At 64.4% G+C, this 66,863-nt stretch overlaps 3 protein-coding genes across 6 annotated transcripts in view; 2 read left to right on the forward strand and 1 right to left on the reverse strand.

Annotated features, from left to right (window-relative positions):
* Window positions 1–7,248, forward strand: part of ARFGAP1 (ADP ribosylation factor GTPase activating protein 1) — an 8,585-nt gene extending 1,337 nt beyond the window's left edge. The window contains exons 5-13 of one of the 3 annotated variants that reach the window (XM_065893047.1): window positions 655–741; window positions 1,218–1,314; window positions 2,029–2,085; window positions 3,210–3,242; window positions 3,945–3,974; window positions 4,669–4,725; window positions 5,222–5,281; window positions 5,824–5,900; window positions 6,901–7,246. In XM_065893047.1, the coding sequence (XP_065749119.1) occupies window positions 655–741; window positions 1,218–1,314; window positions 2,029–2,085; window positions 3,210–3,242; window positions 3,945–3,974; window positions 4,669–4,725; window positions 5,222–5,281; window positions 5,824–5,900; window positions 6,901–7,246 (844 nt within the window). Of the gene's footprint in view, window positions 1–654; window positions 742–1,217; window positions 1,315–2,028; window positions 2,086–3,209; window positions 3,243–3,944; window positions 3,975–4,668; window positions 4,726–5,221; window positions 5,282–5,823; window positions 5,901–6,900 lie in introns of all 3 variants that reach the window. The other 2 variants (XM_065893048.1, XM_065893049.1) reach the window with 2 other exon arrangements.
* Window positions 7,249–10,959: 3,711 nt separating this feature from the next.
* Window positions 10,960–37,891, forward strand: COL20A1 (collagen type XX alpha 1 chain). The gene is made up of 36 exons (XM_065893327.1): window positions 10,960–10,970; window positions 12,169–12,300; window positions 12,418–12,509; window positions 14,465–14,575; window positions 19,178–19,321; window positions 19,495–19,638; window positions 20,974–21,132; window positions 21,470–21,589; window positions 22,160–22,324; window positions 22,975–23,139; window positions 23,330–23,490; window positions 23,718–23,847; window positions 24,536–24,681; window positions 24,773–24,896; window positions 25,057–25,196; window positions 25,660–25,789; window positions 25,983–26,125; window positions 26,277–26,413; window positions 26,739–26,871; window positions 27,056–27,185; window positions 28,226–28,252; window positions 28,871–29,018; window positions 30,246–30,388; window positions 30,550–30,659; window positions 31,103–31,261; window positions 31,352–31,429; window positions 31,961–32,047; window positions 32,724–32,777; window positions 34,706–34,759; window positions 34,885–34,938; window positions 35,236–35,289; window positions 36,108–36,179; window positions 36,591–36,626; window positions 36,732–36,780; window positions 36,987–37,133; window positions 37,866–37,891. The coding sequence occupies exons 1-36, from the start codon at window positions 10,960–10,962 to the stop codon at window positions 37,889–37,891; spliced, it is 3,915 nt and encodes a 1,304-aa protein (XP_065749399.1).
* A 5,878-nt stretch (window positions 37,892–43,769) lies between these two features.
* On the reverse strand, window positions 43,770–56,394 carry CHRNA4 (cholinergic receptor nicotinic alpha 4 subunit). 2 transcript variants are annotated; one of them, XM_065893034.1, is made up of 6 exons: window positions 56,313–56,394; window positions 54,686–54,837; window positions 51,312–51,356; window positions 51,115–51,224; window positions 46,710–48,051; window positions 43,770–44,031 (listed from the first exon to the last, which is right to left on the reverse strand). In XM_065893034.1, the coding sequence occupies exons 1-6, from the start codon at window positions 56,392–56,394 to the stop codon at window positions 43,906–43,908; spliced, it is 1,857 nt and encodes a 618-aa protein (XP_065749106.1). In that variant the 3' UTR covers window positions 43,770–43,905. The 2 variants fall into 2 exon arrangements, with proteins under 2 accessions (XP_065749106.1, XP_065749107.1); XM_065893035.1 differs by lacking the exon at window positions 56,313–56,394 and having other exon boundaries at window positions 43,906–44,031; window positions 54,731–54,799.
* Window positions 56,395–66,863: the final 10,469 nt, after the last annotated feature.

Consider the following 66,863-nt stretch of genomic DNA (forward strand, 5'->3'; position numbering starts at 1 on the left):
TGTTTCTGAAAGTCAGTGGGAAAAACAACTTTTTAAGTTACAATTCAAACTTTTAGTAGAAATTCAACCAGTAAAGGTACGTCTGAAGTAGAAGCACCATTCCCCGTTCCTCAGATCTGTGCCCACAGCACACGGCATCTCTGTAGGACCCAGTCTGGCTGCTGTTTACGTCTCCTGTCCTGCCTGAGGGCTGCCCACGTCCCCAGGGTGACCCATCCCCCTGGCGGGCATCCTGTGTCCTCTCGTGGGTTGGAGGCTGGTGTTCCGGGGTGACTGGTCTCAGAGAGAGCTCCCTGTTGACGCCAGGGGTGCCCAGCGGCCCTCCCCTCCGCCTCCCCCTTGTGTGGCGAGATTCCGGTCGGAAGGGCTCCAGATTCCTGCCGAGCGCTTGCTTTGGCCTCGACCCCTGCGGCCTCCCTGCAGGCATGGGCAGGCGTGGAGCTGCTGTGCCCCCCACCCTGGGCTGCAGCACCTCCCCCTGCTTCTTGCCGGCTTCAGCCGCTGAGCCTAAGCCTGAGCCGCCCTCTGCTCCAAGCTTTGGAGGAGCCAGGTGTGAGCAGGTGGGCGTGACGGCACCTCCCAGAGACCCCCGTGATCCTGTGGGCGTGTGCCCACCGCCTGTCGGCCTCTCTGACCTCTGACCCTCCATTGCAGAGCCTCTGGCCAGCTGCAGAGCTCCGCCACCTCCGCGGACAAGGCTTTTGAAGACTGGCTGAACGATGACCTTGGCTCCTATCAAGGGTAAGGCCTCCGGAGGGCTTGGGGGAGCTGGGGGAGGCCCAGGCAGACCTGGGGCCCCTGGGAGTTTGGCCCCTGCGAGGGTCGGGGGAGGCTGCTGCCCACATGTGCAGGGGGTGCAGAATCGGCAGGCCTCCCGGGGTGCTGCCTGGCAGCCCAGGTTCGGGTGGGGAGCTTGAGTGGAGAGAAAACCACGGCTCAGAATGCTTGGGAGCAGAAAGGACCTGCTTCCTTCCTGGAACCTGCCTGACCTGTGGTCGAGCCTGTCCCACTCCCTGCAGTGACCGGCTGTCGCTTTGGGTCTCGCCAGGTCCTCTGGCAGGTGCAGCAGGAGGGCCTCGTCCCACCAACAGAGGAGAGCCTGACCCCACACTGGGGTGTGGGAGCCGCACGTCCTCCGGGGTGCCCGTCCCGGGTCTGGGCACGTCCGCACCCCCAGCTGTCGGGAGCAGCAGGGCTGTTGCTTGTGTCCCCGCCAGGGCCCAGGAGAACCGCTACGTGGGGTTTGGGAACACGGTACCGCCTCCGAAGAGGGAAGACGACTTCCTCAACAGCGCCATGTCATCCCTGTACTCGGTGAGGACGCCCATCCTGGCTGTCCCCCGCTCCCCAGGGGCCTCCCGGAGCCTGGCCGTCCTGGGATCCCGCGCTGGCCCGTCTCACAGAGGCCCCCCTCCCTTTCCTTCACTGACGTCTCTTCTTAAAGTGCCGCTTATGGTGTTTAATCCCACGCGTGTTTTGTCGTTCGTTTACTTTGGCTACAGAACACGTCCCTCAGATTTAGCAAGGCTCGTTTCCTCTGAGTGGAGCCCGCCTGGCCGCCCGCTCCTGGCAGAGCCTCCCAAGCATGTGGGTTCTGGGCCAGGGCTGCCCCAGGGAAGAAAGGGGCCGTCGGCCTGGCACGCCGTGCAGGAGCCTGTTCTCCAGGAGCGCCTCCCAGGCTGTAGTGTGTGTCTCCGTGTCACCCCGCCCCGCCACGGGGAAGAGGCCGCATGCACTTCTCAGTTCCTCGCGAGGGTCCCTCCGCGTCTCCTTCAGATGGAACAGGCCGAGTTGGGATTTAAATGAAGAGTTTCTATTTCCAAATTGCTTTCATCTATCTTGGAGGCTTAGGGGAAACAACCTTGGACTTAGAGGAAGGAGGACAGCTTTCAGGAGCTGCTTCTGGGGCCCTGGCTGTGTCCTTCCCACAGAACGTGGGTGCGAGGCGGCCGGCACGTGTCTGAGGAGCACCCCCCTTGGTGGCCACGTGTGGAGCCACCATGTGGCTTCTGTGTCACTTCCTTTCAGGGCTGGAGCAGTTTCGCCACTGGAGCAAGCAGGTTTGCCTCAGCAGCGAAGGAGGGTGTAAGTAGCCTGTCCCGTCATGCGGCCGCGCGGGCCAGGTGGCTCTGGGAGACCAGGGGGTCCTGACGGGGCTCAGGCCGCACGTCCATCTGCCCTGAGTGGGTTTCGGTGAGCAGCCTCTCGCCCTGGCGAATCCTCCAGGCCCCACGGACGTTCTTTGTTCTGACGGTTGGTGGTGTACTGGGCAGAGCGGGGCTGCCTGCAGGGGCTGGGCTGGCTCCAGAAGGCGGGTGCCGGCGGGGCGTCAGGGTGACCCAGGCTTCCCTGCCTCCCCCTCCCCCGGCCCAAGCAAAGCCTGGAGTTTCTGCTGCTGGGTCTCCAGGGTATAGACAGCCCGAGTTTCCTCTTGCCCTCGCCTGCTCCTGGGCTTGAGGCGACGCAGGATTTGGGGGTATTGTCAGGACAGGCAGCTGGGCCGTGGGCGTGTGCTCGGCTCCTGGCAGTGACTGGGTGGAGGCCAGGCAGGAGGGGCCAGGCCAGAGGCGTGTGCGCGGGTACGGGCCTGGCGAGGAGACCGTGCCGTGGCAGGGACAGGAACGCCCGGAGCCGGGACGGGAGGCCGCCTGGAAGGCTGACCCAGAGCACACGGGCCCTGGAGAGGCCAGGACGGGAGTTTCTGAGGGCCAGAGCCCGGGGAGGAGCCTGGCGCTGGGGCACCAGCGCTCTGCCACCTGGCCTCTGCTGATTCCCTCTGGGGCTTTGCGGGGCTGCGGTGGGGATCCAGGCCTTTCCCTCTTTGCTTATTATGAGAGCGGCCGGGGTGCTGGGCAGAGGTGAGAGGTGTGACCAGACCGCGCTCGGCAGCGAGGGGGAGAGCTCGCTGGAGAGGGACCTGCCCCACCTGTGGGCCCGTGGGCGGCCTGTGCGCCCTGCCTTCCAGAGCAGGGAGGTCGGCGTCAGCCCTGCTCCCTCATCCTGGCTGCCCCTCCCCTGACGGCCTTCCTCCAGGGGAAGCGGGTGTGGTGGGCAGCTTTGCAGGGCCCCTTAGAGCTGCTGTGGGGTGAGCACCAGTGCCTCGCGGCCGTCAGGAGACCAGCACGGTGTCTGGGCCCCAAGGACGTGCAGCCCTGGTGGCCAGCGTCAGGCAGCTGACCAGAAAGCCCTCTCTCTGTGTTTCCTTTCAGGCGACAAAGTTTGGATCCCAGGCAAGTCAAAAGGTAACAAAGGAAGCCTCTGCATTCGTGCTCTCAAGGGTTCTAGGCTGGTCGCACGCTTTGTGCCTCGCGCTCAGGGGAAGGGCGCTTCCGCGGGCAACTTGGGCACTGACAGGCCCGTGCGTGCGTTCGCCTCCCAGGCTCACATGTCCACGTGTCACTTTGGGCGCCTGCGGGTTAGCAGGTGGAGGAGGCTTAGATCCTGCCCCTTCCCTGGTAGGCGGGCAGCCATAGGTCCCTGTGCCCTTGGCCTCGTGGGGAAGGAGGCTCTGTGCCATGTCTGGGCAACCACACACGGGAGGCCCAGCGCCCCCCAGGGGACCGGGGTCTGCATCCTGTGACAGCAGCATGCCTCTGTCCCCGGTTAGCGCCCTCCCTTCTCGTGGGCGGCATCTCGGGCCCTGGTGTTCGTCTTTTTCTCACACCTTGGCTGGCAGCCCCGGCGGTCCCGGCGTGGTGCCAGGCCGTCCAAGGAGCCTCTGGGGCCACGCCGGCCCCCTCACGGCCCGAGGGCTGATCTCTTTGAGCCCCCATCTCAACTCCCTAACCGCTCGCTCCTACCATGCTGGAAAGCTCCCAGGTGGGAGGTGCCAGGTCTAGAGAGCGTGTGGCGCCCACGGGACCATGTCCTGGTTGTTGCCAAACACCGCTCCCACCGCCTCGCTCTCTCTCCCACCCCCGTCTCCCCATGCTGTCTGGGTGAAGTTCTGGGGTTCCAAGCAGCAGCCAGAGCTGGTAAGGCCGTGTCCATGCTCATGCATGCCCCCCCCCCGCGTGTCTGGCACGTGCCCCGCTCTGAGGTGTCTGCGCCGCGGCTGCATGTCGGTGCTCCCTGTCTTCACGCTCAGAGCTGCTCCCCAGCCCGACGGGCTCCCGCGTGGCCCATGCGCGGTGCTCGGGCGTCCGCGTCTCAGGCAGGAGGCGCGGGATCCGGAACCTGAGGCTGCTGCAGCGGTGCTGGGGAGTCCTACACCAGTGGCGAGGGCCGCACTCCGTGGTTGCCTCCCCTCTGTCCTACCTGCCCCCCACCTGAGCTGCTGGCCTGGGCTCGCTCCCCAGCTCCATCCCCTTCTGTCCGAACTCCCGCAGGGCCCCTGGAGGGCAGGTGGGGCTTGGGATCCACCCGTTTGTGTCGGGGGGATGCCAGGGGCTGTTCTCCTGGGATGGGTCCTGTGGGCTCCGACGGGAAGAGCCTGGTGGTGGCCACCGGATGGGGTGGGCTTCCAAGAGCTGGCTGCTGTCCGAGCCCCTTCCCAGGGTGCGTAGGCCAGGGGCAGCGGTCTCCAGCCTCTGCGACAGCGTGGAGCATCGGGTGCTGGCGGGCTGCTCGCCGTCTGCAGCCTCCTCTCCGCGGGCAGGGCTCGCAGTCCTGGGGTGAACGTGCTGCCACGTATGCGGCTTTTTCTCATCGCATCTGTCCTTCCAACAGGCATCAGAGTTGGGCCACAGTCTGAACGAGAGTGTCCTCAAACCTGCCCAGGAGAAGGTAACGCGGGGACTCCGGTACTCGGCTGCGTGCGTCTCCCGTGGGCCTCATTCGGGGGGCAGTGGTGCTGGGAGGCGCTGTTCGGGCTTCAGACTCCCGTGCTCACTTCCCGTGTCCTCACGTGTGTGTTGTGCCTATGGCTCTCGTCCCCCAGCCCAGCAAGGCCTGGCTTTGTACTCTGCTCCCACGTGGCTGTGTGTGTGCCCGGCCCCTCACCCCGGAGGAGGCCAAGGCGGCGAGAGAAGCTCCCGGGGGAGGGGGGCGTGCGGTTTGCGGCCAGCGCCAGCCTGTGCTCGGGAGACCACCGGGGGAGGGTCCGAGCGAGACCGGCCCGGGCTGCGGGGTGGTCGGCTTGCTCCTCGCCCTCACTTCTGGGGAGGGGGTGACGCGGCGTGGAGACAGGTCCCCTGACAGGTGTCGGTGGGCGTTGTCCTTTGTCAGTAATGGGCAGCAGGGCATCTGCCTCGGCTATGACGATGCTGTTTCGATCCTCCAGGTGAAGGAGGGAAAGATTTTTGATGATGTGTCCAGTGGGTTCTCTGAGTTGGCGGCCAAGGTAGGGAAGCCCCGCCTGACAGGCGGGCTCGGCTGAAAGCGTCTCCATATTCCAAGGAGCCCGGAACCGCGAGCAGGAAGGGCCGGGCGCTTCATGCCCCGTGTGGCTTCTCGGCCCGAGGGGCCTGTAGGACGTGAGGAGGGTCAGGTAGACGCTCCGGTGCCGACAGCCTGAGGAATATGGAAACGGCTTGACGGGCACCCGCCACAGCCACTAACCTGTTGCTTCTCTTCTTTCTGCCCTTGTCTTGCTGCTGCCGACCTCCCCTGGTGAGTGCGCTGGGGGCGGCCACCTTCTCTGCCTTAGCGCCGCTGGGGGCGGGGAGGGGCGGGTTGGCGTTTGTCCTGCTTCCCACCCAGGAGCTTCTCCGCTGAGCTCCTGGGGCCACAGCCTCTGCGTCCACACAGCGGGCATCCCACCGTCCCCAGCGCCGGGCCGAACCGCCCGAGCCCCGTGGTGTCGCCGTGTTCCTAAACTTCACCCAGGTCTCAACTCTGCACTTGGCGTCAGAGCCCAGGCTGAGTGCCTACGTCTCCTTCCAGGTCCAGGGAGTCGGTAGCAGGGGCTGGAGGGACGTCACCACCTTTTTTTCTGGGAGAGCGGAGGACCTGTTGGACAGGTATACTGGCCCCCCTTCCCGAAGTGGGTCCCCTTCCGTGTGGCATTCTCCCCTGGGGTCTCTGGGAGGCAGGTGTGTCTCCCCCAGGGGCTCAGAGCTCACAGTGCAGAAACCCCTGGAGCCCTGGGGGTGCAGAGAGGCCTGTCGGCCCCCTGACCTCTCGCTCTGAAGCCCTGCCTTCGACCTCGTGGGAGCTGCCACCGTCCAGGGCTGGGGAGGGAGAGTCTCAGCTTCGCCTCTGTGGGACAGGCTGAGGGAGAGGGGGTGCGGCAGGGCTCTGACCCCCCTCCCAGGACTCCGGAGCATTCAGGCCTCCTGCCCGGGCCTTTCTGCTGTGAGCCCAGACTGGGCAACCTTCTCCTTCTCTGACCCCAGGTGGGACCCTGGGGATCTGGTGGGGGGATGGATGGTCTCAGGCCAGGCCCAGAGCAGCGGCCGCTCCGGCCGTGGCGCGTGCTGTCCTGTCCATCTGCCCGAGGCCTGGGCGTGTTTCCCATGCTCGCGGACGGGATGCCTCAGCGCTTCCCCCTCTGCGTGCTGTCCGCTGTGCTCAGTGGTGTGACTGGTTTGAGGGACTGAGGGACTCCACGGTGCAGAGAAGGGTCTGGGTTTTTTCCCCCCTTAATCGTCGTTGCAGGAAACCAGCGCTTTACATTTTCCTTCAAAACATCCTGCGTTTGGGTGGGACTGGTGGAGAGTGGGCTCTGGTGGCAGGAGGCCTGAGTCCCACCCACAGGTTCCACGGCCTCAGCTCTGTGGCGGAGCCGCCCTGAGGCTGGGTTTCCTCTGCCCTAGAGCGAGAACAGCGGGTCTGGGACCCTGAGTGGCACTGGCTGAGTGCCCTGGTTGGGGGTGGGGCTCTGGCTGGGGGCTTGGACTCGGCCTTGACCCCCGTTCTCTGGGGAGGAGCCTGGGGAATACCAGGCGGCTCAGGACCACGACGGCAACCTTCTGGACCTCCTGGTTCTGGGAGCCGCTCAGAGACCACTCTCTGTCCCAGAGCCCCGGAGGGCCGGAGCTGTCAGAACAGCGGCGGGGACAGCTCCCACGGCACCACCGACCGGAACTTCTGGGAGGCCTTCGGGAGCACTGACCCTGCTGGGGCCCACAGGTCCCCAAGCGGCAACAGCTGGACGTGTGCAGACCCCTCAACCGACAAGAGGAGCTCGGATGGCTGGGACGCGTGGGGCTCGGGCCCCGCGTCTGCGTCCAGCAACGGGGGTGGCGACGTTGGTGGTGGGGAGGCCTGGGGGGCCGGGGCGGAGGGCAGGGCCAGGGCCAGGGCTGTCAAGGAGGCGGCACCGCCGGCCGCCGTGGACGACGGCTGGGACAACCAGGACTGGTAGGGCGCAGCGGCCGCGCCGCCGCCTTGCTCCTTTCCACCCAGGAAGCGCCTGCCGCGCGGGAGGACAGCCTCAGCCGGGACCCCAGGGGCGTGTGCCTCCCTGTCCCGGCTCTCCTGGGGCCCCGGGCCGGGCGCTGTCGCAGGAAGTGCTCCCTGCTGCTGCGGGGGCCACCCACACCCAGCCACCACCCCCAGTGCGCTCGGTAATAAACGCCCTCCCCAGCGGCGCACGCGGCTGCCCAGTGACTGTGACTGAGGCCTGTCTCCTTGAGCCCACTTTCACTTCTCGGTCGCTCTTGTTCTCGCTTCCTCTGGAAGAAACTGCCTAGCGTTTGAGAGTCGCCACCTGCCCCCTGCCCTTCGCTCCCCAGTCCGTCTCTGCACCAGTGCTGGCCTGCGTCCGCCCGGCCCGAGCACCGCCTGCCTGGCCTTGCCGTCACCCTAGAGCCCGTCATCAGCTCGGGGGGGTCGTGCAGCGGTGCCCTGGCACCCCGGCCTTCCTCGCGGCCCCTCTTCCAGCCTCTTTGCACTGTGATTTGGATCTCACTGTCACCCAAGCCCACTCGACTTTGATGGCTGTGTGCCGGCCACCCCGTTCTTACGGTCCGGCGCTGACGACCACGTGACACGACGCCGTGCTCGGTCCTCTGTCCCCGCACTTGTTTCTGCCGGCCCTCAGGCCATTCAGCCAGGCTTCCCCCAGGCCTCCTGTGTGATTTGTGTGCAACGTCCCTGCTCCCTGCCCCGCGGGAAGGGCCGTCCCCGTGTGGACAGCCAGATTGCAGTGGCTCGTGGCAGGTCTGCAGCACGGCCACCCACACTTCTCCCCAAGGAAGACGCCCAGTGGCCAGCACCTGTGCCTTTAGCTGACCCTGAGGGTCTCAGTCACTGAACCAGTAGTCTGCCACGCTCAGATCTGAGGTCAGAGATCAGGCTTAGGGTGATGAGAAGACCCAGGTCAGCCCGAGAGCCAGGGTCAAACATGGTCTGCCAGCCCGGGACCAAGAGGCACTCAGGAGGGCCAGGTGTGAGGTGTGGGTCCTCACCAGGGCTGGTGGGCTGCACTGCAGGCGGCCCTCAGATCACCGGGCCGGACAAGGGGGTGCAGTCTGTCCTGACACCCTTGTTTCCACGCTGGAACCCCAGCCTGTTGGGATCGGGACTCCAGCCCTGAAGGCTTCGGGGGCACTTCGTTCCTGTCGATCCTGGTCCAGGAGGCCCTGCCCTGGAGGCCGTGTTCAGCTGGAGTAAGTTGCCCTCTGCCCGGGAGCCCCCCGCACTGATGCGCGTGGCCCTGAGGCTGACTGGTCTGAGATGTGCTGTGCTCTCCGGCATCACGTCAGGACACTAGGTGGGTGGCCTGAGACCCCTCACGGGCAAAGGACAGGCGCCCCTGCCGTTCTGCAGTTCTGTTCGCTGGGCCAGGACAGTGCCAGGCCCTCTCCTCCTGGCTGGGTTGGCAGTGAGGGCCTGAGCACCCAATCCAGCTCCCTTGCCACACGTGGGGGCATCTGCGCGGCACCCTCGTTTGGGGGAGAGGGCAGTTCTGTAAGGACAGTCTGGCGCTACCCTGGCCCTGGGTAGACTTGGGGCTGCCAGCCGGCGGTCAGCCAGCCTGCGTCATCCTGAAACTGCCTGGCCGAGGGCACCTGTGGCCGCCACGTGGGGCCGACTGGAGGCTCCGGGCTGGAGCTGTGTCTTCTGGGTGGTTCTGTGCTGTCCTGTCCCAGAGCAGCACTATGGGCAGGGGGGCCCCGGGGTGAAGGCAGTCGGGTCTGAGTGGGGAGGCGGGTCGGGCAGCCAGGGCGCCGTGTGGGGCGGTCCTGGGTCCTGTTCTCAGCTGGGCCCCGGCCATGCTGAACACACGGGGCCTCTGCCTCTCCGGACAACATACCCGTCAGCCGCGAACCTGCCCTCGGCCCCCTGGCCGCTGCGTGCTGTCCTCCGCAGATTCCGGCTCCAGGAGGCCAGGCCAATCCACCAGCTGAGGCCTGGCCAGCCTCTGTCACCTGTTTGCCCCAGACCTCCTGGCCAAGACACCACGACTGACCAGCAGACACCTAAAGGCAGCCCTTGCCCAGCTTAGTTAGCTTCCTTTTCCAGAGTTTTCGCAGGTGACCTGCGCTACCCAGTCCAACCATTGCTCCCAGCCAGATGGCCCTGCCCAGCGGGCCCAGGCCTGCGGCACGCCAGATGCTGGTGGCTCTCCTGGGACTCCACGCCCTGAGCCGGTCCTGGCAGGAAGATGGGGAGTAGGGCTTCTTGGGCACCGTCTGGGGGGCTTTCTGGGCAGTGGGGGTCCTGCCCTCTGCACCTCCTCCCCAAGGGGCTGGGGAGGCTCTGCTCAGGACTGAGGGCCGGCTTCTCGAGCAGTCAGGGCTGGGACTCCTGGGGCCACCTCCCCACTGCTGGGGCTGGGGGAAGTGGGGCCGTTGCTCGGGGCCCCCACCTGCACGCTAGAGTGAGGGCCGTGACGGCCGTGCCGCTTCCAGAAGGCCGACGGGACTTGCCCAGCAGGGGCAGCCTGGCTCTGTCCTGCCTTTCTGAGCTGTGACCGTGGGCAGCTTGTGCCCTGACGCTGCTAGGTGGGCTGCGCGGCCTCGGGCCTCGGGCGTGGAGCACGTGCCAGGTGCAGGGGCTCCTGGGTGAGCACACGGGTGGGGGGCTGCCCGGAGTCTGGCCAAGAGCGCTTGGGACCCGCTGGCTTGCGAGCGTGGAGAGCGGCACCTTGGTGGGCTGCGTGCGTGTGCACACGCGTGTTCCGAGCGCCTGTGAGCCGTGGACGTGGACAGACACGTGTATGCCAGTGTTCGTGTCTGTGGCCACCGGGCCAGGCGCCCTCTGCCGGCCTCCACTCGGGACTGCAGGGCCTGCCTCTCCCCCCACCCCCACGCCCCCGCACCGAGCGCCAGCACCCAGGGCAGGGCATCCACCGGCACTGCGGCGTCCGGCGTCCAGCCGTGGGGCCGCAGGCATGGGCGGCTGGCTCCCAGGCCACGGCAGGTCTCAGAACTACCTTCGCCTCGGGTTCTCAGGCCCCTCCTAGCTGCAGGAGCACCAACCGCAGGGCAGGACTGGAGGCCGGGAGGGGCTCTGAGGGTCCTGGGTCAAGGCCGGGAGCTGGCTGGATCCTGCAGCGCCTGCCCAGTGGCTGGGGGTCGGAGAGGGGGACAGGAACCTCCAGGGGCATTGGGAAGGGCCCCGCCTCTCCAGCAGCATCCAGCCCCCGACCTTTGGCCTCGCCCAGTCTCCAGCAAATGTCAACTGGCCGGTGCTGCGCCCACCTCTCCCAGAGCACTTCTGCCTCCAGAAGCTGAGCCCAGAGCAGGGGGGTGGGGGTGGGGGCCAGAGCCACCCTGGCAGCCTCAGAGCAGCTGGGGGGAGGGGGCCGGTCCGGTCCAGGTTGGGGTAGGGTGGTTCTGGGGGGTGAGTCCTGGGGTCCAGTAGGGGTTGGGTGCTTGGGGCCCAGGCTGGGTGCCCCCCCGCCCCGCAAGCCCTGGTTACCGGGCCCAGCCTGCGGGGAACCTAGTCGGTCGGGGTGGGGCCTTTGGGGTGCGTGGGGAGGGCTGGGGGAGGGGCTGTGCTAGGCTGGCCCTCACGGACCGCGGAGGGTTGTAGAGAAGGGGCAGGTGCGGAGGAGGAGGCTTGGGGGGCGGGGCACTGGAGAGGGACCCATGAGTGGCTTGGGTTTGGGGTCACGTGTCTTGGGGCGCGATGCCAGACAAGTGGGGAGGTTGTGAGGCTGGCGTGACCCTGGGGTCCGGGGGCTGCTCCAGGCTGCCAGGGATCCCCATGCCCATCACCCACAGCTTGGCGCCCAGGACCACACATGGTGACCTTGGTCCCTGAGGTGCCTGTCTCGTGGGCCTCTTTGGAACAGACCATATGGAGTGAGGGATAAAGGTGTTTGGCCCCTTGGTGCCTTGGATCCCACCCTGCGGTGCGATGGGGTCCTTTACACTGGGACCTGTGTCCCCCACGCTTGGAGAGCCGTCCTGGGCAGCAGATGGGAAGAGTGGAGAGCTGAGGAGGGGGGCCAGGGGAGGGGGGCAAGCGTGGGGTGGGCGGGGGGTGGGCCGGGGCAGTGACGTCGGAGGAAAGGGGCCTCATAAGCCACAGCCTCCCTGTGGATGCAGTAGGACCAGGGTAGACGGGAGTGCGCGGGACGGAGGGACGCTGCTCTGGGACTGGAGCAGGTTGGTGACTCGCCACAGGGCCAGGTGGACAGGGAGGGGCCACCAGGGGATGCACCCAGGTCTGTGATCTGAGGATGACCTTGCCCTTCCAGACAGAGTGGGGGCGGGCTCAGCAGGACCGGATGCAGTGTTGGGCTGGGGAGGGGGTCTGGCCCCCCAGGGTCACGGGGTGGAGGAAGGAAGGCGCTGCGGAGGAGTCCTGTTCACAGCCTCGCATTCTGCGGGGAGGGGAGGGGAGGGGCCTGGCTTGGGGCCTGGGGTGCCCGGATAACCTGTGCGCCATCCTCTAGCCCATCTGCAGCCCCGAGGACCCCCTTGAGCTCCACTGCCCTGGGTGTGTCTGGGCCGGGGCTGGCCGGAGACCTGAGATCCTGCACTACGTTCCCCTCTGCTCTGTCAGCAGGGGCCCAGAGGCAGCCCCCCAGGACCCAACCCCACCTTTGGGGCTCCCCCCACCTCACTGAGAGGCCAGCTCTGGAGCCAGGGGGCTGGTTGTCCTGGGTGGCCGGTCCTCAGCCAGGACACGTCCCTCCTGGGGCCAGCAGGGGTCCCGGTCCCAGCTCTGATGCCGCTCAGGGCTGTGGGCAGGGCCGCCCCCCACCTGGCCTTGGTTTCCTCCCCAGACCCCCTTGGCCCTGACAGTGGCCACCCCAGGCTGGTATAATGACAAGTGAGTGACCAGGGCAGTGGCCAGGCCCCGAGCTGGCCTAGCTGGCCTGTGGAGAAGGTCCCGAGGGCGGGATGCAGAGGGTGCGGTGGGCAGACGGAGGGCAGCTGACCTCCTGATCCAGGAAGCTCCCCCAGGCCTGTGGGACGCTGGCCCCTGGGGACAGGAGGGCCAGTGGCTGGAGGCCTCCGGGTATGGACTCGGCCCCAGGCCTACACAGGCGCAGACAAAGAAGCTCTGGCTTCGAGGTCAGGAGGGGACAGAGGGACAGACGGACAGATGGCTGAGTGGCCTCTCCTCCTCTCGCAGGCCACACACCATGAGCATCCGTGTGTGCCCCCGCCTCGGGGTCGGCCTCTGGCTGTGGCTGGGTGTCACCCTGGGACTCGGCCAGGGACAAGGTGAGGACTCGGGTGTGGGCTTCCTGTGGCCCCTACCTGCCCCCCACCCCAGGCCGTACCTGCCCAGGGCACAGGTCCCCCGAGGGACCAGCCTCCCTCTGGCCCTGAGCCCCCAGCAGCTGCTATTCTGGGGGGACAGATGCTCAGGGGGCAGAGACGGGAAGAGGGGACGGCTCTGCCCACAGTGTCGCCCTCAGCTGTGGCTTGACCATTTGGCCTTGCGGTCTTTCTATTTCTTTGGGCTCTTTTTGTTTTCCGGTTGTTGTTGTTTGGGTTTTTTTTTTTTTTAACAGTTATTAACACACTGGGTGTGCATTTAATTCCTTCTTATGTTAATATTTTTTCCATCATTCCCCAGATGCCTTTTCAATGTGAAATTTTCAAACAGCAGAATCTAGAGTAAAAAGTGATACCCCCACCCCCCAGGAGAGCCCAAGATGCTGCCTCCAGCAGGTCCCTGCTCATTTAAGCTCCTTTAAGGCGCACATCACATCAGCCCCCTGCCCCCTGCGTGTAGCACCTTGGGCGGCTACACCCCATCCAGCGAGGGGACGCTTCTGCTCCCTACTGGACGTTCACAGTGTGTCCCTTTCGGGGTAACGCTGGTCGCAGTATCCTTTGTAACACCCCAAACCCGTGGGGGAGGGCTGCGTAGACTGACACTGGGAGGTGGTGTCCACGTCCCAGGGGCCGTCCGAGGCTCCGGTTACCCAGTGAGCCCCCTCGACCCCCGCCGGCCACATCCCTGGCGTGCACCCGGCTCCCACGGGTGATGAAGGGGCAGGAGACCGCCGAGGCCTGGCCTCATGGGGGGCGGCAGGGGTGCATCGTGCAGCCACCCAGCCCGGAGCCCCGGCTCTGGTAACCGCCTTCTTACTGGTGGTGCATCTTCGTGGTTATACTTTTGCACGCAGGTGGTCGGGGCCCTCTGTCCCTGGGGCTCTGACAGGATCACCCCAAAGGGGCCAAGTCACTAAGGGACCCCTACAGACACTTGAGTCCAGACAGCACGAGGTCCCTGCAGGCTCTGGGTAGACAGGGGAGGGCTAGGGTGGGGCGGGGCCCCACATCCACGCTGCCCTTCCCCGAGGGTGGCCCCGTGGGGGGTGCCCCTGGGTGGGTGCTGTCTCCCAGGCGCCCCACCAAGGCCCTGACGTGCAGACTCAGAAGGCAGCTGGGGATGGCCCCCAACATGCCAGGGGCGCAGGGAGACAGAGGCTCTTCATGAGCTGGGCTTCCTGTTCACAAGTGGCTTTTCACGGCCCCCGCTCCTGAGGCGTTCCTGCCTTTCAGCCCAGGCTCCAGGTAACAGCGGGGCCCACCCGGCAGCCCGGCTCAGCTGTTCCCTGCTCTTAAGCGATCATTGTATCTGCCGTGGGCTCCCCCCGGCCCTGCCCTTCCCCTGTGCCCCAGCTCTGAGGGGGGCCACCAGAAGAAGCCCATCTCTGTCCCCACTTTCTAAAACTAGTCGCCTCCGCCAAGGAGCTCCCGGAAGCTCGGGGGTCAGGCTGTGCCTGAGGGCTGAGGCCTCCGCTACCCCGTCCTCCTCCCAGGATGGCCAGGCCCACCCCAGGGCACCCCACCCTCATGGGCTGTGTGAACCTAGTGGTGACCTTGGGGTCTGCAGCTGCGGGGACTCGGCGGGGACATCCGGGCGGGCTGGCAGCTGCCGTGCTGGCTCAGTGCCCGCGTCTCCGGTGGGGCAGTTACGGTCGCTCCGGGAGGCTGGCCTCAGTGCACGGGGGCGGGGGCCTCCCTGGACAGAAGTCTGCCCTCCCGGGTGCTGCCAGGCGGTCTCGGTCCTCTTTCAGCCCCGGGTGGGGCCTCTTCTAGAGTTCCCCCAGGTGGGACTGGCCCCCTCTGACCCCTGATGGGGCCCCAGCTGCCTCGGGGCCCCCTCAGCTGGTTGGGGCGGTTGCCAGGGGGCAGCCCTGACTCCCATCCTGCCTTCGCAGCAAGCGGCCGCCTGAGGCTGGTGGTGCTGCCTGAGGACCGGCTGCAGATGAAGTGGAGGGAGTCGGAGGGGAGCAGCCTCGGCTACCTGGTGCAGGTGAAGCCCAGGGCAGGTAGGGGCCCGCGCCTCCCCTCTGCGCGCACTGACGGTGACCACGGTCAGCATGGCGGTGGCTGGGCCCGGCTCCTCGCGACTCTGCCTCCCTCCTCCCCCACTGCCCCGCTAACACGGGGAGGCTGTGGCAGGAGAGTGGGGCCCCTGGAGTCCCCACCGCCGTATCCCCGCGCCTGGCGCACGCAGAAGGTGCTTGCTCACTTGGAAGAAACAAGGATCCTCCTCAAGCTTAGAGCTCTTAGGGCTCTGCCAGTGCCCAGCGCCAGGGCAGACTCACGGTATCAGAGCGCGTCCCACAGGAGGGCAAGCGGCAGAGGCGCCTGGCAACCCGGCACAAACCTCCAGACGGGATGAGGGCTGCAAGTGTTAACAGCCTTTCAAAAGTTGAGGTTTGACACGCAGACGAGCCCACAATCGTGGGTGTGTGATTGCAGAATGGGTACATGCACGATGCAGAGGCAAACTGGAGCTCACTCCCTGGGTGAGGAGAGGCCCCTCCCGGTCTCCACCCCCTCTGCTCCCAAGCAGAACCCCCTTCTTGACTCGCCTGTGGTTTTCTACTATCTCAACTAAGCCAAATTTATTCACCTTATTTTTCACATCTTTTTTATCTTTGCTGATTTCGTGTGGGTCTACTTATCCCATTAGTTACTGAGAGTATTTTAAATCCCCCATCGTGACTATAGATACATCTTTCTGTGGTTTCTCACTAATCTTTGTTTTATACATTGAGGCTCTGATATTAGGTGCATACAAATTCAGAATTATCATATCTTCCTAGTAGATTGAACCTTTTCCATTATGAACTCTTCTCATTACCTCTGCGGTTGCAGTCTTTTCTTATAATCTCTTTTTTGTGAGATCACTGTTGGTCCGCCAGGAAGCGTTTACACTGAAAACCTTTTCCCATTCATTTACTCAATTTTTCTTTAGCCTTTCATTTTAGATGCATCTTTTAAGAAGCATAGAATTTGTATTGTTTTTATGTTACAATCTTTGTCTTCTAATTGAAACATTTTCCCACCTACATTTAACGAAGTTACTGATATATTTGGGTTTAAATCTACTATTTTCCTACTTGTTTTCATTTTGTTACACTATAATTTTTTCCTCTCCTTTCTTGTCTTTTTGTGGCACTGAATTTTTATGGAAAATTTTAAACACATGCAAAAGAAGAGAGCGTGATGTAATGAAGCCTCATGTTCCCAGAATTTAGCTTCAACAGTTATCAACGTACGGCCACTATTGTTCCATGTCTGTCTCTCCAACCCCTTCCTTATAGTGTATTATCTTAAAGCAAGTCTCAGACACTATATAATTTTGTCTATAAATATTTCAGTATGTTTCTCTAAAAGGAAGGACCAAAAAAATAACTCTGGTACCACTGGCATGCCTAAAAAGTAAAAATATTTCAGAACCATCAAGAAATACTTTGTTGTGTTAAAAATCTTCCAGCTTGCCTGATAAACATCTTTTGCAATTGACTTCTTTGCACTGAGATCCCAACAGAGTCCTCACACTGTGCTGTTCCCGCGTCTCCGGTAATGTTCCAGCTACAACAGCTCTCCTCCTTTTCCTTGACACTTATTTGTTGAAGAAAGAAGCTCGTTTGTCCGCCAGAACTTCCAACATTCTTTGTTCTGCTGATGGCATCCCCGTGGTGCCACTTTTATTGCTCCCCTACCCCCGTCTGTCCTGAAGATTGACAGGTCCCAGAGGTTTGGTCAGATTCAGGTTTGATTATCTTTTGTTGACAACAATCCTTTATAAGTGGTTCTGTGTCACTCCAGCTGCACCACAGCTGGAGGCCCTCAGCGTCTAGTGTCTCTTTTTTGTGTGTGAAGTTAAGATTGATGGGTAGGTGGGGGACGACTGAGTGCTGTTTATCATCCCATGTCCTCTTGTGCTCAGTAGTTACGTATCCCTTTACTGCTGCAGTGATCGCCCAGAGACCACCGTGCCATCCTGAACTTATCAACGTGTAGTATCCATGAAGGCTACGTTCCCTTTTCCCACACGGGAGCAGCACAACCACATTTATCCCCTTTTTATGCATGTTAATCTATATCCATATTAAATCTCATAAAACATTTTCATTTGCGTAGTGTATAAATTCGACGTGAATTTGGACCAGCTCACGTGTTTACCCTTTTGTTGTTCTCTTTTCCTTCCAGCATGTCTGGGGTTATTTTTCTCCTGCCTGAAAATGTTTCCTTTAGTAAGGGTCTGCTGGTTACACATTCTTGTGTTTTGGGGGGTTTTGTTTGTTTGTCTGAAAATGTCTTTATTCCGCCTTCATTCTTGAGGGATATTATTGCTGGGTATAGAATTTCAAGTTGGAACTTTCCTTCAGCACTTTGAAGACTCCTTTGAACGTCTCTTGGTTCCTGTTGTTTTTCTTGAGAATTCAGTTATCAACCTGGTTGCTGTCGTAACGTCTTTTTCTTTTTCCCTGGCTGCTTTTGAGACTTTTTCCTCTGTTTGGATTCTCAGCACATTTAATCTGATGTTCGTGGGTGTGGGTCTCTTTTCTCCTGCTTCAGATTCACAGGACTTCTCAAATCGGTGTCTACTGTTTTACAGTTCTTTAGCTGTATCTCCTCAAACATTGCTTGTGCCCCATTCTCTCTCTGTATCTATGCCTTTTACTCTTTCTTCTATATTTTCAATCCCTTTATCTCTCCATGCTTAACTTGGTGTTTTTTATTCTGACTGATCTTCCACCATTTATCTCTTCATTTGTGTGTAACAAGCTGTTAGGTCATTCTTTGAATTTCTAACATCATGTTTTGTGTTTTGCTCTTTCTTTTTTAAATTAAATTTATTTATTTACTTATTCTTGGCTGCGTTAGGACTTCGTTGCTGCGCACGGGCTTTCTCTAGTTGCGGCCAGCGGGGGCTACGCTTCATTGTGGTGCGTGGGCTTCTCACTGCGGTGTCTTCTCTTGTTGCAGAGCACGGGCTCTAGGTGCATGGGCTTCAGTAGTTGTGGCACGCGGGTTCAGTAGTTGTGGCTCATGGGCTCTAGAGTGCAGACTCAGTAGTTGTGGCACACAGGCTTAGTTGCTCTGTGGCATGTGGCATCTTCCCAGACCAGGACTCGAACCCGTGTCCTCTGTGTTGGCAGATGGATTCTTAACCACTGCGCCACCAGGGAAGTCCCTGTGTTTTTCCATTCTAGAATTTCCATTTGGAAATTTCCGTTTGGTTTTTGCATTCAAGAATTCCTTTTTTTATGGTTCGATATCTGAATTCATAGGCTCGTCTTTTAAAATTTCAAACTACTTAGCATAGTTATTTTAAAGTCTCATGATTCCATTATCTGGGAAATCTGTGGCTCTCTTTCTGTTGTCTAATGTTTCTCTTAACATTCAATCACATTGCCTTGCTCCTTCACATATCCGGTTATTTTTTACTGCATACCAGACATTGTGACAACTTATAGAAATAATTTATGGCCTTAGATAACATTGACTTCCTTCAGAAACAATTTATGTTTGTTTCTGACAGACAGTGATGTGAACTAGCAGTTTTGGGTCATCTTCACTCCGTTTTAGAAGTTAAGATTATTTGAAGTTGGGCTTCAGTCCTTTCAAGAGCCAGTCTGACCTCATTAACCCTTGCTCCTGGGTGGAGCTCTTCAGTGTCTCAACCCAAAGAATTGGCGGCGGGGTGGGGGGGGCACGTGCCAAGGACTCACTTCCTCAAAGGGCCTGCGTGTACATCCCTCCCCTGTGCAGGCAGGCCCAGGAACCCAACAGACCTGGGTTTAAATCCTTGTTCTACCATTGAGTAACTGTGTGACTCGGTTTTCCCACCTACAAAATGGGGGAACGGTTTTGTGAAAATTACACAGCTCGAGTCATATGAAGCACCAACACCCTCGCCCTCCCGGCCTGTCCCACCTCCCCACGTGGGGCTGGACCCAGGCTGGGGGCCGTCCGCCCCGCAAGACAATGGACTATGGGGTGGGCGTGCAGGTCCTTCCTGTTATCCCCTTCCTAGCACCTGAGACCCGAGAACCGCTAGGTGCTTCCTGACCTCTGACTGCAGTCTCTCCAGTCGGTTCCACGACTGCCTCCCCAGAGAGCGTGGCAGTGTCCCCTGACTCACAGAGTCACGTTGGGACATGTTTGCAGATTCGCTGTTGTGTGCCGTCCAGCCCCCTGCACACGGGCAGGTGGGGCCTTTCTCTGTGTGCAGCCCCCGTCTTCACATGTTCACGCTGTCCCCAGGGCTGTTGTGCTGGGCATCTGGAGGGTTTATGGGTCCTCCCTCTGGGGAGGATAAGTCCTTCTGGGGAAGCTTTGTAAAGGCATATTATTTTGCTGTCGCAGAGATACATTCTTTCTCCATTTGTTACCCAGGAGGTCCTGGAGAGGGCAACAAAGACCTCTCCCCTTTTCCCCTCCCCCGCCCCAAGGGGAGGAGCTGGGGGAGGGGGAAGAGGAGGCGCCTGGAGAATTTTGCCACTCCCTGACATACCTACAGGCACACGCAGGACAGAGTGGGCGGAGCACACCTGCACGCACAGGTGCACACATGCGCGCACACAGCATCCACCTGGGCGGGCTCGACAGGTCTCCCCACCCCCACCCAGGGGACCTGGAGCAGGAGGTGATGCTGACTACCAAGACCCCCAAGGCCACGGTGGGGGGCCTGAGCCCCTCCAAAGGGTACACCTTGCAGATCTTCGAGCTCACGGGCTCAGGGAATGTCCTGCTGGCTCAGAGGGAGTTTGTGAGTAAGTCCCTCCGGGGGTGCATGTGTGCAGAGGAGGCTGGAGCTGAGCCCTGGCAGCCCCTCGACTGGGAGCCCCAGGGAGCCTGGACGAACCGTCGCGGGGAGGGTTGTGTGCAGCCCCAGGCCTCTCTTCCCTCCCTGGTGGTCCTGACAGCCCCTTGCATCTCTCTGCAGTCAAAGATTTGAAGAGTAGCTCTGCTAGCAGGAGCAGCCGGAGGCCACTGGGGGCAGCCCTGCAGCCCAGCCCCTCCCACGAGGGGAGCCCAGACCTCGATCCCCCAGTGGCCTTGGCCCCAAGCCAAGACCTGCCCACGCCTGGTGGGTCCAAGCCGGGGGACGGTAAGTGCCTGGGACGAGGAGCTGTCCTGAGCTTCCCGCGGATCCTCTCCATGCGGCCAGGACGTGCTTCCTCCATCTGACCTCACACTCCCCAGCTTCACTCAGGCTTGGCTGCCGCGCTCCTCGGTTCACTAAACCCACCGGGGCAGGTCATCTGCTTGGGGCGTCTTTGGGGCCCCAGTGCCTGGTCCCACCACCCTGACCCCTCTCAGGAGTCCTCCAGCCTGAGTGTGGCTGGGGAGAGGTGACACAGCTGTGCCCCCCCCAGGAGTACCTGGTGAGGAACAGCCCCCACCCAGGGGCCCTGAGGGGGAGGCCCCTGCCCAGCGCACCCCAGACCTGGAAGGGCACAGCCACGCCAGGGCCTCGGCTGGAGGGAGAGAGAAGCCAGGTAAGACGGCCAGGGTGCCAGCCTCCGCAGGCTAGCGGGATGGGACCACAGCGCCGCACTTCCCTCGAGGCCCTGCAGGCAGGGCTGTGCCTCCCCCATCAGACCTGAGATGTCTCTGATTTTGTTTCTCCCATCAGACTTGGAATGGAAGAAAGTACCTCCTTCCTTAGCCTCACGTGGGGTCCTGGGGTCCGGGCCGCCTGCTGTCTCCCAGTGGACTTGAGGCCAGGGCCTGCCTCCCCCACTGGGGGGGGCGTCTCACCACACCTACCCTGCCCGGGAGCCTCAGGTGGGGTCTGGCCCTGGCTCTGGGGCTTGGCCTGGGGGCACTGTCTGTGCAAAACTCAGGGAGCCCCAGATCAAGGGGTGTGGCTTTGTCTCCAAAGAGCTCTTGGGTCCTTTGGACAAGCCCCCTCACCAAACGGTGAGGCCTCAGCCCAGAGCTGGCAGGATGGGCAGCTGCCTGGAGCTGTCCGTGGTGCTGACGCAGCGACCCCGGTTGGCACCCCGTCGGGCAGTCTCTGCCCGCTGGGCCCGGGTGTCGTGTCGGCCGGATGAGGAAGGTGGAACCCCCCTACCCCTGCCATAGACAATCGCACAGTGACCAGCACCGCCAAGGCTGATGGAGGGCAGAGGCGCCAGAGCGGCTGGATGTCCTGTGAACCCTCTCTGGGGGGGCTCGGAGGCCCTGGGATGATGGGCTGAGTTCAAGTGCGGTTTTCTAAGTCTGGGGAGACCCTAGTGCCTGTCCCCCAACACCCAGCTGCCCACCTCACTTGAGGCCGGAGTCCTGTGGCTCCTTACCCTCTACCTGCCCCAGGGAAGGAGATGCTGGGGCCGCAGCCCGCCTCCGGGGCGGATCAGGGTCCTGCAGCAGCAGCGGGTCTCGCCCAGCACCTCGCCTCCCTCCCCGCCTTCCCCAGCCGGACCCCAGTTCCGCTGCATGTCCCCCACACCCGTGGATATGATCTTCCTGGTGGATGGATCCTGGAGTATTGGTCACAGTCACTTCCAGCAGGTCAAAGACTTCCTGGCCAGCATCATTGAGCCCTTTGAAATCGGGCCAGACAAAGTCCAAGTAGGTAGGTCCCAGCCCTGCCCTGCGCCCCACCCGGGGTGGTCCTCACAATTCCTGCCAGCCCCCAGCACAGGCGATGCTTGGAAAAGGGAGTGAGAATTGGGGAAGGAGACACGCAGCCTCTGGGAACTAAGGCTAAGTTCCCACCTGGACAGGCAGGGGTGGGGTCCCGACCTGCACTGGAGGGACAGCTGGCTCCTGGGGGGACATTGTGTGGAAAGCGAGGCTTTGCAGATGTGCCTCCCTGGTGACCCAGGCGAGGCTGTGTGTGTCCTGCCCGCCTGCTGTGTGCCCACCCCTCCCAGCCTGACTCAGTACAGCGGGGACCCCTCCCCTTCCAGGCCTGACTCAGTACAGCGGGGATCCCCAGACCGAGTGGGACCTGAATGCCTTTGGCACCAAGGAGGAGGTGCTGGCCGCCGTGCGTGGCCTCCAGTACAGAGGGGGAAACACGTTCACAGGTCTGCCTGGCCCCAGCCCCACCCTCGGGGTCTATTCAGGTCTTGTCCTGAGGTCGGCTGCCCTCGCACCTTCCCAGATTTGGAAACGTGTGTTCTGAACCACGCCTGAGAGCTGTGTATTCACGCCTTTGCAAAGGACAAGTCCACCTCGTTCATCCATGGTGAACGTGGTGTGCTGGGCAGTCCTGCTGAAACCAGGAGACTCCTCTGGTCGGTAGAGGCCCCTGGGAGGGCCCACCAGTCGCTTGGGGGGGCCCTGCCAGCAGCAGCCCCCCTCAGGGGGTCTCGCCCTGGCAGACCCCTCCCCCCACCGCAGGTCCCCTCCCTGTTTCCCGTCCTGGGGCCTCACTGCTCTTGAGAAGGCAGCAGGGTGTGGGGCGCCGGCCCCTGAGTCTCTGGGTGCCTTTGAGGGAAGGAGAGGGGGCATCGCTGCCCTCCGGGCCCCCGCAGCCTGAAGGGGCCAGGACCGGCCTGGTGGGCAAAGCAGGGGGCCAGCGGCTGGTGGAGCCATCGCGAGTGGGCAGGGAGGGTGCTTGGAGCTGCCAGCACTTTCTTCTCACTGCACCCAAGGCCTGGCCCTGACCCACGTGCTGGAACAGAACCTGAAGCCCGTGGCGGGTCTCCGTCCGGAGGCGGCCAAGCTGGTGATTCTGGTGACGGACGGCAAGTCCCAGGACGACGCCCGCACTGCTGGCCATGTGCTCAAGGATCTGGGCGTCGACGTCTTTGCCGTGGGTGAGCAGACCCCGGGCTCTCACGGGGAGTTTTCACAGCAGGTGGCTCCCACACCCCCCCACCGCCCCCCAGGCTGCAGGTCTTGTGGCCTCTGAGCCCCAGCCCGCTGTCTGCGAATGGGGAGGACAAGTCCCGGCCCCAAGGCAGCCGCGTGAGTCGGCGTGGACGGCAAGGCCGCTCTCTAATGAAGTGTCTGTAGACGTCTCCGTGCCCCCTCCTGTCTGCACGGGCCCTGTGCGTGGCCCGGAGGCCTTGCTCTGCGCCCTTGACTGGCCAGTCATTGACTCTGTTCCTTGGGAAGGAGACTCCAGACTTGGGGGCAGGGATTCCCGGAAGCAGAGACCGGCCTCGGTGCCTGACCCCAGCCCCCGGGTGTGCAGGACGCCGAGGAAAGCACACTGGCCTCCCTCCTGGCCCCAAACCCCACAGAGAGCCAGGCAGGCATGGCACAGCCTGAGAGGGACCTCCGGGTGTCTAGCCCCACCTTCACACCAGCCCGTCTCTCGCGGGGGCCCGGCCAGGTGACCCCGTTCTGGGGCCTGTGGAGTCTTGGGTCTGTGGCGTGGGAAGGAGCCTCTGCCGGCTGGGTGCCTCGCAGGGGCGCAGTGGTCCTGGCTCACAACGGACAGCTCGCCCCCACCCCGCGGCAGGCGTGAAGAACGCCGATGATGCCGAGCTGAGGCTCCTGGCGTCCCAGCCTCTGGACATCACCGTGCACAGCGTGCAGGACTTCCGCCAGCTCGGCTCGCTGGCCGGCCTGCTCAGCCGCCTCGTCTGCCAGAAGGTGCAGGGCAGGCGCCTGCGCAGCGGCCCAGGTGAGCCAGCAGGGGTGGCACGAGGGCAGGGTCGCCCATGCTTGGCCGCAGCCCCACCAGGCCCCGCCCACGCGGTTCTCAGGGCTCTGAGGATACCTGGGGGAGCATTGTCCTTCCGGGAAGCGGCCCCCAGGGGCGCAGGCAGAGCCACTGTCGCCAGCTGCCCCCTCCCATCCCACAGTTACACCAGCCGCAGCCGCTCCGGCCCTGGACCCCCTTTCCGCTCCCACCGGCCTGGTCCTGACCCGGGTGACCTCCTCCAGCATCCACCTGTCCTGGACCCCAGCCCCGCGGCCACCCCTCAAGTACCTGATCGTGTTGCGGCCTTCTAAGGGCGGCGCCCCCAGGGAGGTGAGAGGGCCCCCCCTCACGCAGGCAGGGCTGGAGTCGGGCCCACAGGTGGAGGAAGAAGGGTGGCAGGGGCGGGGGGCTACCAAACCGCAGCCCCTTGCCCCCGCAGATGGCCCAGACCTGGCCAGGGACGCAGCCACGCAGGGAGCGAGGGCTAACCCAGCCCTCCCCAGCCCACGCCCCCGCCCCCACCCCGCCCACTCTGTCACTGGCGGCTTCTGTTCCAGGTGGTGGTGGAGGCGCCCGCCTCGTCGGCAGAGCTGCACAACCCGACCTCCAGCACGGAGTACCTGGTCTCCGTGCTCCCCGTCTACGAGGCCGGCGTCGGTGCGGGCCTGCAGGGCCCGGTGACCACAGGTGGGCGAGGGGGGACTCGCCTGCAGCCTCCCCTCGGAGCCTGGCACTGGAGCAGTCTTAACCCGGGTGGGGCACACCCCCAGCCTGTGACCGAGGCCAAGTCACTGGGCCTCTGACCCTGTGTCCTCTTCTGAGCACAGAGATGTCGTTTGTGTCATCAGCCCGGGCGTGGCTGGGACCCAGTACTGCTGCTGCCTGCACTCTTGGTGGGGCTCCCGCCCCGTCCAGCCCACAGGCCGCCAGGGCCTGCGTGAGCCACCCGCCGGCAGCTTTATTGGGATACACCTACGACCCTCCCATCTACAGTGTACAAGTCGGGGGTTTCCGTTTGTCCCAGCATCGCGCACCCACACCTTAGCAGTCACCCCCAGTCCTCCCCTTCCCCACGGCCCCTGCCCACCCCGATCTGCTTTCTGTCTCTGGGGTTTGCCATTCCTGGACCCTCCATATAAATGGGACCACACAGCATGTGGCCTTAAGTGAAACCAGGGTTGCCCAGGGGGAGCCGGGACAGGGACTTCAGTTGTCTGTGCCCCCCCACCCGCATTGGTCTCCCCCCCTCTGTGTGTCCATCAAGACACACCTGGCCTGCACTGCCTGAGACCCTTTGTCCCGCTGGTTTATGGGGCTGAATTCTGCCTGTGCTGTGTTTCTAAAGCCCCTCCACGCCCGCCCCCGTCTCCCCCAGCGCCCCTGCCCCCACCCCAGGCACTGACCCTGGCCGCAGTGATGCCCAGAGCCATCCACCTCACCTGGCAGCCCTCGGCAGGGGCCACCCAGTACCTGGTGCAGTGCTCGCCCACCTCCCCCAAGGGCAAGGAGGAGGGGAGAGAGGTGCGGGGCAGAGGGGGAGGGGAGGCGGGGGAGCCAGTCTGGGCCGGCGGGCGGGGGCGCGCAGGCAGGGGCCAGCGTGAGCCTCCCGCAGGTGCGGGTGGGGCAGCCGGAGGCGCTGCTGGATGGGCTGGCCCCAGGCAGGGACTACGAGGTGTGGGTGCGGAGCCTGCGAGGGGCAGAGACCAGCGAGGCCCAGAGCATCCGCGCCAGGACCCGTGAGTACCCCGCCCGCAGACTGCTGCCCACTCTGGCTCCCCGCAACCTTCCACGGGTGGGGGACCCCGACCCCATCCGGTAGCCCCATCAGACCTGGCCATCGCCCGCCATTCCCCCGTACGTGTGGGGCGGTCCCTGAGGCCTTGGTGTCCCCTGCAGCCGCCCTGGCCCCCCCCAGACACCTGAGCTTCTCGGACGTGAGCCATGACTCGGCCCGAGTGTCCTGGGAGGGCACCGCGAGGCCCGTGCGCCTGTTCAGGGTCAGCTACGTCTCGAGCAAGGGCGGCCACTCGGGACAGGTGAGGCCAGCCCCTGCCCGGGGCCGATGTCCTGGGCTGTCCAGCGGCATGAGTTGTCCATGGGGACCCAGTGCCCTCCGCCTCCCCCACTGGGCACCCTGCATTCAGGGTCGGTGGGTGTGGCCAGGTCTCCCCAGGCACAGCCTCAGCCGGTACAGGGGAAGTGGAGGGCACCTGACACCACCTGGGCCCTTGTGGGCCCCTGGGGGCGGCAGACGTGGAACAAAGAACCGCACACGAGAGCCCTCGTGCGTGTGGGCGGGGGGTGCGTGGCGTCACGAGAGGCGAAAACACGGGCTTGCTGGGCGGGCTGGTGGGCAAGACCCCACCCCGGTGCCGTGGATCCTACGCCCCGTCCCCGTCTCCCCAGTCTGGGGGTGGTCACGGGGCAGGCCTGGGTCTCCCTCTGGCGGGCGCTGCCCCCTCCGCAGCTGCCCATGTCCCCACCCCCACCTGCCTGCAGACGGAGGCTCCTGGGAGCGCCACCTCGGTCACTCTGGGCCCCCTCTCGTCCTCCACCGTCTACACGGTCCGCGTCACCTGCCTCTACCCTGGGGGCAGCTCCTCCACACTAACTGGCCGCCTGACCACACGTGAGTGCCCCCGGCTGCTTCCCTCTGCGCCCCTGGACACTTAAGATCAGCATAGCTGCTCGGTGTCTGCTCTGTGCAGCGCCAAGCCAGGTGAGGGCGGGTACCTGGGCAGGTGCGACAGTGGGCCCTGCGGGCACTGTGCATGAAGACTGGGGGCCCCTCTGCCACCCCAGCCTCAGTCTCCCTCTTCCAGGGAAAGTCCCCAGCCCGAGCCAGCTGTCGGTGATAGAGCTGCCTGGGGACGAAGTCCAGCTGGAGTGGGCGGCCGCAGCGGCGTCCGGCGTGCTTGTCTACCAGATCACGTGGACGCCCCTGGGAGAGGGGAAGGCCCATAAGGTGTGGGGGGAGAAGACCTTCCCCACCCCAGCTCCCGGGGTTCAGACCCCCATGCTGCACCCTGGGGACATCGGCCTGCATGTGGCCCCGGCCGGGCCCCAACGTGTGGACACAACTCCATGGCTGGACACACGGTCCCTCCTCTCCGCAGATCTCCGTCCCGGGGAACCTGGGCACGGCCGTCCTGCCTGGCCTGGGGAGGCACTCGGAGTATGAGATCACCATCCTGGCCTACTACAGGGATGGGGCCCGCAGTGACCCCGTGTCCCTCCGCTACACCCCCCGTAGGTGAACCCCTGCTCTGCCCCAGACCCCTCGATCTGTGGGCCCCCGACAGGCAGTCCCCCGAGTCCCTGACCCTGCAGCTGGACCACTTGGGTCCTGAGCCGTCCAGGCAGGCATCCCTGGGATGGCCGAGGGTCCAAGTCACCTGGAGTGACACAGTGCCCAAGACGGTCCTGGAGCTGGCATGGTGACCCTGTCTTGGCCGAGGCCACTGGGCAGCGTGGCGGGGCCGTGGAGTGGGAGGGTGGCGGACGTGGTGCAGAGCGGGGGACGTGCTGCCATCTGAGCCCACCCCCCCCGCCCCTTGCTCCCCCGCAGTCAGCTGGAGCCCACCCTCCAACCTGGCCCTGGCCTCAGAGTCTCCCGACAGCCTGCGGGTCAGCTGGACGCCCCCGAGTGGCCGTGTCCTCCACTACCAGCTCTCCTATGCACTGGCCTCAGGCTCGGGACCCGAGAAGTCGGTGGGTCTCCCTGGAGCTGGGAAGCCATCGTCCCTCGTGGGCCCCTGGGTCCTGGGCCTTGGGGGAGACAACGTCCCACCCTGCCTGTTAAGGGGGCCACTCTTCCATGGCAGGACCCACAGGGAGCTGAGACGCCCAAATGAGCAAAGACGCTCAGGTGACCATCTCCCCCACCCGCCCCCAGATCTCCATTCCAGGACCCAGAAGCCATGTGACTCTCCCTGAACTGCTGGCGGCCACCAAGTACCGGGTCCTAGTCTCAGCCGTCTATGGAGCAGGGAAGAGTGTGGCAGTGTCTGCCACGGGCCGGACGGGTGAGTGGGCACTAAGACCCCAGGCCCCAGCAGACCCCAGCCGGACCCAGGACCCTAGCAGGTCCCCGGGAGCCAGGATGTGTGGGCCCTGTCACTCCCGGAGGCACCCTGCACTGCAGACCTTAGCGGAAGGAGATCCAGTCTTCACGCAAGACCTTCCTCGGTGTAGAATGCCAACCGGGACCCCAAGGGTTAAGGCCACTGCAGTCCAGCTGAACGCGTGCAGGCTGACGCGGAGGGGATCGCGGCTGTGGCCCGGCCTGCAGGTGCCCAAGGCTGGGGAGCGGCCGGTGTTCTCCTGCATCTGCGTCCGGGAGGCGCAGGGCAGACCTCCAGCCTGCAGGAGCAGGAAGCCAGACGCAGACCACAGACGGGGCGGCTGCAGCGGAGCCCAGGGCCCATGCCGGGCTGGCCCCACCCTCGGGGTATCGGTTGTCCCTGGGGCCCCACCACCTGCAGGCCAGGACCCAGCTGAGAGGAGTCTTTTGTTTTGTTTTGCTGCTTTTCTTGGGCAATCAGACGTTCGGAGTAGAAGGCCCTCAGAGGCCAGTTAGCCGACCGCCCCAGCTTCCCTCTGTGTCCCCTCCGTGGGGTTGCCTGGTTTTGGCTTGAATACCTTTGGGGACGAGGGCCTCACTACCTGAGGCTCAGCACCCTTCCTATTTTTTGAGGGGGGAGCCGCTTCCCGCCCTGAGGGTCCTAGTTTCTGCACGCACTCGCCTGTGAGCGATCCTGAGCGCCCATGTAGAGCTTGGCAGTGGGGCAGGCCTGCAGAGCTGGGTCCCGGGATGGCGGTGCCCCGGGCACGTCCTCACACCCAGGCATCTCCCTGGCCCTGCCGCCTGGGGCGCATCTCCTCTTGGGTGCAGCCCCCAGTGGCAGCACCCAGCCGGATGCTGTCTTCCTGGGGGTGGAACCTGAGGCGGCAGGACACTGTCCCTGTCCCATCCCCGTCCCTGAGGTATGGGGACCACAGGGCATGGTGTCCGGCCACAAGGGGCCCCTCCCCACTGACCCTGACCTCTGTCACTTCTCAGCAGCCTGCCCGGCCCTCCACCCGGATGGCTGGTAGGTCCCCCCACCCTCTGTGGCGGCTGCTTCCCACCAGCCCCTTGCCGCCCCTGCTCTGGGTCCTTGTTGGGGGTGTGGCCTGGGACTGGGGTCAGGCAATGCTGGAGGCCTGGGTCCTGAGTGGCCTCCGTGAGCCTCTGCTGACCAGGAACGGGGCGGGCGAGGGGCTGAGCCAGGGTCCCTGGCATCACATCTTTACTGCTGTGGGTCTGAGACAGCCAGAGGGAAGGCTGACACGTGGGCCCCCGTGGTCAGGGAGATCTGCCAGGTCGGGGCGGTGGGGTCAGGCTGCAGGCGGGGGCCCAGCTTGGGGCAGGGTCTCCCGCGAGATGTCCAGCAAGCTGCTCAGCCCCAGCTGCAGGGCCAGCGAGTGGGGATGGGGGTGGGATGGGCGGGGGTCCGGGCACTGAGGGCCGCCGGGAGGCGAGGGCTGCGGGCAACAGAAGGGGCAGGACGGTGCTGCTCGTGTGTCCTCCCCAGGTCAGGATGGAGGGAGAGGGGGAGGAGCAGGCCCCCGAAGGCCTGCGTCTCCCTCGCTGCCTCTGCTGCCTCCTCTCACCTGACACCTGCCCCCCACCTCCCCTCCCGTCTCTGCTTGTCCCTCGCGCCCCACCCCTCCCCAGGCTTTGACCTGATGGCAGCCTTCGGGCTGGTGGAGAAGGAATACGCCTCCATCCGTGGCGTGGCCATGGAGCCCTCGGCCTTTGGCCCCATCAGGACCTTCACGCTCTTCAAGGATGCTCAGCTGACCCGCCGGGCCAGGTCGGGGCGGTGTGGGCCTGGGAGCAGGAGGCCACCCTGCGGGGGTTGTGGGGGGTGGGCGTCCCCCAGGCCCAGCGGCTGCACCCCAGAGCCAGCCAGGGAGACTCCCGGAGGGGACGTGGGCTCCGGGAATCCGAGTTCCACAGATTAATAAATCTCTTGTGGGCCGAATGAGGCCACGGTTGGGGGGGGGGGCTCCTTCTCCCCATGTGGCCCAGGGATTGACCAAACTTGCAGACTTCTGGGCGGGGGCCACCAAATTTGTCTCCCTGAGAACTGCCTCCTTTGTGCTTTAATTTGATTCTGCAAATATCCGGGGTCTGTAAGAAACCGCTGCTTTGTGACTCACCACGATCAAGGCTTGTGATGACCTCCGAGGTCTAATAGTCGCCCCACTTCGTATATGGAGGTGTCTTTAATCGCTCATTGGAAATTCCACACGCACAGCATAATTTTTCTTAAGTTAAAATGTTTTACATTGCAAAGGTAAATCACGTACTTTATAATAGAGATTTGAGAAATACAAAATGCAACCCTGGGGCTGCTAAGAGTGGAAGGGGCTCCTCCCTGGGTCAGGAAGTCTCCCCAGGAGGTGGCAGAGGGTAGGAGAGAATGGGAGAGGGGAGGGCGCTCAGGAAAAGGAGCAGACCGTGCCAAGGCCCTGGGGTCGCCTTGCTTAAAGAATTGCAGCCGTGAGGCTGGGCTGTGTCTTCCAGGCCCTTGGTTATCCCAAGAGCAAAGGAAGGGCAAATAGGGAGGCTGCAGGCCATTAGGAGCGATTTTATTGGGTGACTCAAGACCCTGTTCCCTGCCCCTCCCCACCGCTGAGCACCAGGGTGGGCACGGCACCAGCACAGACCCCAGCTGCCCACCAGTCTGAGCAGCTCCCAAGGGCAGAGCTGTCTCTGGACTCGTGGGCTCCTGGCCCAGGAGACAGGCTCAGAGACTTTTCTGGGACCCCTCGACCTGCACCCTCCCCACCCACGCAGAGACCCTGAAGAACGATCACCGTGGACACTGGCCGTGGTCCCTGCTGGGCCTTGGGGGAGCTGTTCCCGTTGAAACCTGACAGGCCCAGGCCGGGAGTCCTGCCCCTCACACTCCCCACGTTACTCACGGGGAAGCCTAGGCAGGAGAGGCCCAGCCTGGCCCCGAGGACCCCACTCTGCGGTCCCGGGGGTCCGGCCTCCTCTCAGGCCTGCGGTCACCCCTGCTGTGTGCCCACAGCGACATCCACCTGGCCACCCTCCCCACGGAACACACAGTCGTCTTCCTCCTGCGCCTGCTCCCCGAGACGCCCCACGAGGTCTTCGCGCTGTGGCAGGTGGCGGCCGAAGACTTCCAGCCCGTCCTGGGGGTCCTGCTGGACGGTCAGTTGGAGGGGAGCGGTGGGCCCCGGTCACTCCTCGAAGGCAGGGGCCACTGGTGCAGCACGGCCTCTGAGGCTTTGCACGCCCATCGCGGCCCCACTCCGGTGCGTCCTCCCACCTTTCGCCTGGGGGTCTCACGTGCTCCCTGCCCCGCCCCCCAGCCAGCAGAAAGTCGCTGACCTACTTCCGCCGTGACCCCAGCGCCACCCTGCAGGAGGCCACCTTCGACCTGCCCGAAGTGAGGAGGATATTCTTTGGGAGCTTCCACAAGGTCCTGGAAGGTCCTGGAAGGACCAGCGCGTGTGCCTCCCTGCCTAAGACACTCCTGGCTCCCAAGTTCTGGGGCAGACCCCCCATGGGGCTCCGCAGGACACAGGCTGCCCACCCCCGTCACCGTGGCTCCCCCTCTGCTCCTGTGGTCCCCTCCACCCTGGACGTCCTTACCTTAATTTGGGTCAGAGAGCATCCAGCCCTTTCTCCTGCGTCCCACAAGTCCCTGGGAGGGGCTGTGCGGGATGTCATTTGGTCCATTTCACAGGAGGGAAACTGAGGCCCCGCGAGGGGGGTCTCACAAGACTTGGGGTGGAGTCAGGATCCTGACCCCAGGCCCCAGGGGATGGTCACCTGCCCCTCCCTGCTCTGGCCCTGGCCTGTGGGCGTGGAGGGGAGCCCTTCTTGGCCCGGGGCCGCAGGAGACCTCCTGGTGTCTCCCAGGTGCACATAGCCGTGGGCCGCTCCAAGGTCAGGCTCTACGTGGACTGCCGGAAGGTGGCTGAGAAGCCCACTGGGGAGGCCGGCAGCCTGCCCACCACCGGCTTCGTCACACTGGGGAGACTGGCCAAGGCCCGGGGCCCCCGGAGCAGCTCAGCCTCGGTGAGCCAGACAACCCGGGGCTGGCGGACCCCCTCCCGCCCCCTGACCCAGCTGCACCTGGCCGACCCTGCCCTTCCCCCGCACCTGCAGTTCCAGCTCCAGATGCTACAGATTGTGTGCAGTGACTCCTGGGCAGAGGAGGACAGGTGCTGCGAGCTCCCGGCTTCGGTAGGCGGGCAAGTGCCCACTGAGGGCAAAAGATTCTGGGGGTAGACTGGCCATCCAGGTCATTGCCGCTCCAGGAGAAATCCAGACAGCCTTCCTGGAGGAGGTGGCCCCCCGGGGCTAGAGCCGGAGCTCAGGGCGACTGGATGTGTGTCCTGGAGGCCCTGAGGCAAGGCAGGCTGGAGCAGGCCTGGAAGCTCCCAGCCCCAGGGGTGGCTGCTTCCACATACTCAGGGCCACTGCCCTTTTCTGTGGGCACAGTTGTGGGCAGGGGTCCTTACCGACTCCCCTGGGTGCCCACACCGGGCTTGGCCATGCTGGTGGCCTGCAAGGGACTCCCTTGTGTCAGGGGGCTTGTGTCAGGCAGCTTGGGGGGTGGGCACCCAGGACCAGGTCCTCCCCCTCCCCCCCAGCCTCCCAGGGGTGGGTTTGGAGGCTCCCTGGACCCTGGTGTCCGTGGATACCCTGAGCTCTAGGGTCGAACAAGAACTGAGGAAAGGGTCCATTTAATGATGGGGGTCTCCTTTCTCCCAGAAGGATGGAGAGACCTGCCCTGCCTTCCCTTCTGCCTGTGCATGTTCCTCGCAGACCCCTGGGCCCCCGGGCCCCCAAGGACCTCCTGTGAGTCCAGCAGCTCCTCCTGGCATATCTTGACGCCAGCGGTGATGAGGGTGGCCCCCGCATGCCCCAGCAGCCGTCCCTAGGCCCACCACCCAGATGGGATAGACTTCATGAGTGTCCTGCCCGCCTCTTCCACCCCCCGGCCCACGAGTCCCCTCCTGCAAGCCCCTTCCTCCCGATGGCCACCCTCTCCCGAGCAGGCCCCTCTCTGGTGTCGAAATCAAACGTCCCCACTGGGGTGGGGGTCTGGGCCCAGCAGTCTGCAGCACTGCGCTGGTCCCTGGCCACAAGTCGCAGCCACGCAGGCAGCCTCTGTCCTGGGTGCTCTGGGCTGTAGGGTAGCCCTGAGGGGCCTTTCCCCAGGCCTCCAAGGAGGCGGCTCCAGTCCTGGGCCCCGCTGTGGGGCAGGTCCAGACCCTCTGGCCACCCTGAGGCTCCAGGACCCGTTCTAGCTGGTGGTCCACAGACCTCACCAGGGAGGGGCCAGGGCTGGAACCCAGGCCCGCCTGAGCCCATGAACGTGGTAACCAGTTGGCTGTGGGAGGGCGGGGTGGGCCAGGACGCCCTCGCCCCCGGAGCCCCTTCTTCTTCTCCCCCTAGAGGTGGGGACTGGAGTCCAGGGCTGCTGGGGAGGCCAGCGTACAGCCCGGCCTCAGCCTCGCTTGTGTTTCTGCAGGGCCACCCTGGGAGGGACGGAGCCCCAGGAGAGCAGGGCTTCCCAGGGCCCAGGGTGAGTTGTGAGGCGTCCTGGCGGGGGGTTGCAGGACTGAGCCCCCCGCAGCCCAACCCCAGGCGGGAGCGGGGCCCCCCAACCGGGCTACGGTGCCCTCCCCACGGGGCCCCAGCCTAGGGACTGCGTGACGGGCAGTCTTGGGCGTCTGGCCAGGACGTGTGTCCTCTGCCCTCAAGTGTGTTTCTCTCCCCAGTGGCTCCACCGGCTTTGAAAGTTGCTGGTGTTTTCTTGTTGGACGCGTGGCCTCCAGCCCCCGCTCCGCTGGGTTACCTCTTCTTCTTCAGTCGTGGGGCTCTAGGTTTAATGGAAACACCTGTGCCCTGAGTTGTGACTAGTTTACCCTGTCGTTGTCTTTTGACCTGGCCTACCGTACGTGTCTCCAGGCAGATTTTAGGATCGCCCTTGTCTAGTGGACCGCATGGGTCTGTCTCTACGGCTCCTGCCTTCCGCACCGTGTTTCAAGGCTTTCCTCAGTCTGAGAGGGCCCACCCGCTCCCGGTCCCTTCTGGTGCTTCTAGCACCTTCCGACACACAACGTGCTTCCTCCTGCCTCCCCAGACCACTGCCCCGTCCGTCCTCCCAGTGTTGGGTAGCCACAGCCCCCGCCAACTTCAAATGCAGCCTAATCACATCACGAGTTTCCACGGACTCCAGAGTCCAAACGGCCGCCTCAGACGCGGATCCTGGTGTCCAGCTCCGCCTTCAGCTTCCCCAAATCCTCTGTCCTCTCTGTGTACGATTTTTGTGCCCCATTTATTACTCAGTTAGCTTATTTGCGATCGTTTTTTATTTTCAGATGGTTTTCTTGGAATTTCCTGGTTTAAATTTACATCACCTGTGAAACATCACTTCACTGACTCTGATTTTTATTACACTCGTTTCTTTTTCTTTTTCTCGTTTATTTGTCTGGTGTGGTGACACTCCAGAGTTTGTCAGAGAGCCGCGGTGATAGAAGATGTCCTCATCTTGACTTCTCAGAAATGCTTCTGGTGTTTGCCGGTCGAGTGTGGGGCTGGCCGGGGAGCTGAGACACATACGTTTTGCCACGTTGATAGTCAAATCCTACCCTTATTTTATTAGGAGATTCTAAAAATCAAGAGTGGGCGTTAAATAAGATTTAGTGCCTCGTCAGCTGCTGTGGACGCAAACAAATCATTTTTTTTCCTGAAGCTATTAGTTTGGTGAATGATTTAATCTCTCCCACGTTCTGAACCGCGCCTGCTCCCGTTAAAGGCCGGCTTGGTCACCGAGCGCTCGCGCCCATTTAATGGGCTGCAGGCTTCTGTGCGCTCAGGTTTTATTTAGGAGTTCCGCGTTGATATTCACAAATGGGAATGCCTGTGGTTTGCTTTAGAGTTTGGTGCATTGATATGCGTGACTCACATGATTATTTGAAAGCAGTCTTTTTGTTTTTCAACTGCAAATCAAGCAGTTTAAATGGCGTTAGTGTCATCTGTCCCTTAGAGGTTTGGTAGAATGTTCTGGTGTCTGGGGATCAGGGCTCTGTGCTGGCCCGTCCAGAGTCGGCCCAGCTCCTGGCTATACAGTGGGGTCATAGCAGGACCCCTCCCTCCCAGAGTGCTCTGCGAGGGTGAAGATGCCTGTGACGGGCCTGGGTCTGGAGACCGTGGGCCGGCAGGAGGGCAGGATCGAAGGAGGGGCAGCAGGACGGGCCACGCGTCTTCTCAGCCCCACCACACACCCCCGTGTCTCTAGGGAGAGCCCGGGCCACCTGGACAGATGGGACCCGAGGGTCCTGGAGGTCAGCAGGGGTCACCAGGCACCCAGGGCCAAACCATCCAGGGACCTGTGGTAGGTGTTGCCTACCCCCCAGCACCCACCCCCAGCCCCTCTACCCTCGCCCTCCCTCCCATCCCCCCGCCCCTCTCCCCTCACCCTCCCACCCATCCATCTTCCCCATCCAGGGTCCACCAGGGGTCAAAGGAGAGAAGGGGGACCATGGACGCCCCGGCTTGCAGGTAGTGGGTCAGACCACACTCGGAGCACCAGTGCTGTGTGCTTGGGACGGAGGTCTGGGGACAGGGCCTCCCCCTCCGGGTCGGACCTCGGCCCAGCCTGGCTGGCTGCCTCTGCTCTATTCCAGGGCCACCCCAGCCTCCAGGGCACCCCTGGGAAGGTTGGCGTCCAGGGACCAAAGGTGGGAGAGGAGCCTGGCCGGGAGGGTCTGGAGATGGAGACTGTGGTGGGGCTTCCTTCTCTGCCCCACACCCACCTCCCCCCCTATCCTGCCCCGACTGGGGCCTGGCTGGTGGGAGGGGAGTGTCAGCCCACACAGACTGGGGCATGAGTGGTCACCGCCCGGGGCGGGGGCAGGCCCTGGGATGGACCAGCCTCAGCCCGGCACAAGCACGTACCCCCGACAGTGGTGGGTTTTGGGGGTCACTGTGGGAGGGGCACCTGCCTCTGCCCCGCCCACCCCTTCCTTTGCCCTCAGGGAATGAGAGGCCTGGAGGGGACTGCTGGCCTGCCCGGACCCCCTGGCCCTAGGGTGTGTATCGCCTCCTCCGTGAGCCCCCAGCACCACTCACCCCACCGGCCCTCCCCAGGTTTCTTGGGGCTGAGCTGAACAGTGACCGGGGAGGCCTCTCGGCCCCAGGCTGGGGCCTTGTCAGCGGCGGCGCTGGGCTCGTGACAGTCCTTATCCCAGGAGCGCAGCAGCCGCGCCCCCCCGCCCCCCCCCGCACCGGGCAGGTTGGTAGGAAACGCCGCCACTCCACACGGCAGGAAGGTGCCTGGGCTCCCGGGTGGGCCTGGCTGCGGCACGTGGTCGGGCCCCCCTTCTCCCTCTCTGCCTCCAGAAACCCTCACCTCGGCGGCCCAGGCCGCCCTGCTGGAGGGCTGGGGGCACGGGCCGTTCACTCGGAAGCGCCTTCCCTCCCAGCCTGGTGTTCCTGGAGGTCAGAGCGGAGCGCAGGGGCTGGGATCTACTCTGAGTTGGGGGTCCGGGGCCGGCAGCCCAGGCCCGGCCAGGATCTCCCGGGGGTCGGCCTCGCTGGGTTCCTGGAAGGCCGAACTGCCCCTCCTGCAAGAAGCCCCCGCGGGGGGGCCCGTCCTGCGGTCACACCCAGACTACTGGGACGCGGGCGGACACGTATTAGTGCAGAACTAGTGACAACGGGCAGGGCGTACGGGGGGGCTGCCTGGGCGCGGGGTGGGTAGGAGGCACCGCCTGCAGGAGGCTGGGGACAAGCTAAGGGTTCCCCTTATAGCTTGTCTTAGCTTTGCTCTTGGTCCAGAGCAGGTGGGACCGAAGGGAGGGGCCCCCGCACCGGAGCTGCAGCCAAACCGGAACCCCCGCCTTTGCAGGGCTTCCAGGGCACGGCGGGGGCCAGAGGCAGCAGCGGGGAGCGAGGACCCCCGGGGGCTGTGGGGCCCACGGTAAGCCCCTCCCTGCCCAGCCCACCCGCCCGACAGCAAGGTCGGGGTCACATGTGTGCAGACTTGTCCCCACTGACCGCTCGGGGTGTCCTGCGAGCGGCACGTTTGTAGAGCGAGGCCGGCACAAAGCTCGCAGGGGAGAGAGCCCAGGCTGCCCCCTGCCCGGCCCAACACAGACAAGGTGGGGGGCAGGTGACAGGACGTGGGCTCTGGGGGCCGGGGAGGGGCAGACCTGGGCCTGCAGGCTGGGTGGGGCCCGGGGGGCAGGGAAGCTCCCTCTCGCAGCGGAAGAGGTGGGTCCTCTGTCCTCTGAGGACTCCTGGGATGAGTCCCGCACGAAGCCTTCGGTTGGGGGGCGCGGCGGGCGGGCGGCCACGGGGTCCAGATGCTTCTCCTTTTCTTCCCACTCAGGGGCTGCCGGGGCCCAAGGGGGAGCGAGGAGAGAAGGTGAGTGTGGGGAGTCTGGGGTCTGGGCCGTCCCTGGGGAAGCACAGGGAGGCACTGACTCGGGCAGCTCGATCCGCTGGCCACGTGGTCCGTCCTCCCTTCCAGGGCGAGCCACAGTCCTTGGCCACCATCTACCAGCTCGTGGGCCAGGCCTGCGAGTCCGCCATCCAGAGTGAGTGGCCCAGCCTCCCGTGGGGACCCCAGAGCCTCTGCCTTCACCCAGGAGGGAAGGGACGCCCAGCGCCCGGTCGTTAGCGAACCCAGCCTTGCGGCGTTCTCCTGGGCCACGTGCCTCGGACCAAGGCAGGGATCGAGGGAAGGTCTCCCTGCCCCGCCCCCTCTGACCGTCCTCCCCCGCAGCGCACCTGCTGAAGCTCCACGCCTGCACCCACGAGAGCACCCGGCCCCCCATGCCCATCTTGGAGGCCCCCAGGGTCTTCGGCAGGCGCAGAGAGGCCCGGCTCCCTGGAGAAGGGGGGCACGGTGGCCCCCGCCCAGAGGACAGAGGTATTGGCCCCCGTGGGGAAGGGTCTCCCCCAGTCCTGGGGCTGGTGGCTCTGTGTGGCCCTCCTCCCCCAGGTGACGACGGGTGGGGAGACAGGCCCCCTGAACCCACACAGAACTGGGGCTGCCTGGCTGCCTGGGGCCCTCGAAACAGCCCCTTCCCCAACCTCCCAGCAAGCCTGAGCTTAGGGCCTCCTCCCCAGCCTCTGGTCCCCTCCCTCCCGTCCCTGATCCGTCCCCCTCTCCTTGGCTACCGCAGCGGGAGGCTTGGTCCAGTGACCTTGTTGTAAAGAGCCCGCCCATCTGACTGGGGCTGCGGCGCCGTTCACGGCCCAGATGCTGATGCTGAGATGGACGGAGAAGTTGATGAGGGGAGACGGAGCTTGTGGCCTCGATGGGGGGGAAGGAGACGGGGGGGGGTGGCGTGGGAGGTGGCGGCTGGGACGACAGTTCTGCGCCGAGGGCGGGGGTGGACGGGGATGGGCGGAGAAGGGACCCCCCCGACCGCACCCACCACAGTCCCCCAGACATTGTCGCTGCCGTGTGTGCCCCCCATTCGTACCTGCCGTCCAAAGCTGGCAGGCGCTGTCATGACGCCCACCCCAGCCCCCTCCCCCGTCCCCACCACGCACTAAACCCCGGCCTCTGAGACAGTGATCAGTGCCTGTTTGAGGTCAGGGACCCTCGACCCTAAGCTTTCAGCCTCAGCCTGAAGGCTGGACCCGCTGCCCCCAGGACCCACCTTCCCCAGGTCAGCATAGGCCCCTCAAGAAGGGAAAGCACTGCCGCCTGCACCCCTCGGTCTGGCACATCCCTCCTTCCCCTCCGCTGGGCCTGGAGCCCTCAGTCGGACAGGCAGCCCTGGGCCGCAGTGGGGAGCGGTGGGGGGGTGGGAGCAGCGGGAAAGTCGTGCAGGTGCCAGAGAAGCAACTGGGGTGGGCGCAGTGGGGCGTGCGGGGGCCTCAGGGGAGCCGGCAGGACTGAGGTGGGTGCGGGAGACCGAAGCTGGCCCAGTGGGAACCCAGGGAGGCCCTGAGGGGGGTCAGCACCACAGTGGACACCCAGCCAGGCTGGCTGGCCGGGGCAGGGGCCCAGGGGGCAGCGTCCTGAGGGGCGGGTCTGTGCAGAGGACTCACGGTCCAGCCAGGACCCGGGGGCCTGGTCCACGCAGCCGCGCAGGCCGGGCGTTGCTTTCTGACGGCTGTCAGCTGTCCGCCGCCTCCCCCAGACCTGACCACCCTTTCCTCCTGCCAGGACGGTCCCCCTGCTGCCCCGAGTGAGCCCGAACGTCCCCCCGCCGGATCCCAGACACCGAGCGCAGCTGGAGACGAGGGTCTGGAGGCAGAGGGAGGGGAGGCAGAGGCCGGGCCCGGGAACCGTTCCTCTGTGCACTTCCTGTTCAGATAAACCACGTGTACTTGTCAAGGAGGGTGCTGCTTATTGGCGGGGCCCCACGTCCGCCCCGTCAGGTGGAGTCCCAGATTCCCCACCCCTGTCTCTCGGAGAGGAGCCGCCATACATCCTCGGCCTCAAGGACCCCCCCACCATAGTCTCCCTGTAACCCTGGGGCTTGCCCCCGCTTCCTGTGAGGCCACTGCAGCCCCCAGGCTCCAGTGCCCCGGTGGCCCCGGCCGGCCCCTCCAGAGCTCAGGCCCCGCTTGGGGGTCTCGGCCTCGGCCGCACTCTGAGTCCGCAGGGTGGGGGTGGGCTTGGAGAACACTGGCGTGGCTGCCCTGGGCCTAGCCAGGGGCTCCCTGCCTCCCTAGTAGCGCCCCCTCCTCTAGAGTCGTAAAGTCTGGCTCAGCCCCCGTGTGCTCAGGCCTCGTGGGACCCCAACCCGCCGGCCCCTCACCTCGTCACTGCCCGGCACGCCTCCCCCTCCCTGTGACCAGCCTGGACGCCACCGTCTGCGCAGTGCCTGTTCCCCCCCGCTCCCCATCCACCTGGGAGGCTCGCCAGCCAGCCGTGGGCCCTGGGGCCAAGCAGTTCCCTGAACACCGGGCCGAACCGGGGGTGGGGCCAGTGAAGGCTCCGAGGTGACACTGGGGCAGAGATAAGACAGAGTGGGAGGAGGAGACTGTGGAACGTTCTGGGCAGCCTGGGGCTGGGCCTGGCTGCGCCTGACCCAGAAATGGCAGGAGGACAGAGCAAGCTGAGCACAGGCCAGGGAGGGGTCAGCCCGGGGAGCGGGAAGCGGGGCAGGGGCTGCGGGCAGGGGTTTGGGTTTTGTCCTCAGAGCGACTGGAAGCCCCGCGTTCTGAACGGGGGCTGCCGTGACCTGGCGTCTGTGCGAACGACCTGTAGGTGAGAACGCAGGTGGCCAGGTGGGGGGGATGCCCACTGGCACGGAGGTGACCGGACTGGGGAGGTGATGGCTTGGAAGGGGTGGGCGGGGGCTGAGCCCTGGGCGAGGTGGGGTCCAGGGGCCCAAGAGCAGCCAGGTGGTGGGGGGAGGGGCTGGGTGGGTTGGCGAGAGTGGGGTTCACGGGGGCAGAGTGTGGGTGCTGCCATCTCAGAGCGGCAGTGAAACAGACTGGGCTCGTCACAGGACTGAGTCCCTCGTGTCTCCAAGGCCGGGCGGGGAGGGCCGGGGGCAGCAGCAGGAGGGGGTGGAAGCTGCCAGAGACCACCTGTCAGGATGCGGCTGGCAAGCGGCAGAGAAGGCTCTAGAGCCGGGGAACACCTGCTCAGGAGGCAGGCGACGCCCCCGCAGGAAGGGTGAGATGGGCAGGAGTGGGCACTGGCCTCTGCCACCCACCCTGTCCAGTAGCATCGCCTCTGGCCCTTTATGGTTTGAGCTGCCTCGAGGGCTGACATGAAGCCCTCACAGGACAGTAAACGTCCCTCCCCAGTTTCCCCCCCCAGCCCCGTGTGCGCACACGCACACACACGCGTGCGTGCATCCCCCCGTGGGCACACGTGCTCCCCACACATTCACACGCGCAGCGCTGCTCCCGGGTTTGGGAGGTGAGTTAACGGGAAACGCGACATGTGAGCCACACGACCGCCGAGCAGGTCTCGGGAGTTGAAGGAGAATGCGGGTCCCCTTTCGTCCATTAATTTAAAATTACAGCATCTTCAAAGAGGGAAGGACGGGTGGTAATAACATGGAGCTGAAGTGAACAGGTGCGAGGAAACGCGGCGTGGGAAACAAAAGGAGAAATAAAGTCGGTGAGGCAGGCTCAGTAACTACGGGCCCAACTTCAGACAGGCCGTGGGATTCGGGGGAGGATAAAAATGGAAAAAACGTTGCATCCTCATGAGGGGCTCCAAGAAGAAACAGGAAGTCAATGGAGGGAGCAGAATGTTGAAATAAGTACTTTTTTAAAGATTTGAGAATTAGAGGATTTAAAATCCCAAATGGAAAGTCTCAGAGGGCGAAGTGGGACCGACTTTTAAAACATACCCTTAGATTCACTGATGCAAAAAAACAAAGACGGCGGGGAAATTCTTTAAACGCTTTTCTACAAAAAGACAAGAGTCGCCCTAGAGTCGCCCTACGTCAAAAGGTGGGGGAAATGACCTCAGAGTGTTGAAGGGGAAAGGCTCGAATTTTATGCACAGCGGAATTACTACTGAAACGAACAGGGTGAAAATACATTCTGAGGCCCACAAAGTCTGAGAAGGCAGGTCACACGTCACAGGGCATCCTCTTCGAAATCTGGTTGGTGACATTTTCTACAGAAAGGGAAAGTAACCAGCACTTAGGCCCGATACACGGCAAATCCCAGGTAAGTAAAAACCCTAGTGACATTCGCCGTTCACAGAATCGTCAAGCCCTCCCCAGACCATCACATCGGTGGCAACCTAGACTAGATTCCAGGCTGTTCCAGAATCCCTGAGGGCAGCCGAGGTGCTTGCTTTCTTTGGAGGTGGGAGGCATGATGGAGACAGTTTTCATGTCATCTTGTTAGGCTCTTGAAAAATACCAACACTCTAAGTTAGGAGCAGCCACCAGGAGGGAAACCACTGAACATATAACCTTCAAGATTAGCCAACTAGATCAAGTTTTCTTGTATGTAGGGGGACAGAACACATGCAAACAGAAAAATCAGAGAGACGGCCTAACCATATCCCAGTGTGGCAGAAATTACAACAAATAGCGGGGAGTTTAACCCTTCAAAAGATTACAGCTTTCTACTTCTAGCCGTGATGGAGTAACCCATACTGGACCAAAAACCATTAAAAAAGCACGGAAAATATACGAGGAAACTGTTTTTAGGCATTTTAATGTAGAAGGGTCAGTGTTTCAACAAATGGTGCTGAAACAACCCTCTCCCGGGTGTGTGAGGCCCCCAAGGTGTCAAAACATCACAAGACACAGAAAATGAAACACAGTCAACACTAAAAGAAGGAGGACACCCAGCGGGACCTGCACACAGCGGCTTGAGTCAGAATGACCGGGCAGAGGCCAGCACAGGTGACGGAGACACAGACTTGCTTTAGTTTATTTGGACAGAACAACACGACTCAGCAACTAACAAAACTGTTTACGGAGACACGGCCATGGCGGATGGAGACACGGCCATGGCGGGCGTTTGACCGCACCACACCTGGTGGAAGACCAGGACAGAAAGGCTGAGAACGGGGGGTTCCACGCACACCAAGGTCAGGGACAGGCAGAGAACACCTCTGGTGAGGAATTCAGAGCCATCACTGCCACCGGGGCACAGGCTGGAAGGCGCTGGAGGGGGCTCTGGGGATGGGGGCCTTGGGGTCGAATCTAGTAAAACTCACTGATCTGAGGGCTTAAGACCAGGCATTTTGTCATAGGTAAATTTATATCAATCAAAACAAACAAAACAGAAACCCTGGAGGCAAACACCTCAAAGTAGCGGTCATGGTTATTTGGTGGGAATGTGGGCGATGTATTCTGTGTGCGGATTTTCTGACTTGTGTTTGGGTTTCAAAAAACAGAAAAAGCGGAAACCAGAAAGGGGAAGCATCCCCATCCCTGGGGCTCCTGCTGTCTCCCGACCCAGAAAAGAGCATCTGCAGCTGGGCACCCCCAGGGCTCCCCACAGCTGCCCCGTATCTGGCGCTGGATCCGCTTATGTAAGGAGGATTGAGGCGTTGACATCTGAGATCTGCGTCCTGGCTGCGTCCTCGGGGGCCTGGCCCTCCCCCGCTCCGCCACCGGGTCCTGGGTCCTGGCGAACGCCCACCCGGGCTCTCCCCCAGCATCCTGGGATTGGTGCCCCAATGGCCCCAGGAGGCAGGTGCCTATCTGAGATGGGCAGATGGGGGCCTGGATGTCCAGGGGGCCGTCCTGAGCCTCACAGGCGGCGGGGTGGGGGGGCTGCAGGCTCCAGCCTCCTCCGACCTGGCGTTGCCCTCCAGCTGCACCTCTACAGCAGCATCTCTGAACTTCACTAAATTATCCACTCCATCCTCCCCAGCACCTTGTGCGGGACCCAGGCACAGCCTGGGGAGTGGGGAGACCCAGGGCTCCAAGGGGGCCGGCTCCAACCTGCCAGCCACCCCCCCCATGCATGGGGTCTGGGGAGGTGGGAGCTTGACCATAAAGGGCGAGCGATTCTTTCAGCCTGGGGGGCCCCCCACCCAGGTGCCACTCCTGCAGGAGGGGCCACATTGTCCAGGACCCACCCGCCTTGGCACCTGGAGCCTGAAGGTTTGGAAGAATCAGAAGATGGGGGGCAGCATTCGCCCACCCCGACACCACCCCCAGGGCTGGTGTTTTCCCAGAGTCTCCAGGGACACTGTTGGTGCCCCCCAGTGCTTAGCCTTGGGGTGGAGGGACACTGGGCCCCCAGGGCCATTACCCGCGCACCTCCCCCCACCACCTCAGGCAGGGCAGCCCCCGCATGGTGTGATGTAGGGCTCCTGGGCTGGGGGGAGGCCTGTGGAGGGTCCCCTCCACCCCCTCGATGTTTCTCAGGGGGGACCACACTCCAGAGGGTCTCCAAGTCGGCCAGACGAGCTGTGCTCGGGTCCCCCCAGGTCACCATGGCTACTGTTGTCAGGGAAGTCCTACCTGTGTCTATGCCCCAGAGGGGTCCCCGGGCTGTGAGCAGAGGGGCACCCACGGGAGGTGTCGGGGAGCCCAGTCCTGAACGTGGCTCTGGGTCCCTCACAAAGTACCAGGGCCCACGGGGGTCTGGGGGCATCACAGGCCCCTGCGAAGTGCTGGCCCGAGACCCCCGGCACCCCTGGAAGGCAGACATTTGGACTCCCTGGGGCTGAGGTTCCCTCACCCGAGGGGGACCTGCCACTGGATTCTCCTCCGAGCAGGACCACGTCTCATCACTCCATCCCCAAGGCCCCTCAGGCACAAAATCTGGGTTTTCGTTAATTTACCCAGAACAGACCAAAATAAAATCCCTGCTTGGACCCTCCCCTGGCAAATGAGGTTCGAATGTTTGCTGACTCGCCTCTGGGGTCAGAGAGAGCAGGTCTGAGGACCCACGGGTGCCCCAGGCCCGGGTGGGAGAGGCAGCCAGGCCTGGCTCAGGGCCTGGGCCTCGGGGATCCCACAGGGACGAGGGGCTTTGGGGGCTGAGAGGGGCTGAGCGTGGCCACGGGGCGTGGCCCTGGGACAGTCAGGGCTGCTGGGACATTTGCCGAGAGCGGTCAGACGTGCGTCCTGGCGGGAGGCCATCATGTCACCATGCTCCGGATACACCGCCCTGCAGATAGGCGTTTACCAGCCTCCCAGGCAGGTCCCCAGGAGGCAGCTTCCAAGGCCGTCTCACAGCAGACAGGTGATGGGGGGCAATCTGTGAGTGGCATGACCGCATCGAGGGCAGGGAGTCCCCTAGATCATGCCGGCCAGCCAAGGCGGCAGGAAGAGGCCCACCGTCCCCAGCAGGCAGACGAGAACGAACACCCAGAGGAAGATGCGGTCGATGACCATGGCCACGTACTTCCAGTCCTCCTTCACCTGTGGACAGACACACATGGTCACTACTCCCGGCCGCACCCTCAGGCCTCACCGCAGCGCGAACCTTCTAGAAGCTCTGTTCCTATCCTGGCCTCCAAGGTCACAGGCATACCTGTACTGGGGTGAGGGGTGGAAAGGGGCCACAGAGAAACGGCTTGTCCAGCTCAAATCTGGGCTCAGAAGCAGTGGGCTGTGGGGTCAGTGCCCTCTACGGGGGCTGGACCGCAGAGCCGCTGCAGGGGACAGGGCCCAGCATGGTGGCCCCACCTGACTTCACCTGCCTGAGCTCCAAGAAGGTAGTGATGCCTCTGGAGGAATGCCAGGGTCCACATCACAGTGCAACGTGCTCTGGGTTTGCTAAAGCTGGCGGCACCGTGGGGACCAGCCAGTACACCCCCATTTGCAGGTGGGCAAGTGAGGCGCAGGGAGGGGGCACCCACAGCCCCTTGGCTGTGCAGGGCAAGAGCCAGGAGCAGCCTGAGCAACGGGGCCTGGCCTCCAACAAAAAGCCCAGGGCAGGCTCCACGGTGGACGGCGTCCCAGGAGTGACAGCTGAGTCCCAACTGCCCTTCACTCCCGCCCCCTGCCCCGGGGGTGGCACTCACGGCCGGCTGCCCATGTGGCTCGAGCCCCTCATGGGTCAGGGGCTCTCTCAGCTCTGTCCCTAAAGCCGCTTGAGGGTGAGGGTCACACGTGAAGGAGGGCACAGCCCTGTGTTGCCTCTGAGCCGCGCAGCTGCCGGGGCAGAAGGCTCCATGCGAGGACGAGCGGGGGACCCCGGGCTTGAAGTGGGTGCACACGCTGGGTGCATCACCTGCGGTCGCTCCCTTGGACTCGACGAGGAAGGTGACTGCACCGTCCCGTCTGCAGGTGGGACCCTGAGGCCCAGGGCAGTGCAGGATGGGCCGTGGTTACACGTCCACGCTGGGCGGGCAGGCCCCGGCCTCCACCTGGTGTGACCCCAGGGCAAAGGCTCAGGGAGGCCACAGGCGGGTCCCGGGTGGGCAGCTGTCAGCCCTTGAGTGACCAGAAAGGATGCGGCCCCCAGGCTCAGGCGAGCCAGGCGCCAGTGGGTCTGATGGGCCTGGGCAAGGGCAGGCTCGTCACACCCCATTTGGGGGCCGTCGAGGGAAAGAAGACTTCTCACTGCTGCTTCGTGCTCTGATTTTTAAAGTAATCAGAGGCGTCCTGATAGTTTTAAGCCAAAGTTTATTCTCAGGAAACTAGAGCAAATGGGGTCACTATAAGCGAGGGAGCACCAGGACCCTCTGTTCCAGGAAGCAGCCCCGCGGCGCGCGGCCTCCGCGCTGCCTTTCAAACCGCCCCTCCTCCCAGGATGAAAGGCTCGCAGACAAAGCTGCCCCAGCCAGGATCCCAGGCTGGTTCCTGTGAAGTCGCTTTGCTCCCCAGAGCCCGGGGATGACGCCCAGAACCAGAACCAGGTCGCCACAGCCAGGCCCGCGATGCTGGTGGAGGGGTCTGGGGACGAGGGGCCGGCCCTGCGCTGAGGACCGCTGAGCCTCCGAGATCCTGGTGACACTTCAAAGGCGTCAGTCTCTGCTCAGCAGGCCCTCAAGCCCTCGCCAGAGCCAGAGGTCCTCTCGTCTCAAGAGCTGGCTGCAAGATGGAACCTTCCAGAAACCCCCAGGTGGCCTCACAGCCCCTTGGGATTCAGGGGGATGACCAGCCGGTACAGGGAGACCGGCTCACTGCTGGAGGCGGGGCTCAGCCACGGGACAGACGGTCCCCAGGGATCATGCATGTCTGGGAAACGATCACGGGCTATTCCCAAGGAAGCAAAGGGACCAGGAGATTCCTGGAGGGAATGGCAGTGTCACACCCACCCCCAGGTCCAGGGAGGGGACAGCAGTGTCACGCCCGCACCCAGGGTCCATGTCACGGGCAAGAAGAAGCTAATGCGGGGCGAGGTCAACCTAGCATAACCGATGCCCAGGTTGAGCAGCCGGTAATGACCAGGCTGACTGACCAGTACCCTCCCCCTACCCGCCTGTCTCTGCCCATGCCCTGAACTGGGGCTCAGCCACCAGCCTGGACCCACCCTCACAGGCACCCACGACGTGGCCAGTGGAGCCTGAGCCTCGGGGAGCAGCCCCACTGCCACCCCCCACCAACTCCACGGGGCCCTGAGTCTCAGCCATGTCTGAGCACCCGCCCTGCCCACCCAGACCCCGGGTGCCCTCTCCCCAGCTGGGCACAGGGACGCCGACCAGAGAGGCAGGGCTGTGTCCCAGGCCTGAATTCTCCTTTCCCCCCGCCAGGCCGCTGAGGCCACTCAGCCCCCTCCTGTCTCCTCTCAGCCCCTCTCACCCCAACCCCAGGGCCCAGACCCCCCCCCACCGGTCCTTCTCCGGGAGCTCTTGGCAGGGTCGGGGGGCACTCGAGATCGGGGGAGGCGCTCACCAGGTACAGATGGTGCTGGCAGCCCCACCCCCGCCTGCAGGCTCCCTGCACCCTGAAGCCCCAAGGGGGTGCCCGAGATCCACTCTGCTCTCTGCCAGCCACTCAGTCACCGCAGGGACCCCCACTGGTCTCGGAGGCTTGGGGCAGAGAGAGCAGACGGCTCTGGGACCTAGTTTCTGGGTCTTTCACCGCCACCCCCTCCTTCAGAGTGGACAGGGCAGCGGGGCCCGTCCGGCACGGCCGTGGCGGGGACTTACCGAGAAGTCCATGTCTTCCGCCTTCAGGTGGTCTGCAATGTACTGGACTCCCTCAACCGCCCGCGCCAGAGCTGGCGACAGGGGCTGGGGTGGCGCGCCGGTGCCGGGGGCCTTGAGCGCGGCACTTGGTGCCTCCGCCTCCGTCCTGCACTTACATTTGCAGGGGGAGGCCTGGTCTGGGGGCGGAAGCTCGGCCGAGGGGGCCGTGGCCAGCGAGGCAGGGGAGCCGGCCGCCGGGCGGCCGGCTGGGGAGGCGGCCTCCTCTCGGGGCACGCAGCACTGGATGCTCTGGGACCGGCACCTCACGCCGCCCTCTGCCACGTCGCTGGGGCCGGACACGTGCTGGACGCTCAGGGATCGGGCCTTGGCGAGCCCTGGGGCCCGGGTGCCAGTGGGTGGGCGGCAGGGCCCGGGCGAGGGGCATGGGCCGGCCTTCTCGGCCTCTGAGGGCCGCAGAGCGGAGGCCTGGTCCGAGGGCGACGTGCAGGCCGGCCGGTCCGGGCCGCAGGATGGGGTCGGGGACGGGGCGGGGCCCCTACTCCTGAGCTCGGGCTCCCCCCGGGGCTCCGGCCAGAAGCGCGGGGCTCCGGCCGCCTCGTGTACGGACCCGACGAGCCGCCGGCAGCCGTCCTTGACCGCGGACGGCCGCTTCATGAAGAGCAGACGTGGCACGACGTCCAGGAAGACGCGGCGGACCCAGGCGGGCATGGTGTGCGTGCGCGGGGAGCGGTGGTGCACGTTGAGCACGAAGACGGTGATGGTGATGGAGAGCGTGACGAAGGTCATGGTGAAGAGCAGGTACTCGCCGATCAGCGGGATGACCAGCGAGGTGGACGGGGTGATCTCGGTGATGAGCAGCAGGAAGACGGTGAGGGAGAGCAGCACGGAGACGCACAGCGTGACCTTCTCGCCGCACTCGGACGGCAGGTAGAAGACGAGGACCGCGAGGCAGGAGACCAGCAGGCAGGGCGCGATGAGGTTGACAGTGTAGAAGAGCGGCAGGCGCCGGATGACGAAGGCGTACGTGATGTCCGGGTACACCTCCGCGCAGCACTCATACTTGCGCGTGTTGTAGGTGCCCACGGCGTCCACGATGACCCACTCGCCGCTCTCCCAGAAGCCCAGCTGGTCCACGTGGCTGTGCGTGCTGACCAGGTCGATCTTGGCCTTGTCGTAGGTCCAGGACCCGAACTTCATGGTGCAGTTCTGCTGGTCGAAGGGGAAGAAGGTGACGTCGATGCTGCAGGAGCTCTTGTAGATGGCCGGGGGTGTCCACTGCACCCGCCCGTCGTGAAAGAGGTGGGCCTTGGTCAGGTGGGTGACGGCAAAGTCCCCGTCCGCGCTGGGTGGGAGACAGAGGGGGTGGGTGAGGTGCCCAGCACCCGCGGCCCAGAAGCTGTCTTCCCCCGGCCCGCCATACGCGCCCCCGCTCCGCAGTGGCCTCACCCAGGACGGGGCGGCCCTGGGCTCGTTGCTCCCCTGCCCGCCTCGCTGTCACCGCCCCTACCCTGGGGGCGATGCTCCGTGGAGACCGTCTCAGCGGCCCACACTGCGCCTGACGCCCAAGCTTGATGACCGTGATCATCTGGGGGCCGGAAAGGCCGTCCACGCCACATGAGGGCCCCAGGCACACAAGTGGCCCCTGGGTAGCACGCAGAGCAGCTCGTCCCCTGCGGTCACCCCAGAGCTGTGCAGAAGTCTGGGCCCACACCGGGCAGGATGTGGACCCCAGCATCACATCCCAGGCCCTCAGCCCTCCTGCCTCTCCCTCGGCCTTGGGGTGCCCTGTCCACAGACCGGTACAGGCAACGAGCGAGGGGCTGCCGTCCCAGCCCTTCTCCTCGTGGGCAGAGTGCCCAGCCTGCAGCCCTGGCCCTGTACCTCCCAGACAGTGACGTCCACCTCAGTTTTCTCCACCAAAGACACCCATGGTGGGATGGGGGGCACACTGACACCGCGAGAGGTGAGGCAGCCGGCTGTGGGGACACAGGGACACCTGCTCACGGCCTCCCCGAAGAGCCCTTCTTGCCTCCAGAGTCAGCCACTCTCTTCTCTGCAGCTGGAAGCATCCGGTCCCCAGTCTGGGTCCTGAATGGGTGCCACCTGGGCCTCGGAGGCCCCTCTGTCGGCCTGTTTCCCCACAAGGCCTGCGCTGCCCACGCCGACCGTGCGTGGTGCCCACAGGCCAGTTGAGGCGGCAGCCGTTCCCCCAGCCCCTCCAGCAGCCCTGCCGCTTCGGCTCTGAAACGCTGATGGGAGACCTCGCCTCCTCCCCCCAGGGCACCCCCCAGACAGCTGGCCCCAGCACTGAGGGCCACCGGACGCTAGTCACCAAGCCCGTGTCTTCACACTCGTGTGCTGAGGGCACATCGGCCCCGGCCAGGTCCTCAGAGAGCCTAGGGCTCTGCACGTGGGACCCGGCGCCTAGCGCAGCCCCAGGAAGGAGCAGCTTTCCCCAGGGCACGCTGTCACTACCTGTCACCGCTGCGCGAAGTCCCGCCCCTACCCCCACAGCTGGTTCCTGTGCCCCCAGCAAGCCCAGGGGTGTGGACAGCGGGACCGCATGACAGCGCACATGGGAGGAGGGGAGCCCGAGCCGGCTGGTCCCGTCCCTGCTCCCGGCCGCAGACGCCTATCCACGTGAGACGCTCTGCCTGACAGGCCGATTCAGGGAAGCCCCCAGTGGGCGGCGCGCCCTCCAGCCTTGAAGGCGTGCCCCAGAGCTATCAGAAAAGCACCCCCCGACCCTTCCCCTCGCCCCGCAGCCTGTGCTGACCACTCGGCCTCACTCAAGCGCACACGGCCCTGGCCGTCAGCTACCCGCTGCCCCTGGAAACAGGACTCCTCAGTGGCCATCCGGCCAGCATCAGCCACCAGCTCTGGGGTCTGTCCTCACCCACGCCCAGCCCCACCCAGAGAGGGCCTCGGTGCCGATCTCCATTCCCAAGAGAAGCTGGAAGGAGGTCCATCCCGCTACCTCCCAGGGGTCTTGGTAAGGAGGCCAGAAAAGGAGGGGGCTTGGGTGGCGGGCCCACTCTCTATGGCTCCCAGAGCAGTCCTGACCATGCTCCCCTGGGTGCCGGAGTTCTGACCCTGGTACCTATGTTCTGGATCAAGGAGCCACGCAGGCGTATTCCGTGCCAGGTCCCAGTGGGGCAGGGGCCTGGGGGAGCTGAGCGTGGACCCGGGGGGCCCGGGCGGCTGGAGAACTCCAGGGCGCAGGATCAGACCGGGCAGCTTGCAGAGGGAGAGCGGAGAGCCCGCCCCGCCTTCCATTCCCCGAGCGGCCCCCCTTAATGCAGCCCCGAAACCCATCTCCCCCACGTGCGGCCACTCTCCCACGGCCATTACTGGAATCACTTAAGCTGGAAGAGAAGCCCAGACGTTCTTAATCAAACAGCAGCATTTTGTAGGTCAGGCCCAAGCCTGGGGGCCCAGGAGGGCTTTTGTGCGGAAGCACTGAGGTCTTGTGCGGAGGGCAGGGGCTCTGGGCAGACGGCTGGGACCGGAGGGGACCAAATGCTTCCATTGGCTGTAGCTGTAAGGGCTGTGGAACTGCCGCCACCCAGGCCCGAGTCTGCATCTGCCCGTGTGGATTCAGCTCAGGGTGAGCTGGCCTGGCAATGACACAGCAGGGACACGGGGACGCGGGAGGGCACCAGGCTGCCCCGAGGTCGGGGACACCTCGAGGATCCCAGGAAAGGACAAGTTCAAGGACGCCAGCCCTCTGGAGCCCACTGTCTGCCACAGTCGTGCCCCTAACACCCCGGCCCCCAGCACAGAAACATCCTCCAAGAGGTCAGATTTCAGAGCCAGGGACACGCGGCCCACACAGAGGCTTTGTTTGCTTGAGCGTGGTTAGCGGGGTCTGGGGAGACTGCGAGAACAGACAGAGGGGCAGGAGGAGGGCGGGGGCGCGGGCAGTGAGCCGGCATGGGCAGGCCGGTCTGGGGCTTCCTCCCCTACACCTCCCAGCCTTTGTTCCCAGACGCGGTCCGCTGCGTGTGCAGGGCCCGCCTTCCCCGGACAGGGACCGACTCTGGAAAGGACTCCAGCCTGAGGGGGAGCAGCTGCAGGGCCTGCAGTCATCCTGGGAGGAGCTCAGACCCCTTCCCGGCCCGTGAGTGACCGAGGCCCCTGCCCCAGCCTGGGCAGGGACGGAGCCCCCAGGCGCCACCGCTGCCCCCAGGACCCCGTCTCCTTGCCACTTTGCCCGCTCATGGGCCCGCCCCCCACACCCCAGGCCTCAGCATCCTCCTTTACTCACTCCTCCTGCTTCCGAGCCCGCCCTCAGCCCACACAAGCCGCCTGCCTCCTGCTCACACCGGCCTTGGAAGAGCTGCTGGCCGGAGCACGGCTCGACCCGGGCACCTGCCACCCTGCCGGCTAAGAACCCCGGGCTCACTTGTTGTACAGGACGATGTCCGGCCGCCAGATGAGCTCAGAGGGGATGCGGATGGAGGTCACGTTCTCGTAGTCAGCGGGGTCCCAGCGCAGCTTATAGTCATGCCACTCCTGGGGGAAGCGGGGTGTGGGGGGGCGGTGAGGGGGAGGGGTGGGGAGGGAGGGGCGGGGGGGCGGTGGGGGCTCCCTCCCACTCACCTGCTTCACCCACACATTCGTCGTCATCATCTGGTTCTTCTCATCCTAGGACACAAACGAGAAGAAGGCAGGTTGTGATGCCCTCGGGTTCAGGACACGTCTCTCTGGCCGAGTCTCCTTACCCAAAAGAACGGGCCAGGGCTGAACGTGGCAAGTGGGGGACCTCAGGAGGGAGTGAGCGCCTTGTCCCTGGAGGCAACCAAGCCCAGGATGGCGGGCCCGGAGGGGACTCAGGGCCAGAAGGAAAGTGAGGGTAACATTCAACTGACTTCACTGGTGGCCGGGCCCGTCCCCCCATCCAGCGACCAAAGGGTCTGAGGGGAAGGGAGACGGCGCCCCTTCCCAGGCAGCCGTGCTGGGCCTGCCCACCTGCATTGCTCCGTCCCGGCTGGCGGGGCAGCTGCCCTGCAGATGGGCTCCAGGTGAGCTGGCGTCTGCCCCTCCTGCTGCACCAGGGCAACACACTCACTGGCCAAACTGCCCCCCCAGGGCCTGAGCCTCAGGACCTGAAGGTGAGGGGCTAAAGCAGGTGAGGTGGGAGCCGGAGACCCAGCAGGCCCCTCTCCAGGTCACTGAGTGGGCACCTATCCAGGTGAGAAGGGCTGGACCACACACACTGTGAGCTTCCTTCTGGCCTCTGCACCTCCCCCAACTTCACAGCCCTCCCGGGTTCATAGACGGGCAGTCAGGCCCAGCAGAGGCTGGAGGCCTCTGGAGAAGACCGCCAGGCCCCGTGCAGGGACGTGGGGGTCCTCACACCCCACTCTGAACCAGCCTCCAGGGACTATGGCCACACCCAGCCCACTCAGAGGGCAGCTGGGCTTGGGGGCTGGCTCCTTGCCCAAAGTTTGGGGCAGGGCACTCAGCAGCTGGTGGGGGGTCCCCTCAGAGAGCAGGGAGCCCATGGGGACCAGAGAGGCAGGGGCTCTTTCTCTGGGGGAAGAGGGACTGGACACAGGACACAGGGTGTGGGGAGCAGCGCCTGAACCAGCCTCCCCCCACTTGCTGATGGCCCAAGCTTTGCCCCCATCTGCCCCAGACCAGGGACACACAGGCCGTTGGGACAACTGCTGAGGCCAAAGAAACCAAGGGTGGTCAAGCAAGCAAAGCGTCCAGGGCCGGGGGTGTGGGCTGGTGTCCCTGGGAGCCTCCCCTCCTGCTTCCCCCAGGGGACAAGCCCCCATCAGCCAGCTCACAGGAGGGGACATCTCCTGCGGCCCAGGCACTGCCCTTGGTCCTGCTCTCTCTCGGGGCCACCTGGGACAGGCTGCCAGAGGACACTGACGATAAGTGTGACTTGAGTGGGGCCCGGACACCACGTCCAACGAACTCGACCTTGGCAGTGCAGCCCTGCGGTGCGCCCCCATCACCACGTCCCTGCCCTACCCCCCTGGGGACAGCCTGCCAGGCTCTGCCCCAGCCCCCACCCCCAGGCTCAGAACAAGCTTCTACATGGCTGGGCCTGGCCTCCTCCCCTTCGTGCCAGCCGCCCCCCCAGCGCAGCTGTCCCCCCAGGCACCCGTTTGAGGTGCCCTCTGTACATTCCGGCGCCTGCAACGTCAGCCCGGGCCCAGAAGCGCCCAGGAATTCCCCAGCCTCCTCTGCAGGCATGAACTCACACACACAAGCACTCCGCACCGGGGCACAGACTGCAGCAAACACCCGAGCGCCAGACAGTGGGGCAGGGAGGCGGCCCCTTCCACAGACGACCAGCGCCCAGGATGGGCAAGGACGTCTTGTCAGCACACACGCGTGTGCCGGAGTGCCCTTGGCCAGCGTGGCTGCGGACAGCAGAGTCCTGGGCAAGGACGTCTTGTCAGCACACACGCGTGTGCCGGAGTGCCCTTGGCCAGCGTGGCTGCGGACAGCAGAGTCCTGGGCAAGGACGTCTTGTCAGCACACACGCGTGTGCCGGAGTGCCCTTGGCCAGCGTGGCTGCGGACAGCAGAGCTGGGAGCAGCTCCTGTCCTGCCTGGCGCTGCCACGGGGCCTCGGGTGGGTCCCTCGCTGGTGTCTCGGAGCTGGTGTGCTACAGGCTGTCTCTCCTGGGCAAACCAGGGAGAAGCGGTGATGCGGGGCGGATGCTGCGACGTGGCAGGGGGGTGGATGAGACAGCCCCAGGAGCTCAGGTAGGGGGCCAGGCCTCAGTGCAGCCGACCCAGATCATGAAGCCACAGCCACCACTGGGAACAGCATTTGCAAATGCAGTGGGTCGGGACCCCTGCCCTCCTGAGCTGTCTTCTGACTGCGCCCCAGCCAGGAGTACGTTACGGGAAGCATTTAAGGCCTGGTTCCAGGAGGCCTGAGGGCACAGCCCAGGGCAGGGGGACTGACCGGGTCTCTCTACTGATGGGGTCCAAGCGCGGCCCTTTCTGTCCACGTGAATGTGGCTACCGCCCCTCCCACCTCCCAGAGCCCCTTGGATGTTGCCAGCTCAGCCCCAGATGGAGCTGTCACACTCATCCCATTTCACAGGTGAGAAAACCAGGGCCCTGAGGGTCACCCAACACACCTGGCATGAGCCAGGAACCAGGGCCTCCAGACTCCAAAACTGGTGGCTCCCCGCTCACGGAGCCCACTTGGGGTTGGGGTCCCGGCAGGGGCGTAGGGTGGGCATTTGGAGAGATCTACAGCCTCCTGCAGCTGCGCAGCTCCCTCTGTGGAACCAGAGCTGGCTGGAGACCCCAGCCCAAACCCAGCCGGCCTTGGACCTCCTCGTGGCCAGCAAACCAGGCTCCCAGAGGCCCCCTCCCTGCCAGGCCAGAGCCCACCCTCCAAGGCCCTTGGGACCCTGCCCCAGGCTGTGCAGCTACCACCCAGCCACAGGACGGGCTCCCACCCCAAATGGACGCCCCGGCCCCTCCAGAGCCGTGGCTACTCGGAGGCTGGACCCCCTCCTCCCAGCAGCTGCCTTGGTCCCCAACCAGGAAGGGAAACACATCCGAACCAGGTGGAGGTCCAGGGGCTGCCAGGGTGCCGCACGGCCTCACCTCACCCCACGCAGTAGCACGACTTACACAAAAGCCCTAAACTCTGCCACTGGCCCCACAGAGGTACTTGCTGCTCTCTGCCTCTGAAGATGACAGCCTGGACCCCCTGCTGCAAATCTGGCCCTTTGAGCTTTTCTACATGGAAAGCGCAGGGCTTGGGGGTGTCGCACGGAACCTGCCTTGCCTCCCGGCTTGCTTAGGCGTGTGTCCTGGGCTAAGGCGGGGCTGGGGCACACACAGTCCATGTGCAGCTCCGATGCGGCCCCCCCAGCTCATCCAGCCCCCCTGCCCCCGCCAGCCCCGGGGCCACCTCCAGGCCAGCCCCTCCCAGACCCGGGTGCTCCCTTCAGGTCACCGCCCCCCACCCCACCCCTCATCACCTACCACGTCAATGAGCTGTGCGATAGACAGGCCAAAGTGGACAAGAACTACATCCGAGATGTTGGCCACGGGCCGGGACCACTTGTTGTAGCCAGAGAAGAGTTTCTTCAGCAGCCGCTCCTCCGCGTGGGCCCGGGTCTCCACGTGGCTGCTCACTGCGGGGACCAGCAGGTGCGCGGCTCAGGGGCAGGGGATGGTGGCCGTCCAGGATGCCCCCTTGGGCCTCCTGCCAGGCCGTGCTCAGCACCTGGGCTCTCTTCCAGCTTCTCACAGCACGTCCCTCCTACCTCAGGACCTTTGCACGTGCTGCCCTACTTCCAGCCGCAGTTTCTCCCCTACCCCCTGGGTCTGTAAGGGGGTCTGTAACTTCCTCGGGAAAGCCTTCCTAGCATGGTGCCCCTCACCATGAAAGTAGGTAAGTGGTATGATAAGTGCTGATTTGGAAGCGTCCCCGTCAGGCTGTGACTGTGGGAGCGAGGGACTGTATCTCTAGCCACTAGCAGAGTCCTGAGAACCTTGCCTCCAAGTACAAGGTGGGGGTAACCACAGGACAGGAGGGGGCAGAGGGCAGCGGGGGCAGACCCAGGAAGGGAGATGGAGAAAGGAGAGTGAGGGTCCAGCTACCGAGAGCCTGTTTCCTTTGGCTGTGGCATCCGCAAGTAATCACCCAAGAAAAAAACGTGCTTTGACGTGTAAGGGGTACTTTAAGTGCAAACCACGACAATGAACCTGGCACCCTGTGTTCTTGGATGGACACACAGCCTGCCCTCCATGATCAGGTCTGGAGTGAGCCTGGGGAGGGGACCCCTCATTCAGCCCTGCCCATCAGCCAATCTGTGGTCTGAGGGCTTCCCTGCCACTCCTGGGCGACCTCGCTGGGACCACTGCATGGGGGGGCGGGGGTCTGAGGAGGGGGACAGGAGACCCCTGCCGCTCTGCTCCTCTCAGCTCGGTCCTGCTCACCTGTGAGTCACGGATGGACATTAGGAGGGCATTCACAAGCACCCCTGGGATCAGTCCTAGACCCCCAGGACCCTTCACTCCCAACCCAGAGCCCCAGCCTGGTCCCTCTGACAGTACGGTGTAGCCTACTCCTCACTGGGGACGCCAGAGAATTACACTCCACTCACCCCTGAAATAGCAAGGTGGCTTCCCAGGGAACGGGGAGCAGGGGGGCTAGAACTTCCCCTGTCCCAGTGGGCCTGGGGAAGCAGAAGAGGTTTGGGTGGGGCCCTGCCAAGGGCAGAGGTCACCCCTCTGATTCCCTAAACCCCGGTGCAGGGGGGAGGTGGGCAGGCACCATGCAGTCTGCAAGGAAATTTGGCACAATGGATAACTGGGGGTGGGGGAGGGGGAGATGGACCGCGCCTCTCTCCATCCAAGTTGGAGCTTCTGGGTCCAGCTCTTGAAACAGCATTCCCCCTCACCCACCCAAACCCTGCCTGGCTCAGCCCTCGCCGCAGGGCAGCCTTTTGCTTCTGGAGGGGGGTGGGGTGGGGGTAGCCTCCGCGGCTGCCCCGTAGCGCACACCCGCGCCTTGGGACCACAGCCAGGAGCCTCCCTTGTTCCGGAGGTCCGAGGCCGCCCTGAACCGGGCGAAAGGGGGTCCTTCTAGCGCCCCGAAACTTACCAGGCAAGAGGGCGGCCCCCAGCAGCAGCAGCAGCGGCGGCAGCAGCTGCGGCGGCGGCACCCCCGCGCCCCCGAGCTCCATGGCGCACCGAGCGGGCTCTAGATGCGGGCGGCTCCCGGCCCCGCCGCGCCCCTGCTCCGAGCTCCGCGCGAGCCCAACTTCATGCCCCCCGCGCCGCGCGGGCAGCTCCGTCCGCCGGGCCTACTTCGGCCGCTTCTCCCGCGGGGCGCGGCGGCGGCTACCGCGCCGGGAGCGCGGGGCTGTGGTCTCAGCGGCGCGGCCCCGCCCGGACCTGCCCGCCTCCAGCCGGCGAGGAGGAGCGGGGGGAGAGAGAGGAGGAGGGAGCGGGAAGGAGGGCGAGGATCGGAGGGGGAAGGAGGGGGAACGGACCGCGAGCCGAGAGGGGGCGCGGAGGCTGCGCTCTGCCCGCGCAGGGCCAAAGTTTCCTTCGACCTCCTGCGGCTGGGGACGTGCCCGAGCCACGAGTGGGGGCCCGGTAGTCACTGCGTGCGTCTGGGGAATCCCTGCGCGGTCTGGTTCGCGGACCACGAGACACTGACTCCCTCCCCGTCCCCAGCCCAGCGCCTCCAACGCCTGCCTGGAGGGAGGACGCGCACCCAGGGTCTCCGGGCGCCAGGAGGGGAGCCCCGCACGGTCTGGTTAACTTCATCACCCCCGCCCCACTCTGCAGTTTGGAAATCACGTCTTCCCCAACCAGGCGTTCAGGACAGAGTCCACCCCCATCGGCCTGTCCCTGGCGGACCGGGAAGCGTCCAGGGGAGCCTCGGCCCCGCGGCCCGCCCTTCGGGGTCGGAGAGGACCCTAACGCCCCCGCCCCGGGCAAATCCTCCTCTTGCTGCCTCCAGGTCCGGCCTGGGCCGGGGTCCGCCGCCCCCCGCTCTGCGCGGCCTGCGAATGGGTGGCCTGCGCCGGCGTGAGGGCAGCCCCCATCCCACGCGCGGTGGGCAGCGGCTGAGGGGCGGCCGCGGAGCGCCTCGGGCCCAGGTGCCTGGGGAACACACCCTTGGCGCCCCCGGACTAGTCTTGAACAATGTCGGCCGCAACCGAGATGCCCGGGCGGCGCGCTGGAGGACCCGGCAGGGGCTCCGCCCTCAGGTGGGTCGAGGTGGCCGCTGGCAGAGCAGCAGGTGCTCGGAGGAGGGGCCGGGAGGGGCCGCTTTGTGCGGCGGAACCACAGTCTGCGGCGCACACACTCGTCGCCGCTCCGCAGAAACGCGAGCCCCGTAGCCATCCCTGTTCGCCGTGCGCCGGGGGCTCTGCGGGGGCGGTGGGGGGAGAACCCAGCCTCCAAACCGAGACTTCGGGTCCCGGGATGGAGGCAGAGAAGGAGGGGCTGGAGCTGCCCCCGCGCTCCTCCTGAGTCGGCGCCCCGCCCCTGAGGGGGCTGAATGCGGGTCACGAGCCCCTCGTCCCCGCCCCTCACAGGCGATGCTCCGCAAGTAGCAGGCTTGGTCCCGAGGCAGCAGCTTCCGTCAGCAAAGGCCCCGCCCCTCCGCATCCCCCGACCCCCGCCCCTCCCAGCTGGTCTCCGCTGGCTCCGCTCTCCTCATCTCCCTTCCCCTCCCCCATCGCCTCTGCCCCTCCCCCAGCTCTCACGCACTCTGGTCCCAGGTTTAGCTCATCACACCTCACAGAATTGCTCTGAGCCCTCCAGGGCTCCCCTCTCGGGAGCTGTCTATAGGCTGGTGCCTATAAATAGAGCTTTCCAAAAGCTTGGCCCTGAGCAGTGGCCAGTGTCAACAGTGACGGTCGCCCTCACCCTGTCCATGGGCTTCCTAGATGCTGGCCCAAGCCACTGAGGCACGGCTCCCACAGCATCCCTATGAGGCAGGCTCTTCGGTTACCTGTGTGTCCCAGTGAGGAAATGCGCAGACAGAGGCGTTACCCCGCGTGCCAAGGTGATGCAGTCACTACCGGGGTTCCAAGCGGGCCCTCCAGCTTCAGGGTCTGCACCCTGGCCTCCCCAGCCTCAGGCAGAGCATGTCCCAGGGCTGGCCTGTGCCCCTACAGACTGGAGCTCCCCAGGGCCTGCCCTGCCCTCTGGGCGACCTCCTGGGCTGCCAGCCCCAGCGCACAGCTCGCCCCGGACCAGCCCACAGACTCGCTGGGAGCCCGCTCTGGTTTGTGGCCTATTCCTGCTGGCAAGCCCCCTCTTACCCTTTCCTCCCTCTCAGCCCCCACCCCCAGTGCAAACCCTGGGTTCCTCTCACACCCTTAGGCCCCTTCCCCGAGCCAGCTCTGCACCAGGAACCAGAAGGTTCTCTAAGGTGAAGAGTTGCACTGAACCAGGAGCTGGGGAGCAGGCCTGGCCGACGGCTGACTGCGCGCAGAGGGGTGAGGAGGGCCAACCCCGACCCCCGCCTCTCCTGGACGGTTCCCCACACACAGCAGAGCACTCGGCCACACGAGGCTCAGAACCTGCGAAGCCCCCCCTCACAGAGAAGGGACGGTGGGCGTGGGGGATGAGCCCTGGTGACTCCCGGCGGGGTCCCTTGTCCGCCCCTGCTCTGTGCTGTCCCAGGACAGAAGGTACCTTGCTCAGCGACCTTCTCCTGGTGGTAGAGGCCAGCCACGCTCCAGGCCCCTCTGAAGTCTCCTCTAACCATCTCAGCACCTCTGGGAAGCAGGGCTTCCCTCACTTGGCAGCACAGGAAGGTGAGGTATGGACGGGGTTTCTCTGGCTCAAAAGGCGAGATTGTCTTGTCCCGTTCCCCTGTGGCAGTCGCCACGCCTTTCGGGACGGGCATGCTTCCTCAAGCCTCTGCCTTTAGGCTCATCTCTCGGGACTTGTGAAATCTGGGTGGTCCTGAGAATGTTAGGCTGAAGTCAGAGGAGAGAGGGTGATCTGGCCCAATCTGTGAAGGCTTCCTGGAGGAAGGGGCACCCAGGAATGCAGCCCTGGGGACTGTGGACATCCACTCATAGCCATGCACAGGGAATCACCTGGGAGTCTGCTTAAGTTCCAGACTCTGGCACCCCACCCTCAGAGGCTACTCAGCCTGGGCCGAGGCCCCCATCTCCATCTGCTGACAGCCATCCCCAGGCAACCCTGATTCGGGAGGCCTCGGACTTTAAGAGCTGATTTGGCCCAAGCACTTGGGCAGAAGATCTGGCCAGGCCCCCACCCAACCTGGCATCCTGGCCTGGGCCGGGTGCTGGCGTCGCCCGGTGGCTGAGGCTGAACAGGGAGAGAGGCCTGGGCTCTCGGCAGGAGCCTAGAGCTGCTCACAGCCAGGTCAGCTCTGCGTCCCTTCCCTGCACCGGGGCCAGCTCACGCAGTTGAGAAGGTGGGCCTTAATGGCCATTCCCACGGGTGAGCGCAGCCAGAGAGCCCAGCAGGCCCAACCCTCCTGGCGCTCGAGGCCAGACTGGGGTTAGCACGGTGCTTGGGGCCCCGGTGGACCCAGGGGGCCGTCGCACGCACACGTTCACACACATCTGTCCGACCGTGTTTGCCTTTCCCCACAGACTTGCTAACGCAGCAAGATGAATTGGGCCTAACTCATTACTTTGCACAGCCCCCCCTCCCCACCTGTGCCCGGCTGGGAAGCACTCATCGCGGGAAGCTAGTCATCATCTCGTCCTGTCGTAGGAGCTGAATTAGCGCCTACTCCAGGCCGCCAGGCCCCTCCCTCCCGCTGCTCCTGAAACTGCTGTTTCAGAGGAAAGGAAAACCCCCAGTTCATACACGACTGAAACCGACTTTGGGGAACAGGTGCCTCCGTGTCCCTGCGTCCTGGAGCCTTCGTGGCAGGAATGGTGCCCTCTGAGCTGATCCCGGGTGGGGGCCGAGAGGAGGAAGGGTGTGGAGCAGGCCCCCGAAGACCCCTCCCCGCACGCTCCCCCCGGCCGGTGCGAGGCTGCTGGCCAGTGTGAAAAGTCTTCTCTGCGAAACGGCCTTCCCCTCTCCCTCTGCTGCCCTCTCCAGCCTCCACCCTGTCCCAAGGACATTGCCATGGTAACCAGTTGTTGGCATAAACGGGGACTGGAATTAAAGGTGGGTCTTAGGTTGGGTCCGGGGCTGAGGGAGGCAGGAGGGCAGGCCTGGGAGGCGACGGGGGGTGGGGGGGTGGGGGGAAGGGGGGGCGTCCGCAGCAGACCCCACGTGAGCCCAAGGACAGCGCTGTGAGCTCAGCGGGCCAGGAGGAGGTGTCCTGCCTGTACACCTGCACCCCTGGGGGACTTCCTCCTCCAGCCCTTCAGCCAGGTCCAGCCACAGGGGAGGGGTGGCTGATGGACCCCCTCCCAGGCCCGCCCTCCTGCTTCCCTCAGCCCCGGCCCTTTAAGACCCAAACACCCTTGAGAAGGGCCACGTGAAAAGCCCTGTGCTCCCACATGGACTGTGGGGATAAGCTTCTAGCTCCCCCACTTCTCACCCCCCACTCCTGCCCCGTGGCCATGCTTTGCCTCTCTTCCTAGTACCCTTCACCCCCTTGATGTCACATCTGTCGGCCCCTCCCCTGCTCCCACCCCCCACCAATAATGGAGGATTCAGGCTTTGCACACATGCCCGGCACGTAGTAGGGCTGGTAAACGTGTTGAACGTGTGGGTGGATGGATGAGTGGGTGAGTGGGTGCCTGGCAAGAGGGAATAAGGGAGGCTGGGTCCAGAGGGGGCCCCTGTTGCGTCACACATCAACCCCACCCTGGCTGAACCCCACACACTCAGGCTGAGAGGATCCAGGTGTTCGGGGCTGGTGCTGGGCATCTGGGCAGGTGCTACCCAGGAGGGAGGGATGGTGACCACACTGGGCCAGGCAGGAGTAAGGATGCTGGGATCTGGGGAGGGTTCAGAGACTGTCTGTTCCTTCCTCATCCTTTCCCCATCATCTGTCAGGATTGGATCTGAAGTGAACCTACTGGCCTCACCTCCCTGGGGCCTCGCAAGCCACCCTGCCCTCCCTCAGGTCGGAGATCGCGCCCACCCCCCGAAGCAGCCCCCGCAGCCAGTCCTGCAGTGGGACCTCCCCACACACACACAGGGGACCATGCCCCACCAGAGCCCCACGTGGGCCCTGGCACCATCTCTCGGGGGCTGTTAGGAAGATCCTGACCTGACCTGAGATCGAATCTCTCAGTGGGACCCCTGGTCCAGCACACACTACGGTGAGGCCCCGAGGAAGGGGCACTGTGTCCAGCCCCCGGGTCACTCTGACTGCTACATGGAAACACATATCCATCCTCCTGGGCCAGAGGCCTCGCCGTCAAGTCCCCCAGGCCCCTGCAGCCTCCCAGCTCTCAGCACCACGGACAGCGACACCCCCCAACCCCTCCGCCACACACACACACCCCTCCAGCCTCAGTCGTGACCAAATGCCTTCCCTGGGGCTCCTGGAAGAAAGCCCATATTTGAGTCTCTCTCTTTGCCCATTTCTTTCAGCAAAAGTTTTGAAAGCCATCAAGTGCAGGAGGAATGTGAGAATCGGGGCCATTTCTCCGAAGGGGACGCACCGTCATCTTCCCCCACTCGCAGGTGGGTCCAACCAAGCTGACCAGCCAGAGGCCACATCGACGCTGGGACCAGGGGTGGGAGAGAGGGGAGAGGGCAGCTGAGAGGCCTCGGAATCACTGAACGTTCTCCTTGCAAGGAGGAGTGGACAGTAGCACAGAGGACCGAGACACCGGCCACTCCTCCTCCAGGTTCTGGATTTCAGCCACGAGCCCAAGCTGTGCTGTGCCAGGATCAGGACCTGCTGCCCCAGCAAGTTTCCTCGTTGCCTGTGCCCCTGACATCCCACAGCCCTGGTGGAGGATTGTGCTGTGCAGAGCCAGACATGCTGACAGGTGCCCTTCCTGCCAGTGCTCTGCAGGGCCCCTTCTCCCTCGGAGCCAATCTGGCAGGGGCTCCGCCCCACTCCCCCACCTTCAGGGGCCCCGCTGCCGTAGCCGGGATTCCTGTGAGCTGGACTTTGTCCTACGACACTTTGCAGCATCTTTTCAGATGGTATCGATCCACCTTTGGCCAGCCTCCAGTTTCACAGCTCCACGTGCCTCTGCCTCCCACCCCACCCCCACCTGCCTCTCTGCTAAGTAGTTAATTATCTATAACACACTCCAGAGGAGGGAGAAGCACTCTTCAGGGTGAGGAAGCAGCTGGGGATGAATGGGATCCCTGGCCCTCGCGTCTGCCCCCAAGTGTTCTGTTGGGCCAGCAGGCGTGGGGGGCGGGGTTTGACGGCCCCTGCCGGCTGGCACCTCTCTGAACCTCTGTTTCCCCAGCTGTTAAGTGGGGATGGTAACGGTCCCGCTCATGGGGCCGTCGTGAGGGTGGAGGGGTCGGGTCGGCCGGGCACGGTACCTGGCTCCGCGTCTGGCTAGTGCTGAATGGCGGCTGCTGCCGCTGAAATGACCCTTACACAGGAGCCGCCTGGCAGTCGCCCTTTTGCTCTCAAGGGAGGTCCCTGCGCCGACGGCTAAGAGCTGGAAGCCGGATGCAACTCAAGTGCCTTCAGAGGCCAGACGGTGCCCACGGGCCAGGCCAGGTGTGGCGCAGACCCAGGGCCTTCTCCTTGCCGCCTGTGGGCCCTGCTGTGGGCTGCAGAGCATCCCAAGGCCCCTATGCCCAAGGACCCCCATGCAGGGCTTCGTGCCCCACGGCCTAACCCGGGACCAGAACAGCAGGTGTCTGGACGCCTGCCGGCCCTGTCACCCCTGAGGCAGCAAGTCCAACTCTTCCTGAAGAATTACGTTCTGACAGCCGGCGGCACAGAAAAGCCCTTTGTCCCCACCAGCCAGCCACCTGCTAATGAGTCCCAGCCTGGAGGATCATGGGCTCCCGCCTGTGGGACAGAGGGTCACAGCAACCCTCAGAGGAGGGGGCGGGGGCGGGCCATACTGAATGGCTGAGGGCAGGCCCGGTGGGGCTTCGTGACCCTCCGAGGGGAGCCCTGAGTCCTCCTGGAAGGTTCTCCTCTTTCTCCTTCGCCTCTGGGTCACCTTGTCCTCTCTCGGGTCCTGGACCTGGCCCTGCAGTTCCAGACGGCGCTCTGCCTGGGGTGGGAGACCCCACAGCCTGCCAGGCTCCCCTGGGCCAGTGCGAGTGCCATGTCGGGGCTCCTCCTGCACGTGAGGCCTGCACCCCAAGCTGCCGCTCCTGTGTGGGTTCCCACCACGTCTAGTGCGACCCCACACGTGTGTCCCCAGGGTCCCCCGGGACCTGCCCTCTGTGAGCACAGCGGGGTGTGTGCTCTGGGCCTAGCCCCAAATCGCTGGTTAAGGGTGTCCATCACCCCGTCCAGATCCTGAGCCCCTTGAGGCAGGCAGCTGCCAGGTCGTCCTGGAAGAGGCACTGGGCAGGCCACGGGCACGTCCTGCCCAGACCAGTCTTGTCCACTGCCCAGAGACCTCCAAGGCGTGGAGGAGCCCCTCCTGGGGGTGGAAATCGGAACTTGGTCCTCAGAAACTGGCCCCGCCGGCCCCGAGGGTGGGGAGAACGGCCGCGTTCATGCCTCCTGCTGGCCCCCGGGCTTGACCAGCCAGGCCAGGTGAGGGGTCTGTTCCTTGTGGGCCTGGGGCAGAGCGAAGGCCCCTCCCCCGATTGTCACCTCCACCCCTGGGCATGTGCCCTGGTGGCCCCATGTGTGTGATCCAGGAGACCCAGACCCAGGCCTGATCCCGCCCCTCTGGCCACAGGCCTCGGGCAACACCCCCATCAACTCAGTCTCCCCACCTGTAAAGCAGGGCTCTGCCCCTCGTTTCCCAGGCTGTTCTTAACCGAGGGAAGCTCCCCGCTACAGTGGGCACCAGGCTGGGGTGTCAGCGTGTCTGTCCCGGATGCCAGCCCTGAGGTTGGCCCCCTGCCCGCCAGCTGAGACCACCCGCACTTCGTTATCATCCCAGGTTCCTTGGGAAGCAACACAGTTGGGGCCCCTTGGGCCAGGGTGGACCCCCCCTGCTGGACCTTCTGGGCCAGTTTCCTGGGGGCCTGAGTTCCCACAAGCACAGGCTGGCAAAGGCGGCTGGCCTCCCCCACCAGCGATGAAAATAGAGTCGGCAGCAGAGACCTGGCGGAGGGTCCCGGGAAGGCTGCACAGCTCCTGCAGGGTGGGGCCTCTCTGTGGCCTGCTGGCTGAGGCCCAGCACAGAAGTCAGGAGAGGAAGCCCATGCATCTCCAATCAAAGCGCAGGATCAGCTGCAGACCCGGAGGCCAACGACCCTGGAGGCCACAGGCCGCTTCCTGGGCGAGTTTGCACAGGGAGCTTGTGTGAAAGCTGCATGCCATCTTCCCAGGCAGCCTTCTGTGGCCTGGGCCTGGCCGGCTCTGCCCACTTCCACCCCCATCTCTGTGCCCAGCCGTCCTGCCCAGGAGGGGACTCAGCAGGAAAGGCAGACCACCCACATGCACAGCCTGCCCGAATCGGGGGGCGGGGTGGCGGGTGGGCGCCCACAGTGGGAACTCGGGTCCCCAGGCCCAGCAGCTGATTGCAGAGCACGGAAGCTTCCTCGGCCAGTGACTGGATTTTTCAATCAACACATTCCCCGGGCAGCGGACAGCGGGCAGCGGACGGGCGGGCGGGGCCCTTGTCTTCAGCATCCTCTGTGTCCTCTGTGTCCTCCAACCAGCACTGGGCCCCTGAGATTCCGAGGCCGCTCACGCGCCACGGCCCGCAGCTCAGGAACCGTCAGCAAGCCGAGGCGCTGCTCCCTGCCCGCACCCACCGTGGACCCCATCCTCAGTGGGACCCCTGAGTGGGTGAGATACCCCCAAACTAGGTTCTGGGGGCCCCGCTGGACCCCCACAGTCCACCCTGCAGAGCCCAGCACCACCTGCTCTGTCCAGGTTCACGCCCACAGGGAAGTCCAGCTGGGCCCTCAGGCTCTCAGCCTCCGTCCCTTCCTGGAAGGGAACGCTGGACGTTCAGCCTCAGGGAGCTGGGATCCAGGCCAGGGGAGGTGCCGTGGAGGGAGGAGAGGGGGCTTATTGATTTGTCCTTATTGATCCCGTGTCGGTATCTGTCCTTGGTCCTGCCTGGGGGCGGGGGTGGGGGGGAGTGCTACTCCTTTGGGTTTCTGAGCCCATCATTTTAGGGACGGGGATTGAGGGGGGAGAAAGGGGGCCCCTTCGCAGGTGGGGTGCTTTTCTATTTCCGGCATGTTCTAACGTTTGTTGTACCAGATGGATGGTCACTGCATCTGGGGTGGTATTATTATTCTGCCACTCACACGATGACAACGCTGAGGTCATCTGGCCAAGGAAAGGGCCCAGCCGCAGGACGCCCGCATCACAGCTCCACGCCCCCGCTTCCCAGCCCGACCCCCGGTCTCCAGAGCCTTGTGCTGCCCCCACCCACCTTCCTCCTTGAGATGAGATGCGCCCGGAGCCTGAGGCTCTGCTCCTGTTGACAAAGACACGTCTGCAAATAGCTCCTGGCGGCAGAGAACCAGGAGACAGGAGCTAGCCCAGCCGAGCTGCTGGGCCGCAGCTACTTGGGCAAGGCTAGAGCTCCCCTCTCAGGCTCCCATCCCTCCGACTTCCTGCTCCCCTCCCCGGTTTTTTCCTCTTCCTTCCAGCCCAGCGAGATGGGGTGGGGATGGGGGGCTGCCTCGACCACTCCCAGCCTGGGGCGGCCAGTATCTGTGCAGGCTGTCCCAGAGCCACCACCCCACCCCGCTCCAGCTCGCTCGCTCTCCAAAGCGATTGACACGTCCCTGGCCTGTTGTCAGGGAGGCCCTGGACCTCGTCCCAGTCCCGGGTGGAGATGATTACCCTGACGTCCGTTGCAGAGTTTAAGTGCGTTCTCTTGGCACTGCAAACACAGATTTGGTGGTGGCGAGCTGGGGGTGGTGGCGAGCTGGGGGTGGTGGGGGCAACGTCCCTTCCTTGGCTCGGCCCCCCCAGCAGGGCCGTTTCCTCCACCGAGGGGCCGGGGGCTCCTCACCAGGTGGAACCTGCTGTTGTGAGCCCTTCCTGCTGCCACGGCTGCAGGCTCCCTGCGGGGCAGTGGGCTGGGACACGGGTTGGCGGCAGACGGGATGGGAAGGGGGTGCTGGGGAGCCCGCCCTGACGCTCCCCAGCTTTGCGGAGGTGCCGCAGAGCGTTTGCAAGTTTGGAAGCTGCCATGGTGAGCGCCGGGTCTCACTCGGAGCACGGCTCGCATCTCTGTAAAATCAGCGTCACAGGCACCGCAGGCCTGGCTGCACAGCCGGACGGATGGCAGGACCCTCTGAACAGGCTGCCCACTGGCCTCCAGGAACCAAGGTGGGGCCATGGCCCTGCAAACACCCCGTTCGACCCAGCAAACACCTCCCCAGACGTGGGTGGCCCCGCAGGAAACCGGAACAGGCAGGCCCATCACCCCTGTGCTCGGACGGAGCTTCAATCCAGGAGGATCTCGAGGACAGAGGGACAGGGGAACCTGGGACCACGTGGCCCCCGTTCCCGGGCCCAAGGGGACCTCAGGGATCTGACAGGGTCCTCCCTCGCCTCCATGTGTACAGTGCGAGGTTCTAGAAGGTTCTAGCTGGGCCCTTCCCTGCTCGCCTGCCTGTGCCCCCGCCAACACCTAGCTCCTTCTTGTCATTCGGGTCC

This window comes from Phocoena phocoena, chromosome 15 (assembly GCF_963924675.1).
Source record: "Phocoena phocoena chromosome 15, mPhoPho1.1, whole genome shotgun sequence".
Taxonomy (NCBI): Eukaryota; Metazoa; Chordata; class Mammalia; order Artiodactyla; family Phocoenidae; genus Phocoena; species Phocoena phocoena.

Coding starts and splice junctions, on each gene's coding strand:
- COL20A1 (XM_065893327.1), top strand. Junction 26,872..27,055: donor GCTCGGGACCCGAGAAGTCG/GTGGGTCTCCCT, acceptor ACCCGCCCCCAG/ATCTCCATTCCAGGACCCAG. Junction 30,660..31,102: donor TCTTTGGGAGCTTCCACAAG/GTCCTGGAAGGT, acceptor GGTGTCTCCCAG/GTGCACATAGCCGTGGGCCG.
- CHRNA4 (XM_065893034.1), bottom strand. CDS start 56,394: ATGGAGCTCGGGGGCGCGGGGGTGCCGCCGCCGCAGCTGCTGCCGCCG. Junction 54,838..56,312: donor GGGGGCCGCCCTCTTGCCTG/GTAAGTTTCGGG, acceptor TGGTCCCCGCAG/TGAGCAGCCACGTGGAGACC. Junction 48,052..51,114: donor GACATCGTCCTGTACAACAA/GTGAGCCCGGGG, acceptor TCTCCCACCCAG/CGCGGACGGGGACTTTGCCG.